The sequence below is a fragment of the Acartia tonsa genome, chromosome 8 (assembly GCF_053477335.1).
Source record: "Acartia tonsa isolate MP-2025a chromosome 8, ASM5347733v1, whole genome shotgun sequence".
Lineage (NCBI taxonomy): Eukaryota > Metazoa > Arthropoda > Copepoda > Calanoida > Acartiidae > Acartia > Acartia tonsa.
Genome location: NC_137267.1, coordinates 7,614,703 through 7,686,791, shown reverse-complemented (window position 1 = coordinate 7,686,791; position 72,089 = coordinate 7,614,703). Strand labels below are relative to the sequence as shown.

The 72,089-nt window shown below is 33.4% G+C and overlaps 3 protein-coding genes and 1 long non-coding RNA gene across 5 annotated transcripts; 2 read left to right on the top strand and 2 right to left on the bottom strand.

Moving 5' to 3' along the window:
• The first annotated feature begins 18,839 nt into the window (after window positions 1-18,839).
• Window positions 18,840-58,402, top strand: LOC145325645 (X-linked retinitis pigmentosa GTPase regulator-like). The gene is made up of 16 exons (XM_080168603.1): window positions 18,840-18,973; window positions 20,143-20,280; window positions 43,000-43,121; window positions 44,166-44,203; window positions 44,805-44,875; window positions 45,931-46,029; window positions 46,907-47,041; window positions 47,465-47,530; window positions 47,783-47,841; window positions 47,984-48,043; window positions 49,478-49,549; window positions 51,767-51,854; window positions 54,213-54,287; window positions 56,220-56,296; window positions 56,739-56,817; window positions 58,265-58,402. Exons 1-16 carry the CDS (start codon window positions 18,863-18,865, stop codon window positions 58,400-58,402), a joined length of 1,428 nt encoding a protein of 475 aa, XP_080024729.1. The 5' UTR covers window positions 18,840-18,862.
• Window positions 21,120-34,646, bottom strand: LOC145325911 (uncharacterized). Of its 2 annotated transcripts, none has more exons than XM_080168914.1 (11): window positions 34,438-34,646; window positions 32,773-32,801; window positions 31,140-31,226; window positions 30,342-30,523; window positions 28,471-29,364; window positions 27,884-28,054; window positions 26,906-26,969; window positions 25,402-25,541; window positions 22,754-24,596; window positions 21,763-22,020; window positions 21,120-21,243 (listed from the first exon to the last, which is right to left on the bottom strand). In XM_080168914.1, the coding sequence occupies exons 1-10, from the start codon at window positions 34,474-34,476 to the stop codon at window positions 21,774-21,776; spliced, it is 3,696 nt and encodes a 1,231-aa protein (XP_080025040.1). In that variant the 5' UTR covers window positions 34,477-34,646; the 3' UTR covers window positions 21,120-21,243; window positions 21,763-21,773. The 2 variants fall into 2 exon arrangements, with proteins under 2 accessions (XP_080025040.1, XP_080025039.1); XM_080168913.1 differs by having other exon boundaries at window positions 30,342-30,527; window positions 31,144-31,226.
• LOC145325499 (uncharacterized) lies at window positions 39,937-41,653 on the bottom strand. The gene is made up of 3 exons (XR_013881500.1): window positions 41,539-41,653; window positions 40,669-40,706; window positions 39,937-40,054 (listed from the first exon to the last, which is right to left on the bottom strand). It is a non-coding gene; the product is annotated as an uncharacterized LOC145325499 (long non-coding RNA).
• Window positions 58,403-61,160: 2,758 nt separating the features above from the next.
• On the top strand, window positions 61,161-66,936 carry LOC145325908 (uncharacterized). Its single transcript, XM_080168909.1, has 5 exons — window positions 61,161-61,273; window positions 62,040-62,109; window positions 62,750-62,932; window positions 63,847-63,951; window positions 65,694-66,936. The coding sequence occupies exons 3-5, from the start codon at window positions 62,881-62,883 to the stop codon at window positions 65,876-65,878; spliced, it is 342 nt and encodes a 113-aa protein (XP_080025035.1). The 5' UTR covers window positions 61,161-61,273; window positions 62,040-62,109; window positions 62,750-62,880; the 3' UTR covers window positions 65,879-66,936.
• Window positions 66,937-72,089: the final 5,153 nt, after the last annotated feature.

Below are 72,089 nucleotides of genomic sequence, written 5' to 3'. Positions count from 1 at the left end.
GTTTAAACAGTTTGTTCTTCTGAAGGGGAGACTAATTGTCATACTGAAATATTGTTTTATGTTTTAAGTTAGGTAAGATAAGGGTTAGGAGAACCGCAAGGTTTTAATTAATAATGGCCCTAATATGCAGCTTATACCAATAACGAAATAAATTTGAAAAAAAATCACGAAACGTATACGTGGTTTTCAGCTGTCGTTGGGGGGCAACACATCGTAAAATTGACGGCCTCTCCATTTGCCCCCCAAATATTATTTTAGATTTATTTCGCTTGTTGGTTATACCTTATACCTGCCTTATATGGAAATATTTGTTATTGTCTTTATATAGAATGGCACATTTTTTCATACTGCCAAATTATAGCATTAATAATGAATCAATTATAGACGATCATTGTATAATCACTGTTCCACCCTCAGATGTAAAAACTTTATTCTTTATTTTAGTGTTTGGCCAAATTGACTTAGCAATTGTATCTGTAAGTACGTCTAATAACACCCTTTGCTATTTTTAAAATCCGAGAAAATTTTTTTGGTAAGAAAATTGCAAAAATTTGCAACCTTTTTTCACACCACTACTTAAATCGAGTTTTAAAACTTTTTTATAAAATCATTTTTACAAAAAATATCAATAATTACTTAGAATTAAGCCTGAAAGCAAAAAAATCTCATTACATGTGTTAATTTTCATGTTTTAGGTCTTTTTTTGAGGAAAGTATAACTTCTCCTTTTTTGACAATAACATATTTTTTAAACAATTCAAAGTAAAATATAATAAAACTTAAATGATTTTTTTGAATTATCAGTTGAAAATTTCAACAAACATGCAATTTAAGTGATGAAAATTTAATAAAATCATTTTTTGAATGTTTAGAATTACCATTTTTCTACATTTAAAACAAAATGTTAACAAAATTTAAAAACATTCTAATATATAACTTTAAAAACCAATAACATTTTATAAAATGATGTTTTAAAAATAAATCATTCAAAGGTATTAAAATGCATTTTAAGTTACTTAAAATTAAAACGAGAACATCTTTTTACACTTTATTCTTTGTAATAGAGATTGATCGTTATTTGATAAAAATGAAACATTTAATAAACTAATTGAATCTTTTTGTGACCATATCTAAACTTTTTAATTTTTACACTAAGTTGTTTTTTTAATAAAAATCTTTGTTAATTTCTCTTTTGCGACAGAAAAAGAAAGGGTCCTTTTTACTATTTCTAGGTTATCTAATGTAATTTAAACTATATAATATGAAATGAATTTTAATTATCTTTCTTTTGAGCCATCAAACACATTAAAATGATCAGTGGATGAGCGAAAAAAATCAACCAGCAGAGACTGAATTCTTCATCATGGCTAAATGAACTTTCTGAAGAAAACACCTACAAGTAAATTTAAAATCCATGGAAAACTATTAATATATTCATCATTAACCTATCCCTCTACATGAAATAAAAATTAGAATTATGATAGTGAGTATAGGTTATTGTAAATGGTAGAAAGCCCTGTATTGCTTGTGTGTGTATTCCTTCAAATTATTTATCAAACAAAACAGTAAAATTTTCGGGAAAAATCAGCCAACTTTCTTTTATTTCAATTGATTTGCTTTACTTTAGGGGCCCTTGAGGAGGGTAGAGTTAAATTCGAGTTAAATTTAGACTTAAAAGGAGAAAAAATGGGGGGAGGGAATTTTTGGCGGGCGATTTATCTTGGGAGAGTGGTGGTACCCTCCCCATAAATCGTTATAAACCTTACCAGGACCCTTGAGAAGCTACTCTATAAAGGAGAACCATATCGGTTCAGCGGTTAGCGAGATCCTTCGGTTCAGACAGACAGACAGACAGGTAAACAGATGGACATCATGTTTCTTCATTATAAAGATATCATAATTTGTTATGCAAAAAGAAACATTTGCTAAAACATTTTTTTTGTTAATTTGTATGATATTATTAAAGTACTGAAGGACAATTATTCACTATAGATACCCAAACTAACTAACTGGACATATAGACCATAGACACAATATTTTATAGATAGGAGAATAGTATATTCACTATATATACCCAAACTAACTAAGTGGACATATAGACCATAGACAAATTATTTTAAAGATAGGAGATTAGTATATTCTCTAGATATACAGACTAACTAAGTGGACATATAGACCATAGACAAATTATCTTATAGATAGGAGAATAGTATATTCTCTAGATATACAAACTAACTAAGTTGACATATAGACCATAGACAAATTATTTTATAGATAGGAGAATAGTATATTCTCTAGATATACAAACTAACTAAGTTGACATATAGACCATAGACAAATTATTTTATAGATAGGAGAATAGTATATTCTCTAGATATACAAACTAACTAAGTGGACTTATATACCATAGACAAATTATTTTATAGTTAGGAGATATAGTGTATTCACTAGTTAAATAAACTAACTAACTGGATATATGGACCATAGACAAATTATCTTATAGAATCACTAGTGATACCCAAACTACCTAACTTGATATTTAAAACATAGAACAAAATGCTTGTAGCTCTCAAATATAATATCAAACATTTAATTGCTACTCTAATTGAACAGAAAGCCATAAAATACTTATTGTCCGATCTACATATATTTTGGTTAATGACAAACTTAGCACTCCAATATTATTATTATCCTTTACTTTGCCAGTCATATTTAAACCATTAGTATTTTCAACATTTAGTAACACCAAAAGAAAGTCATTTTGGAAAAATATTTTTAATATTCCAGTTAATTTTGATAATATATATTTATTGTATTGAATTATAGACAGATATTCATTGATAGAAAAATCAAAGTTATAGTATTAATTCCTTATTTGTTGGCTTTAAAGGGCTGGAGGCTCACCTGAAACAGCCATTATTCGTGTAGGGTTCTTTGTAAAATTTAAGTTTTCTTTCACAGCTACGCTTATTTCAACTGGATAAAAACCAGTATTGAACAATGAAATCACATTAAAATTGTAAAATTAGATACTTAATTTCATTTCAGTTGACATTAGGTCATTAAAGGAATTTAAACAATAAATATTTACATATCCGCAGTCAACTGCGTTTATTTGAAGGAGAACTATGCTTAGCCTTAACACACCTGGAGGTGCTAAGAGCTAATATAATCCTGTAACCGTTAATGTGATAAAGTGAACTTACAGGATAATTTTACAGTTGAAAAATCAGTCAGTCAAAACTTTGTGTCCTCTAACAGTAGTAAGGTTTGTCGTTTGCCCGGTAAGATCCCGCTAACCACTGAAACAATTGAGTTATAAGGTTTAGGCATAAATGAAAAGTTCAAAATAGGACATTCAAAAAATATATACAATCCTTACTTAAAAGTAACACGATGTTTGTCTGTCTGCATTTAACGAAGGATTTCGTTTCACGATGAACCGATATGAGTCTCCTTTACAGTGGTAGGACCAGAGTACGTGGGGAAGGTTACTGCCACCTTGACAAGAGAAATTGCCCCTGGAAAAAAAGGTATTCTTTTATTTTAAAAGAATGATATTATTGTTTTTAATTTAAGTATGCTTGACTTCCATAAAGCATTTGATTTTATATTATTTTTTTTACACCATTAGCTAATATTTAATTATAAAAATAGCCTGAATTATGTACAGCTTCCTAAAATAAAGAACCTAATCGGTTCTGTGGTTAATGAGACTTTAACAGACAAACTAATAAATATTACTTTTATAGTTTATTATAGTTGATAATTTCTGTTCTTTTGGATCTAATATATTCTTGTTAACAACTTTATCTAAAAATGCGTCGTTACACTGAATGCGTATTATAATGTATGTGCTAACAAAAGCGAAGATGCTCTATAATTCAATTGAAAAAAGATTTCTGAAATTTGTATCTGCAATTACAATACCAAATGAGAATCTACTGCATGATCAACTTTTTCAGTCCTTATAATTTTTATAATTTACATGAAGGAAGCCTGCAGGAAATACACCGCTTTATCTGTTGAATGACTGTCACAAGCATACCAAATACCTAAAATTTAAAGCCTCAAACCTCAATAAAAAAAGTTATTAGCATAATTTTTAAATGACATTTAGGGGTAATTTTACTAAGTGTCTCAAAAATCAATTATGTGACGGAATAAAATGAGGGAGAAGTGGGAAAGAAAACTCCTAAAAATGAGATGGATAATCCCTCAGTTTTATGACGTCACATGGCTGACACACCCCTCCTCAACCGAACTTTATATTAAAAAAATGTCCCAAACATTCGGACAATTGGGCGTTCAAATAGGACCTAGTGGTAGTTAGAATCAGTTGAGAACCAAATCCTAGCCGTTCCTTCTTGCCAGATATGGCCATTTTAGGATTTTAGTCAAATTACACTAAATAACCTGATACAAACTTCACTCTTCTGTGAATATTTTAGTGTAATTGTAGTGGGACACACAGTGCGATCTTTTGAAAAAAATCGGGACATCCAAAAAATTTAAAATTGACTTTTATCTATCCTAGGACCTAATAATGGCTGTAAGTAGACAGCTAGAAAAGAAATTTTTGAAAAAATATTAACTTTTGGCGGATTTATGCCATTTTTAAAAAGGGTAGTGAAAAATTTCTTTTCAGTTTTGATGATTTTCCAGATTTTTTTACACAATTTTTTCAAAGCAACAAAAAATACATTTATGTTCAGCTTATGCAAATAATTTTTGATTGAGGTACTTTTCAGATACCTGTACCAATGTCTAATTAAAGAAAAATTTTTAAAAAATATTTTTTTGGAGGTGTAAATTGACATTTTTGAGTTTAGTTTTGTATCTTGTCCTGTTCACATGTTTTCAAGTGATTAGATTTGGACAAGGGTGATTCAAAAAAAATATATAAATCTCTAACAAATTAAAGTTATAGCTGTATAATGGGACCAAAAAAGATCCCTAACAAACCACCTCAAGTGACTCAAGTAAAATTGGACCCAGTCACTAGTGCATTTTTAAGTGAGTTAAAAGTTGATGTAAATAAATTGACATTAAATGAAAATTCTGTTAAAAGTGTTTTAAACACCCTAATTAAAACTATCGGTCAACTTAAAAATGAAATTACCCAGCTTAAAGAGTCAGGAAGTGAGAGTTCAAGCGACGAGGAAGAGTGGGAAGTAAAGGGTGGAAAGGGGAAGAATGGTACAAACTTGCCCAGAGGAGGGGGAGGAGATAACAACAGATGGAAAGGAAATGGTGTTCCCACCAACATACAGGCACAGGTCAGATATAACAGCGATCACATTGACCAGAACCAACAAAGAGCAATGAAAGGTACTTTATTATTTGCCTCACCAGAAAATGCAGCCAAGAACCTTAAGTCTATTCTAAAAGAGCCAGAAGAAATTGGAGAAGAACTATACACCCAGCAAATATGCGACACTATAGAGAAGTATTATGGTGTTCATATTGACCCAGCTCTGGATATTGAAGCATGCCACCCTACATCCAAAGGTTGTGGTATTATAAGGTTTAATAATCGAAGGATGGGCTCAGCATATGCTAAACTATGTTCGGCGATTTTGAAAGGGCCCAAGCCATCACAGCCCAGGAAAGAGGAGGAGATTGTAAGTCAACCTGGGGCGATGGAGGGGAACGAGATGGAGGGAGGAGCGATGGAGGGGAAGGCATCAGTGCAAGGAGCCCAGAAAGAGGAGGTGAGAAAGGTAAAACGACCTAACTTTTGGTTAACTTTCCAACTCACAAAAAGGCGTTCAGATTTAATCAGAAAACTAAAGGAGCTTAAAAGGGATGGAAAGATAAACCATTTTACTTCTAATGAAAATGGTGTTATCAGTGTCACTTTGAGCAAAGGAGCGGCTCCTAAACGGCTTACTTTGGATTACAAAAATGACAACTCTAAAACTTACTATGTGGGTGAGTTACTCCAACTTGTCTCCTGTAAAATATGATAAACAATCCGAAAGTGAATCAAACTAGAATATAATGGTGTAAAAATGGGATGAATATTTTATTTTTGAAAAACCCGAATTTAAAACTAATCTCTATCTGTTATCACTTAATATTTATTTTACTATGTATATGTTTTGTGTAAATTATCATAGCATTAAAAATGGGTTGTTTAATGCTTTTTTTTCTTTGGTACATTTAAACAAAAATAATATAGGCATTCAAATTAAAAATGGATGATGAGTTAGTTAATAATCTTGGACATAATTCTTTGCAATTAGATTCAAATTTAAATCATTCGTGTTCTTACTTTGAAAACCATGAATTTGTAAACTTCATTGGAAAGAGGGAGGAAAAGTTTTCAGTCTATAGTCAGAATATTAGAAGTATAAATAATAAAATCGACGATATACAAGAATTATTATCGGAGATAGAAACTGAAAAATTTTCTTTTAGTATTCTATTATTTCAAGAAATTTGGGCAGCAAATAACGCACAGACCACTAGATTAGAAAATTATCAAGATATTATCTTACAAACAAGGGAAGGAAAAAGGGGTGGGGGTTTAGGAATATATCTTAAGCAAAACTTAAGTTATGAAATTATTGATGAATTATCATATATTTTAGAGGGCGAATTTGAGACTCAATTCATAAAAGTATTTTTTGGTAAGAACAAATTTAAGATTATAGGCAATATTTACAGAATTCCTGGTGGTAACTTAAATAACTTTATAGAATGGTTTGGAGAAAAATTAACATTTCTTAAAACTGACCCAGTTTTTAAAAAATCTGATGAAATTATATTTGGGGGTGATTTCAATGCAAATTTTCTAAACTTTGATTCCCACAACCAAACAAATGATCTTTTGAACCTATTAATATCCACTTCTTTTCTACCAATGATTACTCTACCTACTAGAATTTGTCAAAATTCAGCAACTCTCATTGATAACATATTTAGCAATAAAAAGCAAGAATTTTATGAAAGCGGCCTAATTATATCTTCTATTTCTGATCATCTCCCATTTTTTTTACTTAAATGTAACTTGTGAAAAAAATACTTCAAACCAAAAACAATATTATTATGATATGAGTCCAAATAACATAGAAAACTTTAAAGAGAAACTCTCTTCACATAATTGGGAAGGTGTTAATAATGATAATATTCCGAAAACTGCCTTTGAAAGTTTTGGTAACATATTAGAAAAGTACTTTAAAGAGAGTTTCCCTTTAAAAGAAAAATGTGTAAACAAAGGAAAAGTTTCTATTAACCCGTGGATGTCACAGGAGTTATTAAAAATCAGAAAAGCCAAAAATAGGGCCTTTAAAAACAAACTTAAACATAGGACTGAATCTGCTGAAAATAAATTTAAATGCCTAAATAATAAATTCAAAAAACTTGCTAGAAAAGAGAAGAAAAAATATTACCATGAAAGATTTGAAGATTGTGTTACTGATATCAGAAAGACTTGGTCGCTAATTAACTTAATAGTCAAGAAAAAAAAGTGTAAAAATGACGTGCCTTGTGTTTTTACAGATGCACAAAAATCCTATAATACTTTCTCTGAGATAGCCAATGGCTTTAATGACTTTTTTGTTGATGTTGGGCCAAGACTTTCTGAATCAATACCTCAATCTTCTAAATCTTTCAGGGATTTCTTGGGGGATCAATATGATGAAGAATTTAACTTTCAGGAAGTAAACTCTTTTATTATCAATATAACTTTGTCCAAATTAAAATCAAAATCAAGTGTAGGTAATGATAATATCTCTATGAAACTTTTAAAAGAAATAATGCCAATAATTGTAAAGCCTATCATTCACCTGTTTAACCTCTCTTTAAACACTGGCTACATTCCTGATAACTATAAATGTGCAAAAATTATACCTATTTACAAAGCTGGTGAAAGAGATAGATTTGACAATTATCGTCCTATTTCCATACTTCCAGCCCTCTCTAAATTACTTGAGAAAATTGTTGCTTTTCAAATGATTAGATATCTTGAGGGAAACAAAATGTTATATCAACATCAATATGGCTTCAGAAGGTCAAGAGACACACAACAACCACTGATACATTTAATCAACAAAGTTTATGACGGACTGAATAAGCCCCAATCAGAATACAGTGCCTGTGTGTTTCTTGACCTTAAAAAGGCATTTGACACGTGTGATATACCAATCTTACTATCCAAACTAAAACACTATGGTTTTAAAGGTGTATCTGCAAAATGGTTTGAAAATTATCTAACTAATAGAAAACAGTATGTTGAAATAAATGGTGTAAAGTCCAAAGAAAAATTATTAACCCATGGAGTACCACAGGGCTCTGTCATTGGACCAATTTTGTTCTTGTTGTATATAAACGACCTTCCAAATTCAACAACCTTATTTTGTAGCCTTTTTGCAGATGACACAATATTTTGTAAAACCTCAAGTAATTTAGAAACCATAAAAACATCATTAAATGAAGAATTAGATAAGGCATCAGTATGGTTTAGGGCAAATAAACTTTCTTTAAATGTATCTAAAACAAAATACATGGTCTTCAGACTTAGCAGTATGCAACCTGTCAATAATAACTTTAGAATCTTCATTAATGGGGAGGAAGTTGAGAGAATCAGCAATGAAAATGAAACAAAGTCTTTTAAATTTGTTGGGGTACATCTTGATGAATTTCTCAATTGGAATGAGCATACAAAAATGGTAAAAAACAAAGTTTCTAGTTCTCTTTATGCATTAAATCAAATAAAAAATGTTCTCCCATCAAAAACTTTGAAAACGATTTATTCCTCAATGATTTTGCCTCACTTAAATTATTCTAATATCACATGGGGTCTCTCTAAAAGTAAAGATATTGATCAAATAAGAAAACACCAAAAAAGGGCAATAAGGATTATTGTAGGTGCTAATTATAATGCACACACTGAAATTTTGTTTGGACAATCTAAAATCTTAAAATTTGATGATTTGGTAAATTTAAACATTTTAAATTTTATAAGTAAATTTTTTCATAAGAAACTCCCAGAAAGCTTTGATAACATGTTTAAAGTTCTTTCTTCTCAGAGATCAAAAAAGTTACTGATAAGTATACCTAAAACAAAACATCTTGAATATTTTCCAGCAGTGTCATTTCCAAAACTTTGGAATAACTTGAGAAATGAAATAAGGCTTTCAGACTCTGTAAAGAAATCATTGTCCATGATTAAAAAAGATTATCTTTTAAATTATAAATCATTTCATTGCAACAAAAGAAAATGCTTTTCCTGTAAGAAATAAAATATGTACCAACTTCTGTAACTGTAAATAGTTATTTAGTCAACCCACTTAATTATTGATCTATTAAATTCGTGTAAATATCTTTATATAATAAATAATTTTTGTAATTTCTGGCTATAAATAAAATGATAAATGAAATCAATTAAAGGGGTAAATTTACGGCCTACTCCAAGGCTTAATTACTCCTTGCTATGCAATTTTTAAAATATGATTTTATATGTATATTTAATAATTTAAATGTATTGCATTAGTTAATAAATTCTATTCTATTCTATTCTATTCTATTTTGTGAGAAAATTTCACCAAAAATATTAAGATTTTTAACCCCAAAAAATCAGTTTTCTCCATTTTACCCAAAAACGGCCAGGAGGCCCCGGGTTTTGCAATAATAATATTAATATGCAACATGTATTGTGTATAAAACAGTTTTCACAACCTGGGGCCTCCTGGCCGTTTTTGAGTAATTGAGCATTTTACATTGCTTGGTTTGAACAATTTCGTTCTTGTTTATTTCAAATTTTCCTTCGTTAGAGGGGGAAGGAGTCATTTTAGAGCCCAAAGTCATCTCTGCAATATTTTCAAACTTTTTATGGCGGATCTTTCTTGACTTATGCATCATTTGCCTCTGGCGAACCGTTTCGCCGTTATTTGCCGCCGTTGGCGTGATTTTTAACGATTTTTGCCGATCTCGCGGTTTTAATGGACATTTAAGGGATAAAGGAGTCGTTAAATAAAGATGACTTACAATTACTTTTATTTTAGCAATTAAATTTGCTAAATTTCATGTGTTTTAAAAAATTTGTAGTTCTAACTGGTTTTGGCCAAGCAGAAATTCAAATTTGGGGATTAATTATAATATTGCAAAAACATTATATACGCATCAGAGAGAGAGAGAAATATACGTTTGAGAGAGAATATAATTTAAGTAATTATGTTTATATTTTTATACAAACTTTAAATGAAGACAGCTAGACTTAGAATAAAGGTATTAACACAAAATCAAAAGTGTTTTGAAAATTGTGTTATTGTTGTTTATATCTGTAAAAAAAATATTTGAAAACATGCCTTATAAGTGTCCTATTTTACTTATACTGGACCTACCTAAAAATGCCGGGACTCGAACTGGGTGCACCTGACGCTATATTCTTGTTCACAAACATTGTTTGCATTGAAGAAATATTTACATAGACGTTGATTTTGTTAAAATATTCCTATTCTAACTAAAGTTATGAAGTTTTAGAGATTTTTTAAAAATAGGGTAGCTTTGCTCCTGCAAAACAGCAAGACATACTAACCAAATGCACATTAGAAGTTAACAGAGGCAAAATTTAAGTTATTTCCGAGTTAAATCAAAAGAAATTACATCATTTCTTCAAATACAAGCTTATTTATTGAAGTTTACTTTTGTCTACTCTAAATGTCCCGTTTTTTGGCAAAAGATCGCACTGTGGGACAGCCCCAAAATAGAGAAGCTTTGCTCCTCTGACCAAACTGACTGCCTAGAGTTCCTTATAGGAAGTGTCTTATTGTGTTAACACAAGTTGGGATTCGAACCCATTCCCAAAACTATCCAATGTGGAATAGCTGTATATTACAGCATGACGCCAGTAATTTGTCTATAAGGCTTGGGCAATGGATGCCCCTCTGGATACCCTCTGCTAATCCTGGCAGTAATTGGTGATTAGTAGGGTCAGCTCCTTGTTGGACTTGTACCTGGGGTTCCCCACAGCCAGGCCTCTGCGCTGAAAGTTAGGCCTGGTCTTGACCACCATCTCTGTCTTGGGGGTTAGTTTGATTTTTCTGGGCCTTCCCGAGGCTTGGCAGGGCTGGGGCCACTGGCTTAATGGGAGTTGTGGTACGTGGCTTCTCTCCCAACTGATCTATACCATCAGCTTGGGTCCATCAAACAGTAACTGTGTCCCCCAACTCCATCAGAAAGAACCCTCCTAGGTTCAGAGTATGCGGCCCACCACCTGCAGCTATCCTTCCATGGCAGGTGTGCTGATCTGGGATTGGCAGGGGAGCATCTCATCTTAGCTCTACCCTGATCTTGATCCTCCAGGTGATCATGGCGGTGTGCTTCTTGAACTATGCCCTAAACCTGGAAGGGTTCTTTCTGAGGGAGTTGGATGACACAGTTACTGTTTGATGGAGATGGTGGTATGGTCTTGAGAGTAGCCATGGTTGCCCCCACTCACATTAAGCCAGTGGCCGCAGCCCTACCAAGCCTGGGGAAGGCCCAGAGCCACTCTCACCACCAGCGACTGAAGACAAGACAACTCTCTGGCCAAGGCAGCTATCATGAGGCCATTGTTAGCCACAGCCGTTGTCCCAATTTGTTCAGAACTGACCGATGACCAGGATATGGGTAGCATGGAGTTGCTGGCCATTCCCATAAAGGTAGGGGCCCTAATAAGGTGAAACTAGAAAATTGGACAGGTTCTATTTTAAGTTGTACACCATAATGGTGTTCAATGTGCCTCAAGGAGGCGCGAATTGGATAGGGTTGGGTTTACAATTAAACTGCCACCCAGGACAGAGATCCATTGCCCAAGCCCTATATACAAATAACTGTCGCGATGCTCTAATATACAGCCATTCCATTTTGGATAGTTTGGGGAATGGGTTCGAATCCCCACTTGTGTTAACACATTACAGCATTTCCTGCTCAGAACTCCAGGCAGTCAGTTTGGTCAAAGGAGCAAAGCTACTCTATTTTGGGGCTCTTCTATTACAATTACACTAAAATATTCTAAGAAGGGTAAAGTTTGTATCAGGTTATTTAGTGTAATTTGACTAAAATCTTAAAATGGCCATATCTGGCAAGAAGGAACGGCTATGATTTGGTTCTCAACTGATTCTAACTACCACTAGGTCCTATTTGAACGCCCATTTGTCCGAATGTTTGGGACATTTTTTTAATATAAAGTTCATTTGAGGAGGGCTGTGCTGATTTTGAACACTTTGAAAAGTTACCATTTAAGGGAGTTTGAATGCAAGTAACTATTTACATTTTATCAAACTTCCTTTAACAATATTTTAAAAATATATCCTTTTACTCTTTAATACATACGAACTTTCTGAACCGGTGTTTTTGAACATTGCTGTCCTTGTCTGTATGGAGATATAGAGATACAGCTTAGAATTTAAAGTTGTTCACAATCAAAAACTTTTCTTAAACTTCGTCCCCATAGAGAGTTTATATATGTATTAAGATATATAAGTTTTCTGGAATTTTAAAGTTGGGGGGAGATTTGAAATCTGCATCAAATTTTTAGGATTTTTTATAAAATTCGTTTTTTCTATAATTCTTTATCTAAAAGCGGAAATGTTATTTAAGTTAATTAATTTTGGCATCTTTGATTGGTGGATTTAAAAAATCTGCGCTCTGATTGGATGGCGTACATCATTCAACCAATTAGAGCACAGGTAGTTTAAAATCCACCTATCCTATTGGTCAAAATTAATTAACTTAAAATACATTTCCGCTTTTAGATAAAGAATAATACAAAAAACGAATTTTATAAAAAAAATCCTTAAAATTTGATGCAGATTTCAAATCTCCCCCTAACATTAAAATTCCGGAAAACTTATATATCTTAATATGTATATTGCCAGGAATCAAGGGTGGAATTCTATATTTTTAGTACCGAAGCTACTTTATAATTTTAAATGTCCGTCTGTCTGTTCGTAAGAGACACATTGGAGGAAACGTGATTTTCACGGCTCCTATTCAAGATAGACAGATGATTAATTAATTTTACATTCTACATATTTTCACCCAAGTTTTATCAAGATTTGTTTATTAATTGGGGTGCTAGATCGATTTCTAGATTTTTAGGTTTTCTTGATTTTCTCAATTCCTATTCAGGATTGACGACTGAAATTATCAGGGATTGAATATGCTCATATTCTACATATTTTCATCAAATTTCATTAAGATTTGTCTATTAATTGCGTGCTAGATCGATTTCTAGATTTCTAAGTTTTAGTTTAGTAAAATTAACGGTTATCCTTATACTAAAGTAACAGGATGTTTGTTTGTCTGTGTGTGTATCTGTGTGTCTGTACCGAAGGATCTCGCTAACCGCTGAACCGATTGGGTTCTCCTTAACAGGGTAGATTCTCATATGTCCCGGGAAGGTTTTTAACTATTTTGGGGGAGGGTACCACCACCCTCCCAAGAGAAATCACAATAAAATCGAAATTTTTAAAAATATTTTCGCCGCATAGTGTCGCTAGCGTAGTCTCGCTGCGTAGAAGAATAAATTTAAGAGCTGATAACATAGACAAATTATTTCTCAAATAAGATATTTAAAAGTAATTAAAAACATTTAAATGCCACAAGAGGCCTCTAGGGGCGTAGCCGCTAATAATAAATATTAGAGTAAAATACTAAAGGGAGAAAGGGTTAAATACCTGTATCTCCCAATCGCGACCACCTTGCGCAACCTTTCTATTGGGTCATTGAAAATCAACCTGCAATGGTGTCGTTTATATTAACACAGCCAAGTAGCAGAAAATAATTTAGAAGCAGACGAAAGAGGTCTTTGAATAATGTAGGTAGGTCGTTGTCTGTATACACATCTATACCATAGATCTGTTTTTTTAATTATTTTTTTATTGGGAGTAATCGTTCTTTTTATGGCAAAAAGAGTACAAATCCCCTTTTCCCTGATATAAAATTACTGAAGATGCAATAAACCATCCACAGAATTTTAATTTCAATTTTTTTTCTATTCACTCGCTATCATAGGGCTTTTTTAAAAACGAAGCTTTTCTATAATTAGAGTCGGTCCATCCGTCCGTACGTCCGTAACGGATAGCTTTATTCGTTAATTTAGGGATGTTAGAATTGTCCTATCGATTTTAAACTTTGCATGGTGGTTCCTTTAGTAGTTATATACGATTTAGAGAGCGTAGCAACTCTATAAGCATTACTAAAATGTCCGTACATCCATTTTATACATGTTGATTTTTTTATTGTTTTAAAAACAAATTTTTATGTGATCTAATCATCCGATTGAACTTAATTTTGGTATATTGATTCTTGGGACAACAAAGTATAATGTTATAAGCAAAGCAATTCTAAAATCAAGTCTCTAAAAATGTAAGTATGTCAATAAAGATTATCCTGTATCAAGCAGTTTTTCAACAAATTTACTTACAATTTTGTTTTGACTCTTATACATTTATATTCTGATTATTCAGTTCTGACACTATACAAGTGTTAATGTCAGTTTGTACTACCGTTTCAGTGCTTCGCGTTTTTGGATAATGCCATCCTTGTTTTATCTATTCATACTCTATCATGGGACTTTTTAAAGGAAAACATTTCTATATCAGGCAATGTGGTAGTTCGTTTCTTATATGATCTGGCGTAAATTTAGGCATTTAAATAAGATGCGATAATAATTGCCGTCTCGATGATCTTTACATTTGATATTATATAAATTAGGTCTTGTAGTCCATCAAAAATTCCAGTATTTTTTTTTTACAAAAGATAAATATTAAATTTTTCATTTAGACTTCTTTTTGATTCGACCTTAGTCTCTTGGGGAGGACGAGGGTGTAAGGAATAGTTATTTCTCGTATCGTATTATAAACGGCTTTCCGCGGATATAGAATGTACATTGTTATTTCTCGTATCGTATTATAAACGGCTTTCCGCGGATGTAGAATATACATTTCTATATTCGTAGAAAACTGGATATAATACGATGCTAGACATAGTTTTTTCGTATGGATGAGAACCGGTTCCTATCCACCGGATTCGAATGAATACGAGAAAATAGCTTACCTCGTCAATTACCTCATATGGGCGGAGATGGTGTTCATGACATTCAAACGCCATGGTCCAACAACCCAGGATGTCCAAGGGGGGAGCCAAAAGTCCTAACTGTGCAGCATGGTAATTAGTTGTGCCTGTTTTAGGCTAAGGCATTTCCCCTACTCTAACTATGAATGTCGCGCACCTGACATAGTAGCAGTAGGAACCATGTTTAACGTCTTTAGTTATGACGCGGTGTTAAGCCGAGATTCAAACCTATCACCTCCCCGAGGACGGGCGAGTGCGCTACGTGTTGAGCCACGGTCGCGGGTTAAGGAAAATAGCTTAAAACCACTCATAAATCTCTCCTAAATAGAACAACCAATTCCGTAGATCGTTAGCCGCATTACTAAAGATCAATGATAGCTCTAATTGGCTTAATCCTTTTTCCTAATGTTTGAATTATAGAGCTTTTCTATTTTAGATGTTGTCATCCTTGTTTTATTTCTACGACTAAAAAATGAACAAATTGCACAGAATGAATTTACTTATGGGAATAAAAAAATATTGATAGAATTTTGCTAGGTATAGATGGTTGTTAAAATTTAGATTATCTTTATATATATGTCCGCTTGTCTGTTTGTGTGTAGCGAACCGATATGACTCCTTTACAGTGAAGCTTTGCAAAGGTCCCTCTGATAAAAAAAATGACCCTTGGACATAATAATAGCCGCACAAAAAAAAACATACATCCAACCACACACACACACACACACACACACACATACGCACACACATACACACACACACACTTACACACACACGTACACACACACATACACTCACACACACACATACACACACACACACTCACACACACAAACACACACACACACACTTACACACACACACACACACACACACACACACACACACACACACACACACACACACAAACCACACACACACACACACACACACAGAAAACTCTGAATAGAGAAGAAGAAAGCAATGTAAAAATGTCAAACATAAATATTTCACAACCTTTAAATACATTATACAGGCTTTTTTATAGAAACAGGGTTAGGGTTTCAAGCAGTAATACAAATTTCAACTATGGCTTTGAAACCGATTAATATATGCTGCATTAAAATAGGTTTTTAGCCATACTGACAAAATCATGTATCGTATCGTAATATATCCAGTTTTCTGCACCTAGGGGCTAACAAAACTGGCTTTAATATTATAATTGTACATTTTTATAACCGTGGAAATCTATTTATAATACAATGCGATTTATAACCATTATATCATAGTTTTAGAGACAGATGTCCGTGGATTCGAAAATGAAAATTTGTAAGTTATCACTTATTTTTTGTAGACAATTTACTACTAGATTTTTTGGGAAGCTTTTCAAAGTGTCTTAAAAATCAGCCGTGTGACGTCATATAGATAAGGGAATATCCATTTCTTTTTTATGGGTTTCCTTTCCCACTTCTACCTCATTTTTATGACGTCACACGGCTAATCTTTTATACACTTTGTAAAGCTTATCTTTTTGTTTGTTTTTTTCGAAAGGGGTTTTCAACACATCCACCCCCCCCCCCCTTTGAAATTAAAATCTGGTGGGCCTGTCTTCGCCTTTTAACAGCTCCATATTTGTATGGAGATGTTGTTTAGGAGATATTACTGGACACTCTAGACAATAGATAACTGAATAACATTTTTTTTTTTTTTTTTCGTTGGATGTTTGCAGGGGTAGCTATTCTAACAATCAATTCTACAAAAAATCACTAAACCTTTTACAGAAAGGTGGAAGTATATTTTGTTTTTTAATGTAATTGAAGAGGGGTGGGTAAGGAGGGGAGGAAAAGGGGAAGGGGGCTGTGGAGGAAATTTTCCTTTAGAATTGTTTGTCAGAATCACATTCCCTTTTCCCTGCATGTTTGTTGGCCTTTTGTCTAAAACCAAAGAACCGTTATGAAACTAATAAACTAAAAACTGAGAAAAAGACTGATCGTTTTAGAGATCTTAAATTATTCAAAGACACCAAAAATCATTATAATAAAGTAACAGGATGTGTGTTTGAGTGTTTGTGTGTTTGTTTGTTTGTACTAAAGGATCTCGCTAATTGCTGAGCCGGTCGGGTTCTCCTTAACAGGGTAGCTTCTCATAGGTCCCGGGAAGGTTAAAACTATTTTGGGGGGAGATACCACCACCCTCCCAAGAGAAATCTAAAAATCTAATTCTTTTAAAATAATAAATTATGTTATCAAATTCGACTTTTTCCTCCTCAAGTGCGGCTAGAGGCCTCTAGAGGCGTAGCCGCTAGAGACTAATATGATGTTTAACTATTTTATACCCACTACTACCTATCATGCAATGTTGTACCACGTATCATAAACAAGAATAACAATATCCAAGCAAGGCAAAAAAAAATAAGTAAACAATGTTTTACTCTGTTGTAAAATGCTAAAAATTTAATAAATAATGTCATTTCTAATTGTACTAAGAATCACAATTATAAAGATTAATTATACTAACATATCAATTAAGCTCAGGCGTACTTTTTCCCAAGATTAGGTCTATTTGTTTAAATTTTATAGGGTTTTTAATCATTAAGACCATTCTAAAATGCCTAATCAATATCAAATATACCAACGATCACTCTTCTCTTGATTCAATTACTATTAGAGCTATCCGTTACTAACCTAAGAGCAGACTGACAGCTATGTATTTAGAAAAGCTTTGCTTTAGAAAAGGTGTACAACTATACGTATATACCAACTGTCCTCTCAGTTTTCAATAAGGCAAAAGAGAGATAAATCGATCATCCTATTTCTATAAATATCATTTGCATAGTATTGGAAAAAAGAAATATATGCTTAAAGTTCAATATTTTTGTAGTAGTTTTCATTCCATCCTAAGTAGTAAGTCTTTTTTTGTCTGTAGCTTAAGAACTCGATAACTACTAAACCGATTAAGTTTTATAGTTATATATAAAACAATGATAAGAGCATCCATAAAAGCGAAGCTCTAAATTCAGACTGTAGGGACAAAAAAACTCAAACAATTGTGATAGAACTATAAATTTATAAGTCTAAACAATATTTTATGAAAATTTGAAGCCAAATTATAGAAAAGCTTCGCTTAGAACAGTGTATCTTGTAGTCATAGGAATCATTATTCTAAAAATCAAATGAAGTGGATAATTATATTATACAATAATTGTTGTTAAAAAGTTAAAAATGTGTTAGCTTACTCACGTACTTTCTGATAACGATTACAGAGTTGCTACGCATTCTAAATCGTATCTAACGTAATGAGGAATCATGCTAACGAGCCTTAATCAACTACAATTGCTATCCGTTATGGACGGACAGACAGACAGAGGCAGAGAAAATCAGATTTGAGGACTGACAGACACAGTAAATTATAAAGTAGCCTCACTTTTAAAAAAATGTTTTCCTATAGTAAAAAATTTGGGTATTGTCCCTTTCGTAACATCGAACCTTATGGGGCGATTCTTCGTATTTTCCACAGTAGCTTTTCTCCTATTTCTAGCCCCTGCGGGGCCAATTAACTAACCCTGTGGAGCAATCACCTAACCCAAAATAACCTATAAAAAGCCATTTTAAAAATACGACGAATCTCCCTTTATGGGGCGATGTTACGAAAGGGACTATTCCCAAAAATTTTATTTTCAGCTTTTGCAACGGCTAACCCAGGTTATGAAAGTACCAAACCATGTATAGAATCATATGAATATGTGCAATTTTTTTTGGTATGCTTATGATAAAATACATATATCTTTCTATCTAATTACACAGACTAATTATTAAAAAATGTCGCCACCAGAAGACCTGGAGATCCCGGAAACTGGAGCTGTTTTCACATTTGGAAAATCTGGATTTGCAGACAATGCTCCAAGCAAATTTTGGATCAAAAAGGATGAGGTAATTTTTCAACAATATGACTAGAGGTGGCGTTCTAAAATTATTCCGCTATTAGCTAGATTGGATATCAATCTTTTTCTTCCATTGTCCTATCCCTGTTTAAAGCATTAAAGTATTTCCTCTTTCTTTAAAATATTTTAGGATCCAAATATTTTTTATTTCAAATTATCGTCCTAAAAGGGTTCAAATGTTTTGTTAACTGTTAAATTTTAGTTCAATATCTGACCACATTACGCACGTATTGCTAGTATCAAATTATTTTAAAACTAAGTTTTCTTTTATTTACTATATTATAAATTTAAATTTTCTGTTTTATGAATATAAATTTAATACTTCAATATAATTCAAATAGCAACATGAAATAAAAAAAAATAATTTATTCTTCAAGCAGTAAAATAATGGGTCATATCGTTCTGGTCAATGGGAGTTTATTATGGATTATTGGAGCACTATGAGTTTTAAACATTTATTCCTTGGAAAACTTGAGCTCATATATAGACATTTATTTCCTATATAGATCTGACATGGATCTTGAAGCAATATAGCAGGCTGTTTTGTAAATGTTAAAAATTGGAAGAATCTATTAAATAAAAGTTATCGCAAATATACTTAGTAAATAATTGGATTCTATTCCGCTGGATTAAAACCGGTTTTTCAACATAACAATCTATAGTGCAAAGTAAAACGATGTCTATATGTCTGTTTGTACCAAAGGATCTCGCTAACCGCTGAACCGATCAGGTTCTTCTTTACAGGGTAGTTTTTCATAAGTTCCGGATAGGTTTCTATTTTCTTTGGGGTGGGATACCCACCCAGCACCCCCCCCCCAAAAAAAAAAAAAAATTAAAGATTACCCCCCACAATTTTTCTTTTCTTTTTAAAACTAAAATTAAAATAGTGAAGTCGACTACCCCATCCCCCAAATTTTTTTTAAATATTTCTTTTAGATCTAAAATACGAAAAATTAGGTTGATCATTGCAAACCTCATGGGACAAAGCCGCTATTAGATGTATAATTGGCAATATTAGATGTATAAATTCCAGAGTTAGATGTATTTGTGGCAGTTACTTCAAGTATGACTGTTTTTTTGCATCGGTTTTACATTTTAACAAAAAAAACATCTAGTTGTTTTTCTGCTAGTTGTAGAAACACCATGTACCCATTTCAGGTAATCCTTCTTGCCTGCGGTGACGAACATACGGCCGTGGTCACACAATCTGGCAGACTATTCACATTTGGAGCCAACGAGTGGGGCCAGCTTGGGCTGGGTCATACTAATCATATGAACAGGCCCAGCTGTGTCAAGGTAAGGATTATAGAGCGGCTACGCTTCAGCATGGCGTAAAATGTCCCTTCCACAATATATTACTCGAGGTATACCCCTAAGGGAACTTGAGGAGAGCTCAGCCTCTACTTTCAATTTTAGTTTTAAATAAAAAGTAAAAGAAAAATTGGTAGGGATTTTTTTCTAATTTCGATTTCTCTAAAAAGGATAAATGTACCCTTCCCCAAAAAAAGCTATAAACCTTCCTTGGACATTTAAGAAACTTTACTGTAAAGGAGAACCATGAAGTTCCAGTGGTTTATGAGATCTTAAGGTGCGAACAGACATGTTTTATATACATATTAAATGCTTCCAATTAGATCTTATCACTATAATAGAATATATTAAAAATTTGCCAACGAAATTAATTCGGAAAAAAATCACGAAATTCTTTAAGAGATTTTCAGCTGTCGTTGGGGGGTCAACACATAGTAGAATTGAAAACATATATATCAACCCCCCAAATATTATTTTATTTATTTTGCGTCTTGGTTATACCTTATTCCTGGTAAGTTGTTATACACAAATATAGACCAACTGAAAATTGATTGCCTATTTCTTTCCTAATTTCCTATGTTGTACAGCAGATAACCAAAATATAAAGTTTGAAGCTTTTTTAGCTAGTAGTAAATATTGAGATAGGATTAGGAAACTATGTACAAAATCGGAAACTCAAAGTCAGCGGACCCAAAAATAAATTCCCTCATATATTTTTACTAGCCGTTTAATACATGTGTATGGACACTTATATGTCTAAACTCTAGAAAAGCTTCGCTTTAGATATTTAAATCATAGATTAACCAAACAAATATAAGATCAAATAGGATATAAAATTTTGTATTTTTACTAAAAAGATGCATAAAATAAGTTAAAATCATAATAAAATATTATATCTGGTTTGGTGGTGTGCTGTGTAGTCGGTTGGTCTTGCTAAGTTGGTTAGACCTGAAACAAAATCATATCATATAAAGCGGTGAGAAATTTTGTATTTTTGTCAAGATCTCGCTAACCACTGAACCTATTGGTATGATTATGGGCTATATTATCAGTCTTAGAGTTTTTTAGGTTATTTCTCTATCTCAAAAGATATATGCATGATACTAGACAAAATTAGGTGAGGTTAAGATTGATTCAAAAGTATTCCTTTGAATTTGGACTGGAATAGTATATCCTATAATAAAAAGTAGTAAAGTTTATTTGTGTAAAGCTTAAGATTTCGATATCAACTGAGCTGAAGTAGTTTTCCTTTTTTATGGGAGCTTCTCATAGGTTTTTTTTTTTTGGGGGGGGTAAGTTATTTTTTTGCCCCTTTAAAAGAGCCCTAGATGCTAGAGGCACAAAGCTAGTATTATTGAAGAATCAAGATTTTTGTTGGTTAGTCCACTGAACCGTTTGGATTGTGTATTTTAGAGAAGATTCATATAGGTTTTAGGATCTACATATAAAAATGAAAGAAAAAATTACCTTTATTAAAATCAACCCCATCTGTTATTATTATTATTCCAGTTGAAGCTTGCTTGGTTGTTCATGTTAGTGTTTGTCCTTGTGTTCATGTTCATGTTTGTCCCCGTGTTCATGTTGGCTCTGTTCATGTTCATGTTTGTCCCCGTGTTCATGTTCAAATTGGCTCTGTTTGAATTTGCCAAGTTGATGTTATTGCTGGCTGTAGGCAAGGCATTCTGATTGGTCCCAATATTTGAGTTCATGTTCCAAGTTTGAGCCCTTAAAGATATGTACATTGTAAAGATTATATGTTTCTCAAAGGGATAGTTGCATGAAGTGCATTTAACGAGTTTGATTAACAAGAATACCATCTAACATATATAGTTTTGTATTACAATAAATAGCAATCATTAAGGCACCACCAAAGTAGTCCTCAAGCTGGACTAGAAAAAGGACAGCATAAAAGTTGCATATATCCAAAAAAATATGATTTTCAAGTCTTGATATTTTTAAAACTTCCAGGTAGAATATTGTTTATGTTCAAAAGATGTAGTTTAAACTATTGAACAGAAAAAAATATGCATTTCCCCAAATTTAAGTTTAAATGCACTTCGTGCTACTACCCCTTTTTGTTTTAATTCTTAAATTTAAGACAACAACAAAAAAAGAGAAATGAAATTCTATGCACAGGGAAAGAATATTTAATTCCTTGTTTCTTGGCCCTTGTCGGATTTAAAGGGGGAAGGCGGATGTGCCACTTTTTTAAAACCATAAGTAAAACTTGCACGATCTCAGCCCATAAAAAAAGTTAGGTATAACTCTAAAATTCGGCACAGCAGTTGCTTTTGTGGAGAACAATATGGAACTGTGAAGAAACGGCGGCGGAACTGCCGCTCCCGCCGTTTTTATGGGCTGAGATCATGCACGTTTTACTTATGGTTTCAAAAAGTGGCACATCCGTCTCCCCTCTTTAATATAAAAAAAAATATTTAGTAGAGTAAAAAATTGTTACCTCTGATTTTGGAACTGGTTGTTAGCCACAGTATTCCTAAAATTATTCTGAACAGGAGAAGTTTGTTGAAAGCGTTGATTCCCTGAGAACTGATTTTGAGCAGCTTGTTGAGGTTGTTGTGGCACTGATTGTTGCTGAAAGAAATCCGCAAAATTCTTTATATTATTTCCCTCTGTTGGTGGCAGATACATATCATACATATCATTCCCATCGTCCTGGTTTCCTGCTGGTTGTTGCAATTTTTGAAAATTATTTTGCACTAAATTTTCTGATACAGAATCTTCAGTTTCAGTTTGCCCAAAATGACTTTGAATGTCGAAAAAATCCGGTTCCTCAAATGAAGGCCTGTAATGGCCCGAAGGTGGTACTATTCTGCCTGGACCTGTAAAGGCTGGAGGGCGACCAGGTGCAGTTGGAACAGTAGTTCCTGGTTGGAAATTTTTATTCACTGCAAGATTTGAAAATAGGTTGTTACGAATAGGTTGCTGGAAGTTGAGTGCTGGCTGATTGTAGACAGTGGCTGCTGGAGTAGGAGATGTAGAACTACTTGATTGTGCTGGTGGTGTTGATTGTGAAGTTGGCTGCATTGGCCTGGAAGGTTGTGAAGGCAGTTGGGAGGGATTTATAGGAAGTGGCCGGAATGAAGGCATCTGACGAGCTTGATAAGGCAACAAAGATGGATTCAAAGATACTGGACGAGAAGGTTGAACTTGAGGAGATGATGGTTGATTGGTAGGGTGCATTGGAGGATAATTAGGTACTGGAGGAGAAATCTTGGCTGGAACATTTACAGGTATTGGAGATCTATATTGTGCTGGAGGCTGTGGCAATGGATTTGTTGAAACTGAAGGAGGATTTGTTGTTACTGGCTTTTCATAACTTTGCAATGCTGGAGTAACTGTCAAGGGAATTTCAAAGAGTTCATATTCTTCCTCATTTTCATCATCAACATTATCATTTACATTCTTGGGTGGTGGGGTAACTTCCAATGGGATTTTAAACACTTCATAATCATCCCCATCATTTTTGGGATTTTGAAGTTTGGCAAGGACTGGTGGCAAAACAGGTTTGGCTCCTGGATATTTGTGGTTTTGAGGGGTTGGTGCAACTTGTAAAGGAATTTTAAATATTTCATATTCATCCTCATTTTCATCATCAGTAACATAAGTAGGTTTAACATTAACCTTAGCATTTACATTATTGAGTGGTGGAGTCACTTCCAATGGGATTTTAAACACTTCATAATCATCCTCATAAGTTTTGGAATACGGAGGTTTGGCAAGGACTGGTGGCAAAGCAGGTTTAGCTCCTTGAACTTTGGATTTTGGAGGGGTGGGTGCATATTGTAAAGGAATTTTAAACAATTCAAAATCATCCTCATCTTCATTGTTATCATTGAAAATGGATGATGGGAACATATCATAACTATCTTCATTCTCATACTCATACTCATCATCTGGATCTTCATACACAGGTGGAAGAATGATGGGTGGATGTTTATCAGCTATCTTCTTATCCTTGTGGTTACCCTCAGAAGGCAAGAAAACTGGAGGAAGAATAACTGGTGGTAAATCTTCTTTTTTAGTCTTTATAGGTTTTGTTGGTTGAGGCTTTGGTTTTGGTGCCTGTGGTTTGGAATTTGGGGCCTTTTTATTTTCGGCATCCATTGTACTATAGAATTGCTCATCATAAGTACCTATCTCAAAGTCTTCATCATATAAATCCTCAAAAAAGTCCATTTCCCCACCAGGAGAGCTGTAATCAAAATCTCCATCAATTGGAAGAAGTTCCTCATAGAATATTTCAGGTTCAGGTTCTGGAATAGGCATCGAAGAGTATTCAACTAAAATATATAGAAAAATTTATTAGCTATCTTCATAAAGGGCTGGGGGGGGGGGGGGTTAATGCAACCATCTCGTAATCAATGCGCAAATGGCACCTAGAATCCGAATTGCGTTAGGAAACTTGGCATAAGTAATCCTTGGTATGTCTATTTTACCAAAATCGAACAAAAAGTTGGAAAAGTAACGGCTAGCGGCCCGGCTCAGCCGTTTAGCTGTTTGTTATTTTTAGGGCAAATCTATCATCAATTAAGTAGTAATCAACTTGTTGAAACATATTTTTGCTTAAAATCATGTAATACCAAAAACATTTAAGGATTTGCCCTGAAAATAGCCAAAAAAAAAAATGGCTAAACGGCTGAGCCGCCAGCCTTTAGCCGTTACTTTTCCCACTTTTGTTCAATTTTGGGGGGAAAAAAGACCTACCAAGGATTACTCATGCTAAGTTTCATAACAAAATTCGGATTCTAAATGCCATTTGCGCATTGATAACGAATTAGTTGCATTACCCCACCCCCCAACTTCCAAAAAAGGGATAGTTCCATTAAGTGCATTTAAAAAGTTTTGGTGCTTACAGCTATTGATCCTTAAATTATTTTTATGCTAAATTTTATAATTATTAACTTAATATTTTCAACTACAAAAACAATTAAGTAGGGCTTTGATTAATTTTAAAGAAGATATTAGTCAATATTCAGTACAGTTATTTTACATAATAACTAGCAGATGCGCCCCTAGAGGACCCAACATCCTCCTCCTCCTTACTTGAACATGACAATGAAATGAATGCTAAGAAGATAATCTTACCTTCAAAGTGATCAAAAGGCGACTCTTCAAACACCTCCATGAGGTAGTCAGTTGACCGCTTTCTACGCCTATTCAAATAGTCCACAACAGCTGATTTGGAAGATTTGGGGGTGGTTGTCATCCTTTCTTGTTGGGGATTACTAAAATATAAACATAATTAATTTTCATAAAAAACCTGGGCATTTTTAAAGTGAAATTTGAAAAAATAACAGCATGTTGTACAAACTCCACAGAATTATTATTAAGAGGCAATTCAGAAAAAAAATAAAATTAAAAATGGCCAAGATTAGCAAAAAATCAAAATAGACAGACAAGCATGCTTCCTACTGCCTTTGGAGATAGACATCCAACTATAAATGATATGATTTCAGTGGTTGTTAATGCTTTTGGCTAAATAAACCATTTCATATTATCCCCTTATACGAGTTTAAATCTTGTTTATCACAAACGCCAGATCATATTTGAATTATCCAGATTTAAAGTTTTTAAAATTATGTTAGGAGAAAACATATATTTAAAATATTATTAAAATTGTGATTAAAGATGAAAATATATCTCTAAAGACAAAAACTATTAAAGGGGGGAGGCGGAAGTGACACTTTTTGAAACCAAAACTAAAAGTCAGGGGGAACTCAACTAAATAAAGAGTTACAGCTCTAAGATTTGACATGTTAGTTGCTTTAAAGAGGTACTAGCGGTTACGCCCCCAAGAAGATTCTAGGGGCACTGGTAGGAGGGGGAAAAGTCGACCTCATCCCATTTTAAATTTGAGTTTCAAAAGAGTTTTAAAAATTGTGGAGAAGGGGGGTGATGACACCCTCTCCAAAAATAGTTTAAAACCTTCCCAGGACCTATAAGAAGCTTCACTGTAAAGGAGAACAATATCGGTTCAGCGGTTAGCGAGATCCTTCGGGACAGACAAAAAACGCTTACTACTTTATATAATAGGATAATATGGAACAGTGAAGAAACGGCGGCGGAACCACCGTTTCCCGCAGATTTTTTTCGCCTTTTCTCGCCAAATGCAAATATAAGGTACGACAGGAAAGTGGTAGGCTGCTAATGCAGGAGAAGAGAAGGCTGGTCAATATATATGCACTTGACACTTGCGATTTTAATATTGACAAGTGAAAATATAAGGGAAATTTTTATGAAAAATACGGCGGTTTTCGGAGAGAGCGGTGGTCCCGCCGCAGTTTCTTCCCAGTTCCATATTGTACCTCTATAAAGCAACTGTCAAGTCATATCTCAGAGCTGTAACTCTTTATTTAGTGGAGTTCCTTTGACTTTTTGTTTTGGTTTCAAAAAGTGTCACTTTCGCCTTCCCCCTTTTCAACAAAGCTTTCAGAGAAAACCAAAATAAGTAAGAATAAAATCAAAAATAAATTAATACAGTCCATGTATTCTAGCAACCCTAAATCTCTAACTTTTTGCCAATTTTATTAATCAAAATGCAGTCCTACCTTGAGGTAATTTAAAAGAAAAAAAATATGTAAAAAAATACCTGTTCCAAAGGTATTCATTATTATAATAATCGTCAAAACTATCATCTTCCTTCATCTCTGGATCTAAAAAAATTGACTTAAAAGTTGTATAAAGTTGCTACGCTTCAAGTCACCAGGGTCCTAAATGAGGGGGGACAGGGGAGGGGGGGGGGGGTATGTTTAAAGCCCAAATCAATATCATAGATTGATCTAAAGTATTTTCTAGCAGAGAATCTACTCTATAGTTTACTTTGTCTGTACGTCGCGTTCGTCATTCCATAATGCTTCCTTTCCTGTATAGAACACACTTAGTCAGTCATGACATTTGTATTTGATCTGTAAAGGTTTCGTGCTTAATTATCTTATCCTTTTTCTTCTCTCCCTGTTTTCCATGACCACCAAACATCTGCCCTATAATTCACTTTATCCATCTGTACAACATCCATGATTCTTTGTTGTTCTTTGCTTAATAAGGATGTTGTCATCCTTGTTTGATGTAGGGTATTATACTCATAAGGATTAAGATATTGTGTTCTCCAAAAAAGAGAATAAAACCTGTTTTTTACTATTGTGAAGCTATCCCTAATAAAAAAAAATCCATAAACCCAGAAATTTGAAAATGCGGATTAATAAGAAATGATTCATATCCTACGTCAACTTCTATCCTTATTATAAAGCAACAAGATGTCGGTCTGTTTGTACCGAAGGATCTCGATAACCGCTAAACTGATCGGGTTCTACTTAACAGGGTAGCTTCTCATAAGTCCTGTGAAGGTTTATATCAATTTTGAGGGAGGGTACAACCACCCTTAAAAGAGAAATCACAAAAAAAAAATTTAAAATTCGTAGAAACTTGAACGCAACTTAGACACGGAAAAAAAATTACAATGCCACTAGAGGCCTCTAGGGGCGAATCCGCTAGTTATCCCTATAAAGGTTTATTCAATTGAGTGGTTTTTACTAATGCTACTCAGAGTTTAAAAAAACGGAAACTGTACCTGACTTTTGTATAGGCCTTGTATACCTATTCGTATTTCCTATTGGTCCCTTACCAAAATAACTTTCGTCTATTGGAGGATTTTTTGACCAATCATAGGCCTCCTTCTTTGTCTTTTCTTTGGTGGGAGATTTATTGAACTTCTTAAGGTATTCTTGCATCATAGCGCTTCCTAAAATAAAATGATTTTTAATCAATAGATCTAGCAAAGATGTTGTTAAAATTAGCTTTATAGAAAATGTTTCATTATTGTCACTACTAATCTTTTAGATTTTATTAGGTTTTTATTAAAATAAAACATTGTCAACATTATTTAAAATATATAAATCCTGAATTGATTCATAATACTATTATTCATTAAACTCCATATAAATATTTTTTTTAAATATTAATGCTGTAAAAAATTCTTAATGTATGAGCGCTATAAAATTAATACCTATTGAACATACAAAATAGTAACAAAAAAAATGTGTCAAAAGGCTTTAAAATGAGTTGTACAAACTTATTTCAGGATTTGTTGTACGTGACTGTAACATAGCTAGCCATGAACTAAATGTTGAAAAGCTTTTCAATAAATCTTAAGATTACCTTCATAATCAATATCAAAAGCATCATAGTCATAATCTTCCTTCTCATCATATCTTGAGTGTATGTCTGGATATTCTGTAGCAGATACTGGTTTTACATTTTGTTGATATCTTGATGGTGATTCTGGATATCTTGATGGTGGTTCTGGATATCTTGATGGTGGTTCTGGATATCTTGTTGATGGTTCTGGATATCTTGATGGTGGTTCTGGATATCTTGATGATGGTTCTGGATATCTTGATGATGGTTCTGAATATCTTGGTGGTTCTGGATATCTTGATGATGGTTCTGGATATCTTAATGATGGTTCTGAATATCTTGATGGTGGTTCTGGATATCTTGATGGTGGTTCTGGATATCTAGACTGTTCTGGATATTTGGAGTGTTCTTGATATCTAGTTTTTTCTTCAAGTCTAGATTGTTCTTGATATTTAGACTGTTCTTCTAATCTAGACTGTTCTTGATATCTATAAGCTTCTTCAAATCTAGATTTTTCTTGATTTCTAGATTGGTCTCTGGGGCTAGACTGTTCTGAATATCTAGATTGATCTGGATATCTTTGTTGCTCTGGGTACCAAGGACTAAATGCATTTTCCTGAGGCTCTTGATATCTTGTTGGCTCTGGATATCTTTCTGATTCTTTATTTCTAGAATAGGGATCTGGATTCCTGTCAAAATATCCTTCCAGAGCAGCAAAATCTAGGTGAGACTGAATGGGACGCTTATACCTATGATCTGGGTCTAGGGGTTGTTTCTTTGTAGGTTTTGTGGTGGCTGGTTTGGCGGGTGGGGCAGGATACTCGGGAGATAGTTCTGTATATTCTGGGTACAGTTCCAGATAGTCGGTGGGGAGGGAGAGTAAGTCAGGAGGCAAACTTGAAATATCTTCATATTCTGAAACAAAAATATTTAAAAATAAGTGATACTAATGAATATGGACGACAGTATTACTAAAAAAATAAGTCACCTGGCAACTATTTCAGATAATTTAAAAGCATTTTTGAAAATCTGTAAATGACTTTGCTTATTATTATAATTGTTAAAAATCAGGAAAAAATAATAACTATTTTTCTAAAGACACTGTTAACCTGATTCCTAATCATCTAAGGAATATAATAAAATATAGGGTAATTCTTTGATACTTGATTAAGTGAAAATAGTATTTGTACACCTAAAATCTATAAGTTGATTTTAACGGGGATATAAAAATCCACTATAACATGAACACATAATGTAAGGGGGATAAAATTTATATAAAAACTTAGGATCTACTGCAGTTCACGGTAAAATATTGCTGGTAACGAATATTGCTGAAAATCTATGAATTTTAAAGGTTGCTAGCTTCCAAACGGCTGAACGTACAGATCTTTCCCGCACACCATTTTAAGCGGTATAAGAAGGTCTACAAATAATCTGGAATAGCCAAGATCCAATGATGCACAGGGAAAGCTTCACTGAAGAATAAACGCGTAAAATAGGCCTTATTCGCGCATTTCTCTACACTGCGAGATAATTATGCATTATTGATTTATGGCTATTCCAGATTATTTGTAGGACTTCTTATGCCGCTTAAAACAGTGTGCGGGCATGATATGTATGTTCAGCCGTTTGGCTGCTAGAAGCCTTTTAAATTCATAGATTTTTAGCAATATTCGTTACCAGCAATATTTTACCGTGAACTGCAGTAGATCCAAAACTTACAATATAAGGGGAAGGGGGCATTAATGCTTTTTGCTTTAAAGTTAGGAGATTTAAACAGCGGCAAAATCACAGCTTCAAATTCTACCCTATTAATGCAACTGCGTTCTACTCCAGTTTAAAAGTTTTTGGAACACATAACTTTGCCCCCCCCCCCCCCTCCCTTTTTATACCTGAATGCTCCATTTCCTCCATATACTTTTCAAAGCCCGCTTCATAGTCACCTCCTTCCTTAAGCTTTGGACTATTCCATTCTGGCGCATAGATTTCCCCTTCCTCTGAGTCTGGGCCATTCCATCCTGGCTCATAAACACCACCTTCCTCAAGGTTTGGGCTTGCCCATTCTATTTCCTCCGCCTTTGAAAGGAACATCCATGTTATTTAGTTCATACGACTGGACACAATTAAAAATGGAGTAAACGAAATTTTCTAATTGGGAATCTTCACAAAAATTAAATAGTCTAAATTAAAAAGCAAAGAAAAAAATGTTGAAGGAAAAAATAAACAATAACCAATTTACAAAATTTGTGTGAGTTAGTTGTTGATTCCAACTCATTACCTATTCTTGCGTCAAGTGAGACTTGGAATTATAGAGTAGCTTTACTGCTGATATCTATAATGCAAAGTATCTTGATGTCTGTCTGTCCGTCCATCCGTTCGTCCCTTAAGATCTTGGTAACCACTTAACCGATAGGATTCTACTCTTCAGGGTATATACCTATTGGTCATGTGATGGTTTCAAGCTATTATCTAGGGGGATGGGACAGCCCAACCAACACCCCCCCCCCAAAAAAAAAAAGAATTCCCTTAAAATTAAATTAAAAATGGGGGTTGACTAACCAGTCCACCCCCCACCCCATTTCTGTTTAAATCCTAAATACAAACAATTTAGTTGATCAAACCTCTTGGGGCAAAGTCTCTAGAGGCTAAGGGCGAAGCCTCTATACTAGTATTATATATAGTGTTCCTTTTCCTGGGGCATATCGTATTTAGAGTGGGTATCAGAGTACGAGATCTTGTAATAGCCATCATCATCAGAATCATACACATCTGTTATCCTAAACAAGGATGACAACAACCATAAAAGCGAAGCTCTGAAACGGTAGGACAAACGGACATTGACACTTGTATAGTGTCAGTACTGAATAATCAGAATATAAATGTATAAGAGTTAAAGCAAAATTGTAAGTAAATTTTATGAAAAACTTCTTGATACAGGATAATCTTTATGGACATACTTACATTTTTAGAGACTTGATTATAGAGTTGCTTCTCTTATGATATTGTACTTTGCTGTCCCAGGAATCAGTATACCAAAAATCAGATCAATCGGATAATTAGATCACCTATTGTTTTTTAAAAAGTAAAAAAACAACATGTTTAAAATGGACGTACGGACGTTATGATAATGATTATAGAGTTGCTAAGCTTTCTAAATCCTACCTAACTACTACAGGAATCATCCTGCAAAATTTGAAATCGATAGGACAATTCTAACCTATTTTAATCAACGAAAAGAGCTATCTCTCTGTGACAGACGGACGTACGGACGGACGGACCGACACTATTTATAGAAAAGCTTCGCTTTTAAAAGTATTAACTTAAGTGTGTATTCATGGACGACCAAGGGAGGGGAAGAAAGGGTCTTTTTAACCACCCCCATTAACACTTGAAACATCTAATATCATTTCTCGTGGATGAAAACTCGTACAAATAGATTGAAAGATTTTTTGTTAAAATCTAGAATAGATTTATTAGAGACACATTATTTTAAAAATAAAATCCAAATTTTTTTTAGGCATATGACCAAAAACTCGATCTAAAGATATGGGGAAATAAGTAAAATATATGAAAATAGACAAAAACCTGCAGAAAGGCAATTTGAACGCCATGGATGTTTTCTTAAAACGACGAGAAATTTAATTTTTAAATTTTTTAAATCGAACCCATAAAAACCAAAGATATGGGGGGAAATGTGAAAAATATAAAAATAGCCAAAAACCTGCTAAAAATAAGTTAAACCGCAATGGATGTTTTATAGTTAATTATGCCCCTTAATGGTGGAAATGTTTCAGACTTTTATCTTTTATAGGAGCCGAGATTCAGACATACTTACAGAGGGACATTTCAAATTATAGAATAGCTTCGCTACTAAAAATTACTATGTCAGAACTAAATAATCATAATATAAATGTATAAGAGTCAAAGCAAAATTGTAAGTAAATTTGTTGAAAAACTGTTTGATTCATGATAATGTTTATGAACATACTTACATTTTTAGGACTTGATTATAGAGTTGCTTCGCTTATTACATTATACTTTGTTGTCCCAGGAATAAATATACCAAAAAACAGATCAATCGGATGATTAGATCACATAAAAATTTGTTGTTAAAAAAGTAAAATAATCAACATGTTTAAAATGGACGTAGGGATTATAGAGTTGCTACGCTTTCTAAATCGTACCTAACTATTAAAGGAATCACCATGCAAAATTTGAAATCGATAGGACAGTTCTAACATGCCTAAATTAACGAAAAAAGCTATCCGTTACGGACGGACCCTAATTATAGAAAAGCTTCGCTATTAAAAAGTGTTTACTTACCCTGGTCTTGGAGCTGGACCACAATATATCTAAAAATAAATAAAACTTTAGAAAGGGGGAGGTAGGTTGTGCTAAAACTCCGTAAAGGTGTGAGTTTTAAGGCCTAAAAACATTAGTAGAACGATAATATTCACTACATTAAATATATAATAAAAAAAATTGTGTATGGTTCTATTCAATAATAAATACACATATTTAGTGAATATTATCGTTCTACTACTGTTTTTAAGACTTAAAACTCACACCTTTACGGAATTTTAGCACAACCTACCTACCCCTTATTGCTGTTGACATAAATCATTAGGTTGTCTGTTCCTTAACTATTTTCGTCCCTTAGGCTATAGGATGCTTTCCCGAAAAGTGCCTGTCGAACAATATCTCCGTAACCACACACACACACACACACACAACACTGAATTCCCACCTATTTTAAAAATAAATTGAAAATAAAGAAGAAGGTGTGCTTTTTTATCTAAGCCTAACCCCTTGGAGGCAAAAAGGCTTACCTGTGGGGCTATCCATGCAGTACCCAATATAACCTTGCCTAACCTAACCTGTACGTACAAAATACTTTGATTTCGGATAGGACAAAAAAGGGGAAAGAAAATATTATTTTTATGATTTTTAGCTTTTTATGTAATCTGAGACAGACAGAGAAAATAAGCTTAAGAAAATTAGTTCGTTGTCTTTACAAAATAATTCTATTATACCGAGTAGAGTCACATAGAATGAATAACTAAAGATTATTTGTGTAAAACATCATGTTTCATGCATTATAGCAATCTTCAGTTACAATTATATTTTAATACTGATAATAACAACAATCCATAAAAGCGAAGCATTGAAACGGTAGGACAAACGGACATTAACTTAATGTAAAAATGTCGAAGCAAAATTGTAAGTAAAATTGTTGAAAAACTGCTTGCAGAATAATGTTTATGGACATAAAATTTAAGCAAATTGGTTGAGAAACTGCGCTAATACAGGATAATGTTTAAGGACATACTTACATTTTTAGGACTTGATTATAGAGTTGCTTCGCTTATAATATTGTACTTTGTTGTCCCAGGAATCAGTATACCAAAAATCAGATCAATCGGATTATTAGATCACATAAAATTTTTTTGTTTAAAAAGTAAAAAAATCAACATGTTTAAAATGGACGTACGGACATTCTGGTAATGATATAGAGTTGCTACGCTTTCTAACACGTACCTAACTTCTACAGAAATCACCATGCAAAGTTTAAAATCAATAGGACAATTCTAACATGCCTAAATTAGCGAAAAAACTATCCGTTACGGACAGACGGACGTATGAACGGACGAACGTACGGACGGACCGACCCTAATTATAGAAAAGCTTCGCTTTTAAAAACGCTTACAGATTTTTCAATAAAATATAGGGGATTTCTTGAAAATTGAAATTACAAATAGGGGGCGGTAGGTTGTGCTAAAATTCCGTAAAGGTGTTTATTAAAATGAAAATAAAATTTACTATGTATTAGACGTGATAAATATGTTTTTTTCTTTCAAATAATTTATTCCCATTAATAGATTTAAATAGAAAACAAACCGTGGGGTGGCCAGGCTCACAGAACATTATAATTTGAAATTATAGAGTGGCGACGCTTTTAAATTCATTAACTTAAACTCAAATTTATACCTGTTTAATAAAACACAAGATAAACACAATCTTCAACATTTTAAAATCACAATTAATTAAACATAATAAATAAAAACATTAGATTCAGCTGATTTTTTTTCCAACAGCAACCGACTCTGGCACACACGTACACTAATCAGAAACCAAACGCAAACTAAAGGGTGTGTAAACAGAAATTACCCAACCAGGGTGTCAAAAGTTTACATTACATAATTCGTAAAAATCATATAACTAATCAAAAGTATCATGATCTAGAAACAGAAAGAAATTACCCTTGAAAAATTTGGTTTTTCTAGTTTAAATCATTAAAATACAGAAATTTCTTTAAAAATCCGCCAACCCCTCCTTCCCCCAAAATTAACTTGACTTTACTACTATTTGACTAAAATTAAACTACAATATGATCAATCTTTTCTATTCTGGGCTGAAGACCTTGAATTAAACAAGATTGATAATATGCATTAAAAGGAGTTAAGGTCAAATAGTAGGAATAAAAAATAAAAGAAACTAAAAATCCGCCAAACACAGCTTTAATACTGTACAAATTTCTCTCTCTCTAGTACGCACTTTCGATAATTTACAAAAAGATGCTGAAAATTTGTACACATTCTGAACATTTGGTAATCTATTCTTTTCTATTATTCACACTCTTTGCTTAGATTTTTAATCGATGTATGTACTCTTTGCATTACTTGTATCTATTGATTTTAAAATATTTTTTTTAGTGTGATATCATTTCCGGACAAATGAAAGATTATTAATTTTAACGAAGAATATTTTCTAAATGGGCATTATACTCCTTATTCTCACCTTTAAAACTCTAAAACCCAACAATATTTTTAAAAGCGAAGCTTTTCTATAATTAGGGTCGGTCCGTCCGTCCGTACATCCGTCCGTACGTCCGAAATAGATAGCTTTTATTCGTTAATTTAGGCATGTTAGAATTGTCCTATCGATTTAAAAATTTGCATGATGATTCCTGTAGTAGTTGGGTACGATTTAGAAAGCGTAGCAACTCTATAATCATTACCAAAATGTCCGTACGTCCATTTTAAACATGTTGATTTTTCTACTTTTTTAACAACAAATTTTAAAGTGTTTTAATTATCCGTTTGATCTGATTTTTGGTATATTGATTCCTGGGACAACAAAGAACAATATTATAAGCGAAGCAACTCTATAATCAAGTCAAAAAATGTAAGTAGGTCCATAAACATTATCCTGTTTTTAAGCAGTTTTTCAACAAATTTACCTACAATTTTGATTCGAGATTTATACATTTATGTTCCGATTTTTCAGTTCAGATACTATACAAGTGTTAATGTCCGTTTGTCCTACCGTTTTAGTGCTTCGCTTTTATGGATGTTGTCATCCTTGTTTTATGAAATATTTCTAATACATCCTCCAAGAAAATTTTATTTACCCCCTGACCATAATTGATAGTTTTTGCTATCGATTTCAAACTTTGCATGGCGATTCCTGTAGTAGTTAGGTAAAATTTAGAAAGCGTAGCAACTCTATAAGTGTTACCAGAATGTCTGTACGTCCATTTTAAACAGGTTGGTTTTAACTTTTTCAACATAAATTCTATATGATAAAATTATTCAATTGATCTGATTTTTGGCATACTGATTCCTAGGACAACAAAGTACAGTGCTTTAAGCAAAGCATCTCTATACTCAATTCCTAAAAATGTAGGTAGGTCCTTAAACATTATCCTGTATTAGCGCAGTTTTTAACCAATTTGCTTAAATTTTGTTTCTAATTTTTTACATTTATATTCTGATTATTCAGTTCTGACACTATACAAGTATTAATGTTCGTTTGTCCTACCGTTTTAGAGCTTCGCTTTTATGGATGTTGTCATCCTTGTTTCAAGATAATTCGGAACCTAATTTCAACAGCTTAGTTAATCACATCTTACCCAGAGTTTTTTAGTGTCTGTAACAATGCAATGGATGTAGAATTTACGTGGATATTATGACAGGGGGAAATTGTCGTCAATTTAGCCTGATAACATATTCCACATTGGTCAGTTTGTTCATCCAGAAGGAGGGGAGGGGATGACGTGCAGGGGTTAGAAGGTGTATATCGTTATTTTAGTTCACTTTATTTGAGAACATGAAAATCTGATGTAAGCTCCAAGTAATGATATATCCATTTCTGTAGTATTATTTAAAATTAAGAAGTAGCTCAAAGGACTCGAGTTTAGCTAATTCCATAGAATAAAATAATTTGATACAGTAAAAAAACAATTGTATCATAAGTGAAAATTTATTAATTTATCAAAATGAAGAATGTTATAGTTACAGTCTAGTTAAAAATAAAATCACATGCATAAATAGATCAAATCAAATTTGAAGATTTTTTTTGTGCTATCGTGTCCACAGAGAACTGACACCCCCCCCCCCCCATAATTTTTTTATGAAAACAAATTGAAAATAATTAATGGGTTATTTCATTTTCTCATGCCCAAGACAAACAAATAATAGTTATGAATCGCATTGTATTATAGACAGTTTCCGTGGATATTAAAATGAAATTGATAAGATTTAAACCAGCCAGAAGGCCTAAAGGGTAAACTGGTTTTAATTTCATGATTTTGATTTTAATATTTTATAAAAACTATCTGTAATTCGATGCTATAGATTATATTACAGTGTGGCTGAGAACAGGTTTTAATCCAGATGATATCAATCGGCTTCGAAGCCATACTGCACTGGATAAAAAAATTACTACTTAATATAATACAACTAAGCCTCCAAGAAGCCTGTAGTGGCACTGTAAATATTTTTTTTTATTTCAAATATCTAATTTGAGAAAAAATTGTCTATGTTGCGTTCAAGTATCTACGCAAAAGCGAGAATATTTTTAAAATTATGAGAAGCTACCCTGTTAAGGAGAACCCGATCGGTTCAGCGGTTAGCGAGACCCTTCGGAACAGACTGACAAACAAACATTCTGTTACTTTATTCTAAGGATTATTTCATAATTTTAATATCACAAATGCTATTATTCACATTAGATTTCAATGTATTTGTCTTCATCCAATAATTGTTCAATAGAGTCAATTTCTGCATCAGCTGACGTGGTAAAGTCATCATTACCATCAACAGGAATCAGATCTTCGTTAAGGATTTCTGTATCTGATTTTTTTATAAGATATTCTTAGAATTTGATTTATATGTAATTCAAAGACACTATAGTATATAATTTACTATGTCTGTACGTCCGTCTATCAGTATAAAAGGGGTAATGTTCTATAAAATCAGTTACAGGAGATTTCATTTTTAATAGTGAAGCTACTCTACAATTAGGTTCGCTTTTTCATTTATCGGTCCGTAATCGGATATTTTATCACATACAGAATTGTTGTAAAAAGTAAAAAAATCATCACGTTTAGAATGAACGTACGGACATTCTGGTAACCATTATAGTGTTGCTACACTTTCTAAATCGTACCTAACTACTACAGGAATGTTCATTAAAGTTTGAAATCGATAGGACAATTCTAAATTGCCTAAATTCACAAAAAAGCTATCTGTTCCGGAATTACGGACCAACCCTTATTATAGAAAAGCGTCGCTTTCAATAAATTAATCAAGTAGTCTTCCCTAGAGGCATTGGTTCATATGTATCCATGAGATAGTCTATAAAGTTTTGGGTCTCTTCCTCTCCAAAATCGTCCAGTTTGGAAAGTCTGTAGTTACATCATCCAATCAAATACACACAAAATAATCTATCCCTTCCCAAAACCGATGTCGGCTTCAGTGATCTAAAGAGATAGGACAATAGCCGATAAATTGACGTACATCCCCAATAATGATTCTGTAGTTTACAATTAATGGCTGAAATGTTTGAACACTGAGCTCAATGAACAAATCATAATGAAATAAAAGTCCCCAAAGTTATGAAGTCAACAAATAATAAAACTTTATTATAAGACTTTGGGGACTTTGTCGACATACCCATGCAATTTGAATGGTTTGGGTCAATTAAAAGTTTTAATAACATTAATGGAATTATTTAATTGACACTTATTCGTGGCTTTTTAAAAATTTTACACATACCCCCCAGGGGCGTCCAAGCTTTTTTTTTTGGGGGGGGGGGGTAATTCGTGTTTGGGGGTCGTAAAATGGCGCGCGAAGCGCGTCGAAATTTTTTTTTACCCCCCCCCAAAATTTTTACCCCGGGGGTAAAATTTGATTTGGGGGGGTAATTACCCCCCCTAAAGTCTGTTGGGGGGGGGGGGTAAATACTCCCCCCAAATCTGTTGGGGGGGGTAATTACCCCCCCCCCCCCCAAACTAATTTACCCCAGGGGTAAAATTTTTGGGGGGGGTAATTTAATTATGTAAAAAAAGCACCTACCTAATCTATTAAGTTAATAAGTACTATCCTATAACCCTTTAGAAAACACGAGTTCTTAGATGCTAAGGGCGCCACTACTATTCAAATATATAGTAGTATCTCATTCTTTAGAACATAAAAATACAATAATTAACTCACTAACCAATGAACCAATATGATTATACTTTAAAGTGAAGCGTCTTATAGGTCCTGGTAAGTTTTATAACTAGTTTTGAGACACCCTGACATCCTCCCAAAAGAAATCGCCTATAGAAATTCTTTTTCATTATTTAATGAAATATTTAATTTAGTTAGGTATCTATTTTATGGAATCTTCAGTGCTTTACAATTACATCATAGATCCCCGGGATGGTTTTAGCCCTTATAAAGGCCCAAGCAAATAAAACATGATCAAACTATTAAATTTTTGTTATCATGGTTAAGAACTGTTTTAACTGGTTGGACTATATTGGGGTATAGTCCCTTTTGTGGCAACGCTCTTTAAGAGGCGTTTCTTCGTTTTTTTTCACACAAGCTTCTCTCCTATTTCTAGCCCCTGCGGGGGGCCAATTGCTTAACCATGTGGGGCAATCACCTAAACCAATATAACCTATCCTGAAATAAACTATCAAAAGCCATTTTAAAAATACGACAAATTGTCCCTTAAGGGGCGTTGCCACAATGCAAATTATGTAAAAGACAATAAAAAGAGAGAGAAACTAAAGAAAATTGGGATTTTAACAACAAATTTTTTTTAAGAACATTCAATTTGGGGGGGGTAAATACCCCTACAAAAAAATTTTTTTTAAAGAACATTTATTTTGGGGGGGGTAATTACCCCCCCCAAAATGGTTTGGGGGGGGGTAAATACCACCCCAAAATCGTTGGGGGTGCCTACGGCACCCCCAAGGTAGGGGTAATTTTTTTTTGGGGGGGGTATTGTTCACAAAATTTTGGGGGTGCCAAATGGCCCATTACCCCCCCCCCCCTTGGACGCCTATGATCCCCCCCCCCCTCTCGTTGTTTTTACTGGGATAGTAGAATCTGTCAAAGGGAGTATAGGGGGGGTATATTAGCCTGGTGTAATCTTGCAGGCAGGTCAACCTCTACCCCCCCCCCCCCACCCTGTGGCACTCCAATGGATTTCTACTTATGTGTATTTGGTGGATTTATTTGAAGTCCTAAAGTTGCTGGGCAGTTTGAATGATCTCTTTCTAGATATTGCTGTGTGGGTCTCAGTTGCCCCCTCAATCTTGGATTTAGGCGCCCTGAAAATGGATATAGTATAGGTATATATTGAAAGGGCAAAATTTGTTGTCAATCTAGATTGCTAATATGGATTTCATTTATTAGTCAGTTTGCTCATCCAGTAGGAGATGGGGAATGAGATGTAGTGGGTGGATGTGAAATATCGTCATTTTAGCCAGCTACGAACATCACTTTATCAGAGTGCATGAAAATCTGGTGTAACATTCAAGTGATAATATATCGATTGCTCTTAAATGAAATTAAATGAACTATAGTTAGAAATAAAGTGGGTCTTTACATCAAAGTGGCTTTAGAACCCCCCCCCCCCCCCACCTCCATTAGTTTTTTTTTAAATAAAAAGGTGTGGTTTTGTTTGTCTTTTTTTGTGCACAACCTCTTAATTGCCTTAACCCCGTGGAGTTCTCAGCCGTTTACGAAATTTTGGCATATATATTCTCTATGTATATAAACTTGCATAAAAACAGACATACAGCTACTTGTATATAGGATAGTATGCGCAAGTTATAATAAATAAGTAAATTAATAAGATTGAAAATACCAAACATCTAAAAGCATGAAAAAACATACAGACACAAGCCTCTTGAAGAGTAGATTCGCTGTTACAAAAGCTCACCAAAGGCTTAGACCGAAAAGATTAGGTCTGCCATCTATCTAAAAATAAAGAAAAAAATTAATATAAAAATTTACATATTCCTTAAAGTTTGATATTTTATAAAGAAAACTAGCGACTTCGCCCCTAGCCTCTAGGGGCTGTGCCCCAAGAGGTGTTAAAAATTTTTTTTGGCGAAAAACGTAAAAGGACCAAGGAAATCTTATACAAAAAAAATGGGGGGGGAGATTTTTTGTTTTTTGGGGGGTTGGGGGTGTCCCACCCCCCAAGAAAATAGCCTAAAACCACCACAGGATCAGTAGGTATATTCCCTGAGGAGTAGAATCCGATCGGTTCAGTGGTTACCGAGATCTTAAGGGACGGAAAGACGGACAGACGGACAGACAGACGGACAGACATCATTCTACTTTGTATTATAGATTACAATTTAGAATTATTAAAGTATAATTTTAGTTTGGCGTGAAGTAACGTTTGTCTTTTTAGACAATAGCGGGATAATCCCGTTGGGACCTTAAAAGTATGTTGAATTAAAACAAGGGGGTATGGAATGTTTCTATTGTCCACTGTTATATAAGAAGTTATACCATTTTCAAGTTAAATAACTTCTTTGTTTTATATAGTGTTATTTTTACGTTAATTGATTTTTAAATTTTACAATAAAGAAAAAATGTATTATTTTCTTGATGTAAAATTATATAATAGTTATTTATCGTGGTTTCCGTGGATATTAAAATGAAAAAAAAATACAAGATTAATATTTATGGATAATTATCTGAAATACGATCCTATACATGATTTATGAGAATGGCTGGGAACCGATTCTAATCCAGCGGACAACAATCGGTTTCCAAGCCATACTTTGAAAAAAAATACCTCGCTTATAAAACAGAAAACAATCACAAATTTCAACATCATAAATTCACGTTGATTATTGATTTGTAACTACCACAATTTATATTAAAAGTCTCGAGTCAAAATACAAAAAAAAGGATTATTAATAATAAATAAAATATTTGTTTATTTTGATAAACAAGGATGCCAACTTACAGAATAGTAAAGCGTGTAATTTAAATCAAAATATTTATTTTATTTTATAAAACTTTGCATATTTATAATCCTGAGTAACCTTTCCAGCCCTGACTCATGGCTTTATATAGTAGCAAAGCTACTCTAAAATTCACTTTGTATATACATCCGTCTGTCAGTCCGTAACGGTAAATATTATTTTCACAGCTAATATATAAGATAGACAAATGACAGCAAACATATTCAAATACTTATTTTTATGTAGTGTCGTGATTTTATATAAATTATCGAATATTCTTATTATGACCACTCAACATCTGCACTGTAACTCATTTTCTTTTGGGGGGGAAGTTGCATATAGATTTGTTGAATGCATTTTTTTTCATTTGAAATATCTATTTTTACAGAGAGAAGTAGGTCTTTATTTTGTCTAATTTTGGCTGAATGTTTGAATAAAAATTTCAAAAGTTTAATTTCATTAATGTTGTCATCCTTGTTAATTTCCTGTCTTTATAGTACAAATAAGTTGTCGAATAATAGGATGAACTGAAATTTAATTTCCAAATGTGTACACAGTTTCCTTAGTGTTTCCTCATCCTATCCCAATATTTACTACTTGCTAAAAAAGCTTCAAACTCCAAAAAAATCTAAATTTGAAAAATCAAAATTTTGAATGTATAATGTATGAATTGTTTATACATTCAAATTTTGATTTTTTTAAAGTTTTTTAGCTAGTAGTAAATATTGAGATAGGATGAGGAAACACCAAGGAAACAGTGTACACATTCGGAAATTAAATTTCAGTTCATCAATAATAGATATTTAAAATTCGGTGACAGACACGCAGTAGTCCGAGAATATACAAAAGTTTGAAAAGTACACCCAAAATATTTCATCTAAAAGTTGAATTATTATTTGGTAAAAATAGAAATTGTTTGAAAAAAAATCAATTTGTTTATTTATTTTTTAAAAAAATATTGTTCTAATATAGCATAGGTTACAGAATTATTTTTATTTCAAAATCTATTGAAGCACTGAAAAAGCATCCATCGAGCATTGAAACCATTTTTTTAATTTGATTTTTTTCTATACCTTATCCCTGTTGGAGGCCCTATCACTGTGGGGTCTTTACCTTCAGGGCTGCACAGAACCTAGTATAACCTAACTCAATATAACCTAAAGTAATAAAGAAACAAACGAAATCTTCCCCTGTCTTATTTCAATTTTTTTCAACATTTTTGGGAGGGGTTCTATGCTCAACTATAGACATGAGGAATACCACCATAAGTAATCATTGTGTAATTTTAGTCCTTGAAGCCAGCCAAAGTGACAGCAGTAGCCTGTGGCCGTCAGCATACCCTGGTCTCTCTGGATACTGGAGATCTGTACAGTGTTGGCTCCAACAATGCCGGTCAGCTTGGTGTTGGCAGGTAGGTAATTATATTACTTGGTATACCTAGATACTGGTCTGTACAGTGTTGGCTCCAACAATGCTGGTCAGCTTGGTGTTGGCAGGTAGGTAATTATATTACTTGGTATACCTAGATACTGGAGATCTGTACAGTGTTGGCTCCAACAATGCTGGTCAGCTTGGTGTTGGCAGGTAGGTAATTATATTACTTGGTATACCTAGATACTGGAGGTCTGTACAGTGTTGGCTCCAACAATGCTGGTCAGCTTGGTGTTGGCAGGTAGGTAATTATATTACTTGGTATACCTAGATACTGGAGGTCTGTACAGTGTTGGCTCCAACAATGCTGGTCAGCTTGGTGTTGGCAGGTAGGTAATTATATTACTTGGTATACCTAGATACTGGTCTGTACAGTGTGGTATCTAATAATGCTGGTCAGCTTGGTGTTGGCAGGTAGGTAATTATATTACTTGGTATACCTAAATACTGGTCTGTACAGTGTTGGTTCCAACAATGCTGGTCAGCTTGGTGTTGGCAGGTAGGTAATTATATTACTTGGTATACCTAGATACTGGTCTGTACAGTGTTGGTTCCAACAATGCTGGTCAGCTTGGTGTTGGCAGGTAGGTAATTATATTACTTGGTATAACTAGATACTGGAGATCTGTACAGTGTTGGCTCCAACAATGCTGGTCAGCTTGGTGTTGGCAGGTAGGTAATTATATTACTTGGTATACCTAGATACTGGTCTGTACAGTGTGGTATCTAATAATGCTGGTCAGCTTGGTGTTGGCAGGTAGGTAATTATATTACTTGGTATACCTAGATACTGGTCTGTACAGTGTTGGTTTCAACAATGCTGGTCAGCTTGATGTTGGCAGGTAGGTAATTATATTACTTGGTATACCTAGATACTGGTCTGTACAGTGTTGGCTCCAACAATGCTGGTCAGCTTGGTGTTGGCAGGTAAGCTACAGTCACACAAACTGAAGACATCCTGTTACTTTTATAAAATTATGTTTTTACATTTTTGATGTCAACTTAAACTTTTTCCTCTGTTTAGAAATCCAGAATGGACAAGTGTACCAATGCAGATCTCAGGTTAATATTGTTTTCAATTTTATTTATTTAATTTCTAAAAGCAAAGCTTTTCCATAATTAGGTTAGGTCCGTATGTCCATCCGTCCATTTAAAACAAGTTGTTTTTTTTTTACTTTTTTGACAACAAATTGTGTATGTTAAAATTATCCTATTCATCTGATTCTTTGAATACTGATTCATATTACAACAAGGTACAATGTTATAATCGAAGTATCTCTATAATAAAGTCCTAAGAACGTCAGTATGTCTTTAAACAGTGTCAAGTATTCAATCAGTTTTGCAACAAATTTACTTACAATTATGTACATGTAAAGTCATCCATTAATATTCAGTTTATTCCGTTCTGATACTCTACAATTGTTAATGTTCGTTTGTCCTTCCATTTAAGAGCTTCGCTTTTATGGATGTTGTCATCCTTGTTTATTTAAAAATTTTAAATGAAATTTTAACTGTTGGGTCTTATTGAACATGAAAATCATATAAATATATTTTATTTCTAAATAAACGCTATTGTTGATTTATACAGAATTTTAATTTGTTTGATCAATCCATTTTAATGTCTATTGTGAACGAAATAAGCATGTTTATGTGTTTCAAATAGGTATTGAAGAAACAGTTGTTCAATTGGCAGCTGGAAGCTTTCATTCTGCAGCACTGACAAGCCAAGGACAGGTAGACAGATGAATAGATGGATAGATAGATAGATAGATAGATAGATAGATAGATGGATAGATAGATAGATAGATAGATAGATAGATAGATAGATAGATAGATAGATAGATAGATAGATAGATGGATAGATAGATAGATAGATAGATGGATAGATAGATAGATCTACAAACAGACTGATAGATAGATGGATAGAAAATAAGATCTATAGTAAAATAGATGGATAGATAAATAGATCTATAAACAGATAAATAGATAAATAGATGGATAGATAAATAGTTCTAGAGACAGACAGATAAATAGAGAAATAGATCTATAGATATACAGATATATAGATGGATAGATAAATAGATTTAATGCTAGATAGACAGACATATAGATAATTAGATATATAGACAGAAAAATATATATATGGATAGATAAATAGATCTATAGAAAGACAGACATATAGATAATTAGATCTATAGACAGACATATTTTTAGACAGACATATAGATAAATAGATCTATAGACAGACAGATAGAAAAATGGATGAATAGATCTATAGACAGAAAATATATATATGAATAGATAAATAGATCTATAGATAGACAGACCTGTAGATAATTAGATCTATAGACAGACAGATTTATAAGCAAATAGATAGATAAATAGAATTCAAAAACAAAATGATATAGAAATAGTTTGCTAGTAAGGGAGATTTGTTTGATTTATGTCATGAAACATGAAATACAAATGTTTTTTTTTAATATAATGATTTTTGAAATGCACAACAAGCAGAATTAGCACAATTTTCAGGGATTTTAAGGGATAAGACAATGGCTGATAAATTTATGCACATCCCCAATGATAATACAGGAAATTATCCCCTTCTATAAATTATAATTAGTGGTTGAAACGTTTGGACATTAAACTAATAAATGAACCAATTTAAATTCAACAAAAGTCCCCAACGTTTTTAAGCCAACGAATAAGAAAATGCTAATCTAAAGCTTTGGGGACAAGTGTAATAAACAGCCCAATATCTCCTCCCTCCCTGACAATTTTTTTTATTACAGGTATTTGTATGGGGCAGTAATTCAGAAGGACAGTTAGGCCTTGGACCAGAAAAAGAAGATTCTTATTATTCTCCACAACTTTTAGAGCTAGATTTTCAGGTTTATTAAAAGCGAAGTTTTTCTATAATTAGGGTCGGTCCGTACGTCCGTCCGTCCGAAATAGTTAGCTTTTATTCGTTAATTTAAGCATGTTAGAATTATCCTATTGATTTCAAACTTTGCATGGTGATTCCTGTAGTAGTTAGGTACGATTTAGAAAGCGTAGCAACTCTACAATCGTTACCAGAATGTCCGTACGTCCATTTTAAACATGTTGATTTTTTTACTTTTTTAATAACAATTTTTTATATGATAAAATGATCCGATAGATCTGATTTTTTGAATGCTGATTCCTATTACAATAAGGTACAATATTATGAGCGAAGCATCTCTATAATAAAGTATTAAAAATGTCAGTATGTCCTTAAACAGAATTCTGTATTTAAGAAGTTTTGCATTTTCAGAAAGAGGGGAGTAGGTTGCGCTAAAAATCCGTAAAGGTTGTGAGTTTTAAGTTAAAACCAGTAGTAGAACGATAAAAATTGATGTTAACTTTTTAAAAAAAATTGTCCATAGTTCTTTTCAATAAGAAATACACATATTTAGTGAATATTATCGTTCTACTACTATTTTTAAGCCTTAAAACTCACACTTTTACGGATTTTTAGCGCAACCTACTCCTCCCTTTATAAAAATATTTCTTTATTTAATTTTTAAAAGCGAAGCTTTTCTATAATTAGGGTCGGTCCGTCCGTCCGTCCGTCCGTCACAGAGAGTTAACTCTTTTCGTTAATTTAAACAGGTTAGAATTGTCCTATCGATTCGAAACTTTGCATGATGATTCATATAGTAGTTAGGTACAATTTAGAAAGCGTAGCAACTCTATAAACATTACCAGAATTTCCGTACGTCCATTTTTATTTAATTTGTTTTGTAGGTGATAGAGATATCATGCGGGTTTTACCACAGTGCGTGTGTCAGCGACGAGGGGAAGGTGTACTGCTGGGGCGAGGGGGAAGGTGGCAAACTTGGCCTTGCTGGGGAAACAGAAAATACACTGGAACCTACACAGGTAAAAAATACCGGCGACCTTGGATCAACAAATAGCGCATCCGCTCGTCGTCGGGGAGGTGATAGGTTCTAATCCCGCGTCATAACACTGCGTCATAACTATAGACGTTAAAAACGGTTCCTACGGCTGTGAATAGTTAGAGTAGTGGTAATGCCTTGCCCAAAAAACAGTTGAAACGTATTTTAATGCACAGTTAGATCTTATATGACAAAGGTTGTCTGAAGGCTGTATGACCATATGAAAATGCACAGCATTAAGCAAGCTTTGGTCCAGAGAAACACTAAAATAAGAGCTCGTGGTCTAAAAAGAATGTTACAAATAACCAAGTTCTAAAAGTAAAAGGCCATTAATTACTAAAATGCTGCTTCTAAAGTTGAACTAATTAGCACAATCTAATATTACAACATAATTCACATATTTTAGGTTAGCCTACCAGAAAAAGTAGTTGGTATAAATGCTGGAGGCTACCATACAATTGCCAGAACACAGGTAAATAAATTTTTGTGATTTATCTTAAAATCTGTTCTAATTCTACGAATGTATATATTTTTTGATTATTTGATTTCTTGTATTTATGTTATATGTATTTTTACTTTAAAACCTTAGGCTGGCTTTTTAATTCCTTACTAAAATCTATACCTATGATATCAAAGAAAATTTTTGTCAGAATTTATAAATGTTACATCCTGTAATAAATTATATCTAAATTCTTTAAAATGTAATAATCTGATATGATTCTAGAATGGTCGAGTTTACAGTTGGGGTAAGGGAGCCAACGGTCAGCTTGGTTTAGGTTCCAGGTAAAAACAATTTAAACAGAAAAAGCCAATGTTGAAATAATCGCATATAGGTTTTAAAAAAAGGAAATCAAATTTAAATTTTATTTTCTCGAAAGAATGTTATAAAAATCAATAGGATTGATAATATTAAATTTTTTTTTAGAATCTTAGAATCAAGTGTACCACATCCAATATCTTCTCTAAATCACATTACAGTACAAAGGTAAGAATAGCTATTTATAGCATCGTATTATTAACAGCTTTCCGCGGATATTAATATGATAAATCATAGGATTAAAACCAGTTTTGTTAGCCCCGAGTTGCCGAAGGCACGGGGAAAAAAACTATACGTCAAGTAAGAAATATTTCTTGTTGATAAGAAATATATTGTCTGAGTAATACTCAGTCTCTTACGTTTTCAAGAGATAAAAGAAAATTATGCCATCAACTTTTCCGTCAGTTATAAATTAAATGATCGAAGGTTTTTATTATTTTTAAGGCAGCAAGGTTTTATATATTCTTTTTTATTGCAGATTAAAGCTTGCATATTAGGATATATAAGTTGGAAAGGAATTTTAATGTTCGGGGGAGATTTGAAATCTGCATCAAATTTTAAGGATTTTTTTTATAAAATTAGTCTTTTGTATAATTCTTTATCTAAAAGCGGAAAGACAATATTAGTTAATTAATTTTGACCAATAGGATAGGTGGATTAGAAACTACCTGCGCTCTAATTGGGTGTATGATATACCACACTTAGGCTTCTCCAATCAGAGCGCAGATAGTTTCCAATCCACCAATTACAGATGTCAAAATTAATTAACTTATATTGTATTTCCGCTTTTAGATAAAGAATTATACAAAAAATGAATTTTATAAAAAAAATCTTAAAATTTGATGCAGATTTCAAATCTCCCCTAACATTAAAATTCCTTCCAACTTATATATCCTAATGCACATAATAATTCTTTTTTTTTTTGGTCCGTCCGTCGTGAATGAATACCTTTTTTCGTTAATTTAGGCATGTTAGAATTTTCTTATTGATTTTGAAAGGTGATTCCTGTAGTAGTTAAGTATGATTAAGAAAGCGTAGCAACTTTATAATCGTTACTAGAATGTCTGTACGTCCATTTTAAATATGTTTATTTTTAAATTTTTTAACAACACATTTGTTGTGATATAATTATCCGAATGATTTTATTTTTGGAATACTGATTCCTAGGACAAAGTATGATATTCTAAGCAAAGCATCAGTATGAATAATTTACAAAAATTTAAATATGTCCTCGAACATTATCCTGTTTTAAAGCACTTTTTCAATAAACTTGCTAACAATTTTCTTTAGCCTTTCATACATGTTCTGCTTATTCAGTTATGATGCTCTGCAAGTGTTGATATTCGTTTGTTCTACCTTTTCAGAGCTTCACTTCTGATGTTGTCATCCTTGTTTTATTGCATCTTGAACTATGAACATAATAATGAAGTTTTTTTATAGTGCTCATAAAAAATGACGCCATACTGGCCTACCATTGGTCAATTAAAATATACACTGACATGTTATTGGTAATTTAGTCTGTGTATTGGCCTATAATTGGTCATTTGTATTATATGACGTCATTTTTAATAATGCTCCAAAATAATTTATTTTTAATTTTAGTATATCTGTGGGTGAAGTGCATAGTAGCTGTATAAGTTCAGGAGGACATCTTTATATGTGGGGAGATACCAGGTTAGTACATAGTAGCTCTATAAGTTCAGGCGGACATCTTTATATGTGGGGAGATACCAGGTTAGTACATAGTAGCTCTGTAAGTTCAGGAGGACATCTTTATATGTGGGGAGATACTAGGTTAGTTCATAGTAGCTCTATAAGTTCAGGAGGACATCTTTATATGTGGGGAGATACTAGGTTAGTACATAGTAGCTCTATAAGTTCAGGAGGACATCTTTATATGTGGGGAGATACTAGGTTAGTACATAGTAGCTGTATAAGTTCAGGAGGACATCTTTATATGTGGGGAGATACCAGGTTAGTACATAGTAGCTCTATAAGTTCAGGAGGACATCTTTATATGTGGGGAGATACTAGGTTAGTTCATAGTAGCTCTATAAGTTCAGGAGGACATCTTTATATGTGGGGAGATACCAGGTTAGTACATAGTAGCTCTATAAGTTCAGGAGGACATCTTTATATGTGGGGAGATACTAGGTTAGTACATAGTAGCTGTATAAGTTCAGGAGGACATCTTTATATGTGGGGAGATACCAGGTTAGTACATAGTAGCTCTATAAGTTCAGGAGGACATCTTTATATGTGGGGAGATACTAGGTTAGTACATAGTAGCTCTGTAAGTTCAGGAGGACATCTTTATATGTGGGGAGATACCAGGTTAGTACATAGTAGCTCTGTGAGTTCAGGAGGACATCTTTATATGTGGGGAGATACCAGGTTAGTACATAGTAGCTCTATAAGCTCAGGAGGACATCTTTATATGTGGGGAGATACTAGGTTAGTACATAGTAGCTCTATAAGTTCAGGAGGACATCTTTATATGTGGGGAGATACCAGGTTAGTACATAGTAGCTCTATAAGTTCAGGAGGACATCTTTATATGTGGGGAGATACTAGGTTAGTGCATAGTAGCTCTGTAAGTTCAGGAGGACATCTTTATATGTGGGGAGATACCAGGTTAGTACATAGTAGCTCTGTAAGTTCAGGAGGACATCTTTATATGTGGGGAGATACCAGGTTAGTTACATAGTAGCTGTATAAGTTCAGGAGGACATCTTTACATGTGGGGTGATACCAGTTTAGTTACATAGTAGCTGTATAAGTTCAGGAGGACATCTTTATATGTGGGGAGATACCAGGTTGGATAGAGCTAGGGTTAGGCCGGATATCCGGTTTGGCCGGTTATCCGGCCGGATATCCGGCCAATTTCAATATCCGGCCGGATAACGGATATTAAAACTATCCAGTTACAGGATATCTGGCTGATTTTTGACGCCGGATATCCGGTTATCCGGCCGGATATCCGGTAATTTGCCGGATATCGGGGATCTAAAGGGATAAGACAATAGTCAATAAATTGATGTGAATCCCCAATGTTGGTACACCAACAAAGTTACCACTTCTGTAGATTACAATTAGTGGCTGATAAGCTTTTACTAATGAACTAGCCAATTAAAATTCAATAAAAGTCCGCAAAGTTGTTGAGCCAACGAGTAAGAAAACGTTACTACACAACTTTGGGGACCAGTGTAATAAAACAGCTTATTGTCCCCTCCCTCCTTGGTAACTTGTGCTTTACAGACAAACTGATACAGAAGGAATTGTTAATTAGTGTTTAAATTAGTTAAATGTACGAATAAATAATTTTCAACTATTTGACGTTAGGGGGGGGGGGGTACTCCAACATATACACCCATATGACACAATAGATTTGAATGGCAGTCGTCCCTACACTTTCAATTTTAGTTTTCAAAAGAAAAAAGTGAATAAGATTTTTTGTAAGTTTGATCTTTTCTATGTAGGGTAGAGATACCTTACCCTAAAGTAGATTTTAATTCTTTCCGGGTTCTATAAAAGATCGACTTTGGGATAGACCCTTTCGTGGCAACGCACCGTAAGTGGCGATTCATCGTATTTTTCACAGTAGGTTTTCTCCTATTTCTAGACCCTGCGGTGGACTCTAACCCAGCGGGGGCCAATTGCATAACCCTGTGGGGCAATCACATAACCCAATGTAACCTAACCTTACCTAAAATAACCTATAAAAAAACATTTAAAAAATCGCCCCTTAAGGGGCCTTTGCCACGAAACTTTTCTTCCCGAGACTTTTCTTTAAGTTCCAGTGGTTTGGTTAATCTTTCAGTACAAATAGGAGGACAGACAAACATTATGCCTCTATTTCATATACATTGCTCTACACAAATTTTTGTACAGGCACGGGAAGCTTTGTAATGAAGTAGAAGGAAATACCAACCAAAGCTGTTTCTCACCAACTCTTGTCACTAGATTCAAAGGTTTTCAGGTATGGTAGCTTAAATTCATAGATTTTAAATAATCTAACAACGTCCCGTTAATCCCCACTCCTAATAAAAGGCATATTTTTACTTAAGAATTGAAGAAGATGGTTGATAAAATATACATTTGCATGGAATTAAAAAAAAATCAAAATCTAATTTTTTAGTTTCAATTTTTTTATCGCAGTGGAAAAAAGTATAAGCACTTGACCCATTTTTGATAACTTTTCATTGTACTAGGTTTGTTCCTTGAAGAAAATTGTTATTATATGGTGCAAAAAAGTATCACATAATCGCACTTAAAATAATACATTTTAGTGCAAAGAAAATTAGATTTGTATCTGAAGTAGAGACGTCTGTCAGAAACTTTCAACTTTCTGTACATTTTATTCGAGTTATTTAAGAAATCTTAGTACTGAGTCTTTATTTTAGTACAAAATTTAATTTCAATTTTAGACTGAAATACTTAATGATTACGTTGATTAATCAAACTTGAAATGAACTAGGATCAAACGCGAAGCTTTTCTATAATTAGGGTTAGTCCGTCCGTCCGTCAGTCCGTAACGGTTAGCTCTTATCGTTATTTTGGGCATATAAGAATTGTCCTATCGATTTCAAACTTTGCATGGTGATTCCTTTAGTAGTTAGGTACGATTTAGAAAGCGTAGCAACTCTATAATCGTTACCAGAAAGTTCGTACGTCCATTTTATACATGTCGATTATTTTACTTTTTTAACAACAAATTTTCATGTGATCTAATCATCCGATTGATCTGATTTTTGGTATATTAATTCCTGGGACAACAAAGTATAATGTTATAAGCGAAGCATCTTTATAATCAAGTCCTAAAAATAAAAGTATGTCATTAAACATTATCCTGTATTAAGCAGTTTTTCAACAAATTTACTTAAAAATATGTTTCGCAATTCTACATTTATATTCTGATCATTCAGCTCTCACACTCTACAAGTGTTAATGTTCGTTTGTCCTACCGTTTTAGAGCATCGCTTTTATAGATGTTGTCATCCTTGTTTAACAATATATCAGGGTAAATTCGAGGTAAAATAGTTTTGGGAATTTGCTAAAAAGAAGTAGATATAAAGAAGAGAGAAAAAAAGGAACTGGGTTAGAAGTAATGTTTGTTTCAGAACATGGAACCTTGACCCTTCTTATTGAAAATCTTTTGGTTCTAGTTTTATAAATAGTGATGTAATTCATACACGGGGTGAGGACACTGTGCCGACTTTCAATTGGGTCTTTGATTATCAGCCAAAAGCGTCGGAAATATTATCACAGCCAAGTTGCCAAGAAAAAAGAGCAGAAAGCAATTTGCTAGCAGATGAAAAAGGAAGTTGCCTGCGTTGTACATCTAAACTTATACATTTATTTTCATGGAATTAAAGTATAAAATTTTAATTATGTTATTAAAATTGTTCTAGCACTATTTTTTCTAATGTACAGTCTTGAGTGAGCAAATAAAAAGTTTTGATTGAATCAAATGTTCATGTTTGCACAAGTTCATGAACAAAAATCCGGTAAAATCTTTTCAATTTCCAGTGTACACACATCCCTCCCTTCTTTTAATTACTTTAAATGTTGCTTGCTATTGTCAGAAGGGCCCTAGTAGAAATTAAAAATATAAATCAATTAGATAGCAGACACCAAGCAGACCTAAATTGTACACAAGTTTTAGAAGAACAAATTCAAAAAAACTCTAAAATACTGGGAAGAAAAAATCAATGAATTTGGTTTTGATAAAATCTTTTTTTTTAAAATTAAAAATAAAACTTTTAAGATATATTTCTAAAAGTCTAAAACCATATGTAAAATTTGGACCCAGAAATTACCCCCTATAAAAAAATAGAATAAGTTTGTAGGTGTTGGATTTTGTAAAGTCTACTTTCTAAGTAAGCATATCAAAATATCTTCTACGGGTTACATAAATCTTTACATAATAGTTTTCTAAAATTTATATTCCAGATACAATCTAAAAATTGAATTTACTATATGTGAAGAACGTGTCCTAACTTTTGTGATTTTGTTTTAACACATTCGTGACGAGCTCCCAAAGTTCAAAGTTTTGATTCGCCAGGGTTCAACAAAATAGATTTTTTCAACAGAATTCAAAACGTAAGGTGTCAAATTAAAGATCTTAATATTTTGAAAGTTTTTTCTTAACCAACCAAACGACAAACACACATAAAAAATGCATCTAACTTTACTTGTATATGGCATTAAAACATACAACAAAAAACAGACAAAACATCAGAATTATTATTTCTTTCACACACAGAATATTAAAAACTTGATATAATTAGACCTAATTGAGGATTTCTCTAATGACTTTAATGATATTTTTAATTAGGTTACAATGGTGGTTTGTGGAGGGTATCTAACTATGGTAGCAGCAAAACCTGATCCAAATCAAGAGTTTAACGAGGTACTTTTGATAGCAGAGAAGCTACTATATTAATAGCTCTTGACTGTAGTTACAGTTTGGTATTAATACATATAGATTTCTATTTAGATTTGGTTGTGGTAAAATCTTAACCAAAAATTAATCTTGGTGACGTCATAAAAATGAGGGATTATCATCCCTTTTTTAGGGGTTTTCTTTCCCACTCCTTCTCCTCTCCTCATCCCTCACTTTTATGACGTCAGAATTTTTTATGAGCGCCTTTCTCCTTTCACATAATCTTTTTATAAAAAGACTTTAAATAAGCAGCAAGAGATTTTCAGAAAACAAAATACAATCGGTTTATATAAAGGAGGGAGTGGACTGATTGGACTGTAAATTACACTAGTATTTAAAATTTTTAAACACTTTATCCTATTCAATCAATAACTTTAATCTACAGAAGGGTAATCTTGTTTACCATCATTGTGAATCAATTTATTGTCTATTGTCTTATCCCTTTACATCCCTTATCCCGATATTTGTTGCATCATCTTGACAGGTGGACTTATGGTGACAATCGAACGAACATACATCAATCTATAACTTTGTTTTATAAATAGGCACACTCTATTGCTTATACATTTAATATAATTATTAGTATATATAATAGTTGGAAGGAACTTTAATGTTAGAGGGAGATTTGAAATTTGCATCAAATTTTAAGGATTTTTTTTTAAATTCGTTTTTTGTATAATTCTTTATCTAAAAGCGGAAATACAATTTAAGTTAACCCATTAGTGACGAACAGGCTTTTAACGCCCGGTTCCAGAAAATGCCGAAAAAAACCGGTTCTCAGTTTTAGGATTGCATCATTCTCAGTATGAATCCCCCCTCTACTACCCTGGTTTTCATTTCCCCCTGGAGCAGGCAGTTTTGCTTACTTCCGTTTGCCGGTATAGCTCAACAAAATTTGAAAACCAAGAAAAACGAGGTGATTTTAAAATACCCCCCCCTAACTTTTTTGTTTATGAAGTAAAGTTAGTGATTTTTTTCGTGAAATTTAAAGTTTATTGGCAACTACATTCATTTGTGAATTCGTTTTATTCAAATTATTATTTTTTATATGATTTTTTTATCGTTTTTTTACGTTCTATATAGCTCCAGCTCGGCGCGAGTAAAGATACCCGCTAGTTTTATTGCCCTGCTCGGCGCGAGTAAAGATACCCGTCCACATATAATATCAAAAGTTTTAAAAATTCCTCGAAATGGGCTTTTTTAACCGAAAAGGGCGGTATCTATAGCCAAAATCTTAAATGTGATATAAATTGTTTTGTATGTTAGTTGTAGCTCTATCAATTACATGAGGTTATGTAGTTTTCAATTATGGATCGTATCGTAGTTTTAAAAAGTGTTCATCTCACTTTGGGCGTTCAAAAATTACATTTTTAACTTTTTTTGCCAAAAAACCGGGTATTTAGGTCGAAAACGAGCTTTAATGCCAGGGGAAAGCACCAAAAACGGTTATCAATGCCGAACGGTTTCTTTACTCGCGCCGAACCGGGTTTTCCTGCAACTTTCCTGTGCACGCCACTAGAGCAAACAAAAAAATTGGAATTCCGTTTTTACCATAATAAAGCTTCCCTGAGATTTTCAGCTCAATCGGTCCATAAAAGTGACGCTCGGCACTAATGGGTTAATAAATTATGACCAATAGGATAGGTGGATTGGAAACTACCTGCGCTCTAATTGGTTGAATGATATGCGACAGAGCGAAGATAATTTTCAATCCACCAATCACAGATGTCAAAATTAATTAACTTAAATTGCATTTCCGCTTTTAAATAAAGAATTATACAAAAAACGAATTTAAAAAAAAAAATCCTTAAAATTTGATGCAGATTTCAAATCTCCCTCTAACATTAAAATTCTTTCCAACTTATATATCTTAATGATTATATAATTATTTCATTTTAGGATGATTTGAAGATTGATGGGTCAATAAATGAGGAAGATGGCAATGAATCTGTAATTCAAAATGATTCTCCAATCAAGTATGTTACAATTTGGCGATTTCCCCTGGCTCAATACTGGACCTAAGGAACCCACCCCCTTATATTTGTTTTGTTTATTAGGTCATTAAGGGTTGATATTTTGTGGATTTTCTTGTACTTTTCTTTCAAAATTTCCCCTGTTATTTGACAGTGCAAAAACAGGCAGATTTATTTTTATAAGAAAGCTAGTTTAAGATAATTTAAAGAAATGGGATGTCCTTTTGTGTTTGTGGGTAGCAACGGATCTCGCGAATTGCAGAACCGATATGGTTCTCCTTCATATTGAAGGTTTTCATAAGTCCAGGGAAGGATTATAAATATTTTGGGGGGAGGGTACCACTTCCCTTCTTAGAGAAATTACCTTAGAAAAAATATTATTTTACTTTTTCTTTTAATGCTCAAATTAAAGGCGGATAACATATTGTAACATTTTTCATTGCAGAAGTTTAAAGCCTTCACCACTGAAAGGATCACCTCTACCACCCATCAATGTGAAATCAAATGCTGAAGAAGAAGAACAGGTACATTATTTTAAACGGTTTGTGTGCACCAGTGGCTGCGCCCAAAGTACGGTTGGGCCGGATACTTTTTTGGCCGGATATCTGGCTGATTTATAATGCCGGATATCCTGTTCCGGCCTGATATCTGGCCAACGTTCGATATCCGGCAAATAACCGGATATCTGGCATTAAAAATCGGCTGGATATCCAGTATCCGGATAGTTTCAATATCCGGTATCCGGCCGGATATCAGGCCCAACCCTAGTTTTAAGGCTACTTTGTTCTATAGGCTGGGTAGTGGTCTCTTTGTTTGTATAACTCTTTAAAGGAATAGTTGCACGAAGTGCATTTAAACTTGAATTTAGTGAACTGCATATTTTTTTTCAGTTCAATAGTTTAAACTACATCTATAGTAGGACATATATTTGAAAGAATTTCAATTTTCTACCAGGTAGTTTTAACAATATCAATACTTTAAGATCATATTTTTTTGGATATATTCTACATAAATGACTGTCCTGTTTTCGCAAAAACAGAAAGATGACTATTTTGGTGGAGCCAAATTGATTTCTATTTATTGTAATTCAAAATGATATATGTTAGATGGTATTTTTTTAACATATGCTTGCAATCAAACTTGTTAAATGCACTTCATGCAACTATCCGTATCATTCAAACAGACCACCATGTAGATGAAAAGTATTAAACCAAGCCCATCCGGGAATCTAACTGCTGTATGGGGTTAACCAAACCTTACTATACCCAATCTTCAAATTATTACTTCAGTACAATATGAGAAGGTATACTTAAAAACATCTAGAAAGCTAAGATGGGTTTTTAAAAAACAATTAACACTGAATATGGGTAGCCAATTCAACAAAATTATTTGTTTAAAATATCTTCCAAATGTTTATTAAAAATCCCAAAACTGGATAAAATCTTCTGTTAATGCCCATTTTTCATTTAAAACACTTTTTCTTGAAATTCTTATAGCCGATTAAGCATTGAATTACTTTTTTTTAACCCAACCTCTGCATTATATTAACCTACTAGCGGCTACGCCCTGAGAAGCCTCTAGGGGCAATTAATGTGGGAGATACCCTTCCCCAAAATAGTTTCAGACCTTCCCTAGACCAATAAAAAGCTTAAGCTTCACTCTAAAGGAGAACCATAACAGTTCGCGAGATCCTTTGCTACAGACAAAAAAAAAACACCTTACTACTTCTTTATATGATAGGACTAGCAGCTTAACCCCCCCCCCCCCCTTAGAGGCCTCTAAGGTCACTTGAGGAGGGGAGAGTTGAATCCCAAAACCCTCCCTCAAAATAGTTATAAACATTCCCATGAACTATGAGAAGCTACCCCAATCGGTTCAGCGGTCAGCGAGATCCTTCGTAACAAACAAACAAATAAACAGACAGACAGATAGACATCGTTCTACTTTGTATAATAGATAATTATGAATCAGGTTGAAGCAGGAGAAGAAGCACATGAAAATGGTGACAATGAAGGTGAAACTAACAGTGATCCTCAACTGGAAGAAACTGCTGAAATTCAAAATGGTGAACATGTAGCAATTAAAGAAGAAAAATCACAGGAAAATTAATCCTTTAAAAGGTAGATACGAAAAGGACCAGAAAAAATGCAGATACAAGGATGACAACATCCACAAAAGCGAAGCTCTGTAACGGTGTGACAGACGAACATTAACTTTTGTAGAGTGTCAGAACTGAATATACAAAATATAAATATTTATGTTTTGACAAAATTATACGTAAGTTTGTTGCAAAACTTTTTAAATACAGAATACTGGTCAAGGACATACTGACATTTTAGGACTTGATCATAGAGATGCTTCGCTTTTGATATTGTATCTTATTAATATAGGAATTAGTACTTCAAAAATCAAATCAATCGGACAATTATATCACATAAAAAAATTGTAGTTAAAAAGTTAAAAAATAAACATGTTTAATATGGACATACGGACATTTTGGTAAAGATTATAGAATTGCTACGCTTCCTAAATCGACGTAACTACTACAGAAATCATCATGCAAAGTTTGAAAACGATAAGACAATTCTAACATACCTAGATTAACTAAAAAAAGCTATCCGTTTCGGACAGCCGGACCGATCCTAATTATAGAAAAGCTTCGCTTTTGATAATATGGAGAGAAAAAATATGGTAGCAGACAGGGGGCATTACAGATTGACAGACAGACACTGCACTGGTTTAAAATTTATAAAACTCTTATCCGAGAAATCTTAAATATATTTTTCATTTGGTTCATACAGTATTCATAAAAATTTCGTTATTATCATGTTAAAAATATTTTATTTAATTCTTAAAATTTTTATACTGACAAAAACTTTATTTGACTTTCCTTGTATTTGCTAAATGGTTTTATACATATGTGCTTCGCTAATTATGGATGTTGTCATCCTTGTTTATTGTTTTATATACCATTCTCATAGAACCTATGTATATCATAACACATACAAAATATATAAACTATTAAATTACCAAAAAAAAATAACTTCTAGAATAATATCACTTCCAAGAAGTGATCAAGCTAATGGGTCCTTTGGGACTTGAAAATACAAATTGATGATATGCAATCTAAATATTACATTTTCAAAATACAACAAAAAGAGTTTGAATGTTTTTATGTCTCTATGTTTAACTTTAGCAGTATGCGTAAACAAAATTGTGAAGCTCTACAGAGTTTTCGAAAAAATGAGCCGTGTGACGTCATAAAAATTAGAGATGAGAGGAGAAGTGGGAAAAGAAACCCATAAAAAGAGATGAATCTATTGACGTCACACGGCTAATTTTTCCGGACATTTTGTAGATCTTCCAAAATTGTATGTAAATTTGTAGAAAAACTGCTTAAATGCAGGATAATTAGGGTCACTTACATGTCTAAATTAGCGATAAAAGCTATACTATACGGACGCACTGACCGAATCTATTATAGAAAACCTTCGCTTTTAAAAAGGATTTATTTGAAATTAGAAGGGAATTGGAAAGTTCCTCAGTAATCTCATTCCAAAGAAAAAAGTGAGTACTGCCAGTACAGAAGATGAACCTGCAGGAATGTTTGATAAAATAGACATAATCTACTAGAGACAAAATCTTTAAATTATCCAATTGAAGAACAGTGGAGGTACATTCCCTACATGCCATTGGTTCATAAATTATGGAAAGAAACGGCATATTTTTTTTTTATTTTGTTCGCAATGAGTCACCTATAAATAGTCGCAAGTATGAATAATTAAAATCCTTAGGATAAAGTTAGCTTTCTAGAAATTAAATATCCGCGAAAAATTTCGTTGTTTGTATATCTTGAATGCAAAAAATTGTCTACTAGGAAATTCCTTTTTAAGTTTAAAGAATTTTGGGGTCAGATAGACCAGCTATTTACATCTTTTATAGTATATTGTCGCATATAATATACATACATTATTGATCCAAAAAGATATCTTTTAGTTATATTGTGGTATCCGCCGAGGATAAATGGCAGACACCGGAGTTCAATTAGATTACGGCAGTGTGACAGACGTGGACACCTTACTATAGAGAAGCTACGCTTCTCTAGCATTCACTAGATAATGATCAACATCTATTTCAGTTGTCACTTTATTGAAGGTTTAAAAGATACTAAAGCTATATACAACAAACAATAATTACATGGATAGGAATAAATAATCATAACATAAAAGCATCATAATACATATACAATGGTCAGTTTGGGCAATAATGATCCCCCATCCCTGAAAAGGGTGGGGGAGAATTAAGAATACAGTTAACCATAATAAACATGACAGATTCAATCATTAGTTTTAAGCATAGGGAGGGGGTCGCTAGACCCCTTCCCCAGGACTCGGGGGAGGGCCATTGACCCTCCACCGAACCCTAGATCAGGGGTGCCATAGGCATGGCTCACGGTTGCCGAATACCACAATATTACTAAATATTCTTGTACAATAGATATTATAAATCTAGAAGTAAGATAATAACTGCAAGTTTATAGTTTTATATGAAAAGTACAAAAATCCAATAAACTTGATTGAATGCTTGAGCTATAAGTTTGCAATTTCAAGGAATCTAATCAGTGTAAGACTCTAGTTGGTTGTAGGTTTAGTTTTCAGAAATTTCTGGTCACCTATTAAACCATCAATATAAAAAAAAGCATCTTTGATAATAATAAAGTTTGTCTTAAATTTGATCATTTTTACGATCGAAAATTTTATAATGAATATTTTCCTCAGATCAAATCTAGATATATTTTAGCCCTTGATGCCAGAGGCGCAATCGCTAGATACAAAACTAAAAATTTTAAATCAAACATAAACAGACAAGTTAAAAGAAAACACAGAAAAAGTTGAAACCGACAGAACTGAGAATGGAGATGAAAATATTGTAAATGAAGATATTAAAGAAAAGGATCCCCCCAAACCTGAAGCTAAAAAGGTCACAGAATATAAGAAAACAATTTTACTTCCATGCAGAAACTTCACTATTGCGCATTTTTTCGGCCAGTGCAATAAATGTATAAGTATAAAAATATAATAAACCAAAAAACCACCTGGCTCAAGTGGTGGAGACCCTTTTAACAGCTAGCTGTTTTTATATTTCCGACGCTTATTTCTAAGACCCAATACAAAATCTGTACATGGTCCCCACCCTGTAGGCAAAGTTGCATAAAGCCCTCTATCATTTTCTTTAATGTCACGCCAATAGTTTTTTTTATTATAACTGTATTCAAAGCTTTGCTTTGTAAATATTTTAGATGCTTAACTAATGTTTCCCTTAAAGTGCTCAGTCGAGCACAGCACCTACACACTACTTTAAAAGATATGAGGTAGCTATACAAAGTGTCTCAAAAAATTAGCCTTGTGACGTCATTTCAAGAGGGATTATCCATCTCTTTTTTAAGGGTTTTCTTTCCCACTTCTCCTCTCATCTCTTTCATTTCAAGTGGGATTATCCATCTCTTTTTAAGGGTTTTCTTTCCCACTTCTCCTCTCATCTCCCTCATTTTTATGACGTCACATGACTGATTTTTGAGACACTTTGTCCAGCTACAATAAGGATGGATAGTTGTTCATTTGTTTGTTTGTTTGTTTTTTACTTTAGGTTAGGTTAGGTTATACTCGGTGCTGGTTAGCCCCATAATAGGCGTTTGGATTTAATGCTCAATAGTCACTCTCATTTATTTTATATTCTGAAAAAAAAGGTTTCCTTCTTTGGTAAATTTTCCAAAGACAATCCATCAATTGACAAAACAGAGGAAAAACCAAAAATAGGTAACATTTACCAATTTTATTGTTTGTTACATATTCATATTTTATGTAACAACTAGCGGCTATGCCCCTAACCCCTCTTTAGGATTTTTGTTTTCAAAAGTGAAAGGAGGGGGCAGAAATATCCTAAAACCAACCTAATGCCTTAATTTAAGAAATAAGGAAGCTTTAAACCTTCCTGTGACCTTTGTGAAGGTTTCCTAAAAAGTAAAAATCATTAAAGAGCTTACTACATTATATAATAGAATATTCGCGATATTTTTAGTAGTGAAGCTACTCTATAATCCACTTTGTCTAACTGTCTGCAACGGTATGGGGTAATAGTTATTTTCTGACTGCTGATTTTTGTAAAGATTTCCTATTTATTCTGGAGACTTATTTATCGTATTCATTCGAAACCGGTGGATTAGAACCGGTTCTCATCAATACGAAAAAACTATGTCTAGCATCGTTTCATATCCAGTTTTCTACGAATATAGAAATGTACAATCATAAGATTAAAACCAGTTTTTTTTTATCCCGTCCCTTAGGCACCTTGGGGCTAAAAAACTGGTTTTAATCTTATAATTGTACATTCTATATCCACGGAAAGCTGTTTGTAATACGATGCGATAAATAACTATAAATGTCTTTTTTTATTTAGAAAATGAAGCATCTGGCCTGAGAAAATTATTTTCTCGGAAGAAAGACAGCACAATAGATGATCCTCAACATCCTATCAATGATAAAATACTTGTTAAAGAAGTTTCTAATGATAATCTAAGTAATAACTCTATGGACAATGATAACAATGCTACGCATGAGAATGGAAGATCAAGAAATTTAGGTAATTTTTCGAGAATAGTCCCTTTCGTGGCGACGTCCATTAAGGCGCGATTCGTCGTATTTTCAAGATGGCTTTTTATAGGTTATTTTAGGTTAGGTTAGGTTTTATTGTGTTAGGTGATTGCCCCACAGGGTTAAGCAATTGGCCCCGCAGGGGCTAGAAATAGGAGAAAAGCTACTGTGAAAAATACGAAAAATCGCCAGAAAAAAAATCGAAAGAGCCAAACCCAATTTTTTTTATTTAGAAAATGAATCATGATTTCTTCTTCATTTTACATCTATACATATCAACTTATCATTCAGCATTTCACATATAACAAGGATGACTACTCCCATAAAAGACAAATCAGAAAGTCAAAAAAGAAAATGGAGTAACAATGCATTTAACATTATTCAGAAGTTAGAACAAATATTTCGTATGAATCTAATCTAATCCAAAAAGTACCTAAACAATAGGTGGAGTCTTTAAAATAAAATTAGGGTCGCTTTGTAAAGCAAAATTATTTTTGTGAAAAATCCTCCAAAATTGTATAAAAAATCTCCAAAAAAAAATTTAAAAATCAAAAAAGGGTTTTTACCATAAGATTTTGTTTAATTTTTTTAGATTTTTATGTGATTATGGAGGAATTTTTTACATAAAATAATTTTGCGACACTAATTTTTTTTTAAGAATCCACCTCGGGATGCTGCAATTGACATACTTACATTGTAAGACCTGATTATAGAGAGGATTCATTTATAACACTAATTTATAACCAAATAATCTTAAGAACATATATTCCAAAAATCAATTATATAAAATAAAGTATTGTTGGTAAAAAAAAAACACGAGCTTTAAAATGGACATAAGGATCTTCTGGCATTGATTATAGAGTTGCTGCTCTACTAAAATTAATGTGACTTTTTTTCCATCAGATAATGTGAGTAATAAGACTGTAGATAGTGTGGAGAGAAAGAAACCTCCTATTCAAACTATTACCTCTGATGAAGAAAGTGATACTGAATATGATTCTGAAACAGGTAACAATTCTATAATATAATAGAAGTGAGGTTTTTTTTGTTTGTGTCTTTAGATTTTGAAAGCTACTGAACCGATAAAGTTCTCCTTTTAAGGAAAACATCTCGTAAGGTCCTAGGCTATTTTATTTTTACATTTAAGTCTTAGAATGGTTTTAGGCTGTTTTACTACCGTCTATTTAACCCTCTGAATAAAGATCACATATACAGGGTGAGTCAGAAAAAACTGAGTTTTCCGATTTTCTGATACAACCAGTAGGAATATGGAAAAAACAATTATAGGTTCTTGTTCTCTATAAAAATATACATTAAACGTAGAAAAGGTGTTTTTGAATATCTCTGAAAACAACGGCGCTTTTTAGAGCATAAAGATTTTAAAAAGTGTGTGTGATGACTTTTTCGGCCATTATTTTGTACTTTTTAGGTAGATTTATTTATAATTAAAAATGTCTACCATTCTAAAAAGATAAACAAACATATTTTTTGATTATTAAAATTTGTATTCAACAAATTTTAGATATTTAACATCTTAAAAATACAATTTATTTAAATTAAATTATCACATTATAAATCAAACGTTTGTTGTAATCTATTGTTAAGATTTAGTACCCCATGACCGAAAATATTTCATCTTGTTACCTAAATTCCTCCCCCCTCCCCCCGAATTTCGTCTATATTTGGTGCAAGACTGGATTTAATCTCCAAAATCTCCGCCCTCTTTTGACAAATTATACTTGTGTGTTATAATCCATCATAATAACTTCATTTAAATAGGGTAGGGTTTCTAAAAGGCATTTTTATTTTAAAAATTCAAACCTTGATAACTTTTTTATCTTCAGAGATTTTTTTGTCAAATAAAAAGGTTTTCTTTTCTTTTTACTATAAGCTACGTTGTTATAGAAGATTCTTTTAAACCACATGCATCACAAACAAGAAATATGAAAAAATGACAAATTGCAGAATTCTAAAAATGCTTGTGTGAGAAGCCAAAAAGCATTTCACCTTTAAAACTCATTAAATTACTTTTTTAGACCTTTTTCTAAATAAATATTGAAATTTTAAGATTTTTTATACAAATTAGATGAGTTATTTTAATTTTTCTTGATCAACATTTTTCACACAAGGCATTTTTTGACACCATACACCTATCATAGAGGCCGCATTTTTAGAGATAATGAAAAACACCTTTTACAAGTTTGCTTTTGTACAGAGAACAAGGACATATAATTATTTTTTCTGTATTCCTTCTGGTTGTTTCTGAAAATCGAAAAACTCAGTTTTTTCTGACTCACCCTGTATACTAGGGGCGCAGCTGCTGGTTTATCAGTGTGTTTGAAGGTTTGACCTTTTGTTGCTTAAGATCACTTAAAGAGCAGAACTGTTACAACGTCAACCCATCCCACCAAAATAATTAAATCTTGACTAATAGAAAATATATTTATATATTAGTCAAATCATTTTCTTGTTCTCTAAAAAAATGGTACTTGCAGCGGGATAAAATAACAATTCCTTCCTTTATCCCATCTCCTGGATGAACTAACTAACCGATAAACGAGTCCCATGTTAGCTGGCTAAATTGACGACAATTTTTCTCCTGTCATAATATCCACATTATTCTTAATAGCTTTATTAGTTTAAATCAGTAGGACTTTAACATAGCATTTGATTTTTTTTTTAAATATTTAAAACTTGTAAATATGGCTGCTTCCCATTTTTTTCACATTGACTTCATTTCATTATTTTAGAAGACGAATTGGAGGGTTTATCAACGACAACGGCTAGCACTAAACAAAAGCAGTCAAGCTCCGAGTCAGCCGCCACAGCTGCTACAAATGCTTCCAAGCTAGCGGCTGCTAAAAAGAACAAAGACAATCAGGGCAATGATAATAGTTTGGCCACGGTTAAGTCAAGAACCTGTGTTATTTTGTAAATATTAAATTGATTATATTATTAGACTATTATGATTGTTAGTATTAAAACAAATTATTTGACTCATCGTATTATAGACAGCTTTTTGCGGATATTAAAATGGAAAATTATTAGATTAAAAAATATATTTATGACTTTTAATATTTGTGGAAAATTGTCTGTAATACATTACTGTATATGATTTTACAGTATGACCGAGAACCGGTTCTAATCCAGCGGATATTAATGGGAGCTATACTGTAAAAACTATTATCTTCCTTTATTTTGTAAAATATTAAAAATAATTGTTTAATTTTATTACTTTCTTAAGTTAGTAAAAAAAATAATAAAAAATTGTTGGAATTCTGCGGTAGTTTTATACATCAATTATGTTATATATTTTTTATTGCTTATGAAAATAGCATATCAAGCACTTTTGGATTTAAAGTTAAATTTAAAATGATATTTTTCCATTGAAATTTCCATATTTGTTTTAGCAGAAGATGATTAAAGTCCTTCAACAGATTATGACGTCATACGATAAAATAACCTATGAGAGGCCAGCATAAATTTTACCATTGGTCAACTACAGTGTACGTGTATACTGACCTCTCATTGGCTTTTCTAAGGTATGATGTCATAATCTGTGGAGAGACTTGTCATTTTCGTTTTAGAAGATTTAATTTATTTAACACGAACAACTTTGTTAACAACTTAAATTTAAGCGCAGCTTTAATCTAATAAGTGTTCATTTACAAGCATATAGACTGACAGACAGAAGGTCAGGCTTTTATAAAAGGCTACTTAAAAAGTAAAATCAATACTTAAAAGTAAACAAATTGAGATTTGTAAATTTAACTTGAAATATACATAATAAAATTTATTCTTATAGTATATCATTAGAGTAAAACACTAGAGAGAGAAAGGGATAAATAACTGTATCTCCCCATCGCAACCACCTCGTGCAACCTTCCTATTGGGCATTGAAAATCAACCAATGGTGTCGCTTATATCAACACAGCCAAATAGCAGAAAATAATTTAGAAGCAGACGAAAAGAGGTCTTTGAAAAAGGAAGGGAGGGTGTGTCTTAACCTCTTTTCGAGGAAGCTTTGTGTTTATCAAGTACGAAATTAATTCCTTATCATTAATCCTAGAATTAAGCGCAAATGTCGTCTTTTTTGACTTTCCCTTCATAAAGTGACGCAGCATGGATTGTTTATGTGCGCCCACGTTTTTCACTTTGGAATGAGATATGAGAGTGTGAAGATTTCGGAGAACAAAATTGGGCCTATCATTGGTCTCATAGTGTGTGAACGACCCTAGTATATCAGGGATTTGAAACCATAAGAGCTTCAGGTAGAATTTGTTAATTTTATAAGGAAGAATGGTGTATAGGACGATTATATGTAGTTTTAAAAAGGCTTTAGCCAGCTAAGCATGAAACTTAATTATGATTAATATATGTTTTAGTAATTTTTATGTGCCTTTATTTTTGCATTTAACAATGATTTATTAAACCAAATAATTTTCCTTTAAAGCCAAAGTTTCCAAAGATTTTTACCGTAGAGAAAAATGATTTTTAAAAAGCAAATAAGATTACGTGGTTATAAATAACTGGAATTATGAACTAATTGATATTGTAATTTCAGGTCTTTGAAATAATTTCATCAATAAATCTATATTCAAACCTGCTGTTGAAACTTGATGGTTCCTGGTATTGGGGGTTTGTATGTTCGCCAACTGATCTCGTGAACTTCCCGCTAATTCGGAAGTCAAGCTCAACCAAAGTGTCATGGTTGAGACAATTTCAAAGTATCTGATGAATAGGCGTTAGCATTCATCAAGAGATCAATAGCATCTAGATTATTGATGCAAAAAAGAAAGAGCTGCACAAGCAATTTCAAATGAATGGAGTTTGAAGGAGCTGCACAAGCGAATTTCAAATGGTTCTGAAGAATAGGCATTAGCATTCTTCAAAGAATTTGAAGAATAGGCGTTAGCATTCTTCAATAAATCAATAGCATATAGTGTATTGATGCAAAAAAAAACATTGACAATTTTTCTGTGAAATAATTACCTAGTGAATCAATATGGTGCTCACTAAAAAGCAGAAAATTGAGCGAGCTATTGCTATTGGCAATGAAAGGCTAGAGGTGTTTGACGAACAGATAAAAGTGTTTTATGAAAATCTAAAAGCCTGCCAAAGTTTTAGTTCATGTGAAAATGTGAATTTAAAATCAATTCGTGACATTTTTAGTGAGGTCAAGGACCAATCTGACCTAATAAAAAGTCTAAAACCTGCCGTGGATACTAGTGAGCTGCGCGAGTTCAAGCGTGATTTGGATGAAGCTAGTGAGCAGAAAACTGTTGCAGATAAAGTTTATGCGTCGTTGGAGCAGTGTACAAAAATTCTGTACTGGCTTGACAATGATTCAGACGACGCGAGGTCAAGCACTGTCGCCAGGAACCTCGACGTCATTGAGAAGGTGAAGATGGACATGGGAGTGCTTAAAATTTCCGTGGAGTTGCGCCAAGAAGTACGTGATATGTACCGAAGGCTTAGAGAGATGGAACGTCGTTCATCTAACCTGGATGAGAGTGGGACACCTGCCATGCTCTCCAGAAGTATGTCTGCCATGGATATTCGGAGTTCCAACCCGCAGTATGGGCGCTGGGACAACAGTTTGTTGCCGTCATTCGACGGTACTGACACGGATTACCCAAACTTTAAACAGGTCTTTAAGGATCTATGCTCTGGTTATGGATTTGCTGACCAGAGGTTAAGTCTGATGTTGTGTATGGAGAAGGTGATAACCAACCCGGAACTACGCAAGCAAGTGTCAGCGATTAGAGATCATAATGAACAATGGGCGTTTCTTGATCAGATGTTTTTATCAAACACTCGCCGGTTCATGAGGATTTTAACTAAGCTGAACAAGATGAAACCTGTGGATAAACCTGTGGACGTGGTTAGCGCAATTGCTACCTTCAAGAGCATGATGCAGGAGGTAGAAACCATCGTTGGTTCTGCAGCTAAGGATTACAATCACCTAACTCTTATTCATATTTTTAAAGACAAGTGCCCTGAAAATTTGAGAGACAAAATTATGATGGAGCTAGGTAGCATGAACCAACCAAACATCCAGAAGATTGTAGAACTGCTGGAGAGGACCAGGGGTGCCATGTTGGCCGGTGATATGTCCTATGACACTAGCGCCGGCAAGAGAAATCGTGACAGAGCTGCCGCCGCGCAAGTGTCTGGCCGCAGTGACAATGAGAATGGAAAGGCTGGAAAGGACAAGGCTTCCAAGTGGAACAGTGCATGTCCTGTTGAAAATTGCGAGGATAAACATCCTATTTTCCGTTGTCCCACATTTAAGAAGATGGATGTTGTTGACCGAAAAAAAGTTGTCCAGCAGAATAAGTTGTGTGAACTCTGCTTGTGTGATGGTCATGCTGCTGACAATTGTAATAAATCGGATAAGCTTGGTGTCTGTGGCACCAATAATTGCGACGGTTATCATAGTCGTATGTTGCATGAGGCTAGTGCTAGTGTGAATACAGTCTACAAATCAAGTTCTGAGCCTAGCACATGTACCTTCCTGCTGCAAATAGTTCCAGTTGTAGCACCGGGCGGCGGCGCCTGCCATGCCGCCGTCATGTTTGATTCGGGTTCGAGTCTACCACTTATATCTGAGAAGATGTCCCACAAGTTGAAGCTGAAATCTACCGGCAGATATACAAACATTTCTGTTGCTGACGGTAGTGAATCATCCTGCCGCAATGTGGTGTTCTATCTGAAGGACAGGGATGGTAACTTGAGAGAATTTGAGGCAGCTGTTATGCCTAACCTCGGAGGTGGCAACGAGATGCGCTCGGTCCATCCGGAAACCGCTGCTGAAATATTTAAGATGCCCCCAGAAAGATTTACATATATTAGTGGAGGCTTAGATATCATCATTGGAAATACACATCCTGACGTGTTTCCATCAACCTACCAGAAAGTGGGCCAGTCTATGTTGTGGCGAACCATTTTTGGTAGTGGTTTTATCTGTACAAGTGCTGACTATGGAGCTGGTCAGCAGAAATCTGCATATAAAGCTGCCGTAGCTGTTGATAAGAGTGCGTGGCCGGTTGGTTCTGCCGTAGCTGTTGATAATGAGCCGGTTGGGTCTGCCGTAGCTGCTATTATTGAACTTGTTGGTTCTGCTTGTAACGCTGCTGATGAACCTTTTGGTTCTGCTAGTGCCGCAGCCGTTGACAACTCGGCTACGGTGGGTGTTGCCGTGGCTAATATTGATAATGATGTTAGTTGTGCTGCAGTTATTCCTGATGATATTGGTAACGATACTGTAGCCGTTGAGAATATTGTTACGGCGGGTATTGAGCCGCTGAATGATTCGGTTCCAGCCGGACAAGAGCCGACGGGAGTTTCGGTTCCAGCTGGACAAGAGCCGATCAGAGTTTTGGTTCCAGCTGGACAAGAGCCGACGGGAGTTTCGGTTCCAGCTGGGCAAGAGCCAATAAGAAATTCGGTTCTGGCCGGACAAGAGCCGACGGGAGTTTCGGTTCCGGCCGGACAAAAGCCGGTAGATGATTTTAAATTTTATGACAGTCACACTTTTATTACTTGCCCTGGTGCTGTCATGAATCAAGAATCGACTTGGCTGCTGCCAACCTTGCCGCCCGACACAGGGTAAGAGGCCTGCAAATAGCGGGTGGAAATATGGCGGGTGTTGCCGCCAGAAAGTCATTGAAAAATTTCAAACCACACATATCTAATCTACAACATAAACTATTTATGTGAAAATGATCTTTAAAGAAAAAATATTACAAGTTATATATTAAGCTTGTGAAGGGAACCTAAAAAGGTTCTGCAAAGAATAAGTATTCATTATTCAACTAATTTTATTGTTCATATTTAAGCACAAAAATTCTACAAAATTGTTTAGACTTTTAAAGCAGATTTTAAAAGATTTTGTTTCTTCAAGTATGATTTTGAAAAGCAAAAGTCTGTGTGTATTAACTACCAAATGATTTTGCAGATTTTTAGATTGAGAAAAATAGATTTTTAAGAATTATTTTTCGAGGTATTTTTTCATGGTTCACGTTTGCTTGAAAAAATGTTATTTCTCAGATTCTCGTATGAGATAATGCATTAAAGTAAAGAACACAACATGTAAAATTATTATGATAATGTTTAAAATATTTCTTATTATTATTTTAAAAAGATTATCGCAAAAAAATCAAGATATTTGTTTTAATTTGTAAGCAAATAAAGTTTTTTTTTCTTTCACTCCGGAGGCAAGGATTCCTAATAATCCACGCGTAAAGATTTTTCTTCATTCCGAGAGCAGAGATTCGTAGTAATATATGTACCTAGCGACTTCGGACAATTTTAAACCTTGAGAAAGTATTTTATAGCAATTATTTCCTAGGTACATATATTTTCGTTCATGTTTAAAAATGTAAACTCTATTTTCTATGAGATAAGCATTTGTAATAATGAACACGATGTATGATATTATTAAGATATTGATTATTATTTATATGAATATCACAGAATTAATTTAAGATAAACTATGCATATTTTAAATTAACCTTTCCTTCATTTTATCGCAGATATTGAAATAAAAGCGTTTAAAAAATTTTTTTTTGATCAATAATTGATTCTTATTTTATGAAAATTGAGAACATTTTTTTTAGTAAAAAGCCACATTTTCATATGCCTATTTTTATGACTAAAATAAGAATCAAATGAAATGCGACTAATTTTTATTCTATTTCATATACTCAAATTTAATTTTATTGAGTTTAATTTCTTTTCAAAAGTACAATTCATTATAAAACTTACCTGAAAAGTTTACCAAAAAGGAAAATGTGTCGAGGTTGCGTGATTCGATATTTATTCTAAGAAAAAATCAAGTATTTTTTTTAGCAGATTTTTTAAATTATATATGAATTTCAATCAAGCAAAACATTTTTTATTCAGATCAAGGAATGATTGAAAATTCATATTTAAAGTCTCATATTTTTTACAAAGAAAAATTGGTATTTTTTTATAATTCCGATGAAAAATTCTAACGAAGATATTATTATTTTGCTATTCTTTAAGTATTAAAAAGTTTATTGTTGATTAAGATAGTACAGTTCTTATTCATTAAGTTTGAAAAACTTTCTGCCCAAGGATTTTGAAATATTTTTTCTTACTACTCTTTTTGATGCTTAACA

What these genes read in the sequence shown, in the direction of transcription:
- LOC145325645 (XM_080168603.1), top strand. Translation starts at nt 18,863, where the DNA reads ATGTCGCCACCAGAAGACCTGGAGATCCCGGAAACTGGAGCTGTTTTC. An exon ending in TTTGGATCAAAAAGGATGAG is followed by an intron (nt 18,974 to 20,142) that starts GTAATTTTTCAA and finishes TACCCATTTCAG; the next exon opens with GTAATCCTTCTTGCCTGCGG. An exon ending in ATACACTGGAACCTACACAG is followed by an intron (nt 47,042 to 47,464) that starts GTAAAAAATACC and finishes CACATATTTTAG; the next exon opens with GTTAGCCTACCAGAAAAAGT.
- LOC145325911 (XM_080168914.1), bottom strand. Translation starts at nt 34,476, where the DNA reads ATGTTGAAGATTGTGTTTATCTTGTGTTTTATTAAACAG. An exon ending in GGTCCAGCTCCAAGACCAGG is followed by an intron (nt 31,227 to 32,772) that starts GTAAGTAAACAC and finishes ATCCTTGTTTAG; the next exon opens with GATAACAGATGTGTATGATT. An exon ending in AATGAATACCTTTGGAACAG is followed by an intron (nt 25,542 to 26,905) that starts GTATTTTTTTAC and finishes TTTATATTTTAG; the next exon opens with TAATCCCCAACAAGAAAGGA.
- LOC145325908 (XM_080168909.1), top strand. Translation starts at nt 62,881, where the DNA reads ATGGACAATGATAACAATGCTACGCATGAGAATGGAAGATCAAGAAAT. An exon ending in TGGAAGATCAAGAAATTTAG is followed by an intron (nt 62,933 to 63,846) that starts GTAATTTTTCGA and finishes TTTTTCCATCAG; the next exon opens with ATAATGTGAGTAATAAGACT. An exon ending in TGAATATGATTCTGAAACAG is followed by an intron (nt 63,952 to 65,693) that starts GTAACAATTCTA and finishes TCATTATTTTAG; the next exon opens with AAGACGAATTGGAGGGTTTA.